We start from the raw sequence: 64,746 nt of genomic DNA on the forward strand, positions 1-64,746 counted from the left end.
ACACTGAATTTAAATTGAATTGCTTTGAAGGAGAATCCAGTTTACTATGTTTTACAAAAGTTTATATCATAACATAAAATATCCATTTACAAAATTGCTTGCGTCCACTGATTTTGCGCATTTAAGAGCATGATTATGATCAGCATCATTACCTTTGTTCTTGTGATCGTATAAGATGGGCATACATTGGGTGTAAACTGGCCATGGTCATTTCATGGCCAAGCACCTTCTAATGAAGACTTATAGAGTGGCAAAGTCACGCCCCTTCCGGTAGAGCCCATGGGACCTATGAGATCGAAAAATATGAATGGGTTTCAATGGAGAGAAAGTAATTATTTTCTGGTCCCAGTCTTTATATGCCCCGGATTACACATATGTTGTTTGTGGATTTAAATGATAATTTTTCATGCAAAGAAAACTAAACATTTTGTAAAGAAGTTTGGTAATATTGGGTTTTTTTTCAAGGGGAGGATAAAAAGCATTGAAAGAGGTGAAAACCATTATAAGTCAGGGCATGTGGAGGGTTTCAGTTATGCCGATGGGGAGATTGTCGGTCTTGTCCGCGCCAGTCGCAGGGAGCTTGACGTCACATACGAGACATGTAGTCTTACTCATTGTGTTTCTCTACAGCCTTTAACTGAACAATTGCACAATAAACGGTCAAACTCTTGAAATGAAAAATGATCATTTAAATCCACTAACAACATACAGTATGTGTAATCCGGGGCATATAAAGACTGGGACCAGAAAATCATTTCTTTCTCTCCATTGAATCCCATTCATATTTTTCGATCTCATAGGTCCCATGGGCTCCACCGGAAGGGGCGTGACTCCGCTGTACAGCGAGTGTGTGTAGGATTCATTCAGACTTAGTCACTGCAAAGATTTTTTCTTTCTAGGCAAAGACGAAAGTTCAGCACTGGACCTAATTGAGCTGGTTTCACTCAGTGGAGGAGTCCTACTGTGAAAAGACTGTTGAGCTGGCTTCACTCAGTGTCTCGCTGTGAAAAGACACCTAATACCTTCAGTGTTCCCCTCCCTGTGTGGCCATCATTCAACCCCCTCCACCTCTTATTCTTTCTCCTCTACCTTGGCCCTGGGGAGGGAGGGAGGGAGGGAGGGAGGGAGAGAGAGAGAGAGAGAGAGAGAGAGAGAGAGAGAGAGAGAGAGAGAGAGAGAGAGAGAGAGAGAGAGAGAGAGAGAGAGAGAGAGAGAGAGAGAGAGAGAGAGAGAGAGAGAGAGAGAGAGAGAGAGAGAGAGAGAGCACAACAGACAGACAGCCAGAGCGTGAGAGAGAGAGACTGTAATGCTTTGGCAACACTGTTTGGTTTACCAATAGTCATGCCAATAAAGCTTTTTTGAATTTGAATTTGAATTTGAGAGAGAGAGAGAGCTTTTCTTTCAGCTTGTGTGAACAATTTAAAAGTCACTCATTAGTTTGCATTTTTTAAACAGTAACATTTTCACTTTTCTTCATTTGGCTTTTCTTTGCTCTGTTTCCAATCTGCCTTTCTGTTGTGTTGTGTTATTGTGCGTGTAACACAACCCTTTTCAATGGGCTCAGGCTCCAGTGTGTATCGTTCTGAGTGTATTAGCCAGTTAGCCCGCGGCGTAAAGGAGCTAATCTCGCGCCACGGTGCCAAGCCGTTTGTGTGCGACAGCATTTGGCTCGCTGCTCGACAAACAAAAGGGCTTCATGTGGCTGCCAAAAGGGATCATACACACTCTGCACACAATACACATGACACACACAACACACACAACATGCACACAACGCACACCCCTCTGACCGGCCGACGACAGAGGGCCCGGCCCCTCGCTGGGTGGAGTTTGTTTATTTATGTCGGAGCCTGAGGGCGGCAGTACAGATATAACCTGGAGCATGAGAAACCTCCCAGACACATACAGCCTACGGAATCTACCAGGGCCGGAATATTACTGTCCCCCCAGGACGCCTCATCTCCCCTCCTCTCCCCCCGGCCTCCCTCCCTCCTCCCCCCTCCTCCCTCCCTCCTCTCCCCCCGGCCTCCCTCCCTCCTCCCTCCCTCCTCCCTCCCTCCTCTCCTCCCTCCTTCCTCCCTCATCTCCTCCCTCCTCCCTCCCTCCTCTCCCCCCTCCTCCCTCCCTCCTCTCCCCCCGGCCTCCCTCCCTCCTCCCTCCCTCCTCCCTCCCTCCTCTCCTCCCTCCTTTCCTCCCTCCTCCCTCCCTCCTCTCCTCCCTCCTCCCTCCCTCCTCACCCCTCTCCTCTTCCCTCTCCTCTCTTCTCCCCCAGCCTCTCCTCCCTCCTTTCCTCCCTCCCTCCCTCCTCTCCCCTCTCCTCTCCCCTCTCCTCTCCTCTCCCCCCAGCCTCTCCTCCCTCCTTTCCTCCCTCCTCTCCTCCCTCCTCTCCCCTCGCCTCTCCCCTCTCCTCTCCTCTCCCCCCAGCCTCTCCTCCCTCCTTTCCTCCCTCCTCCCTCCCTCCTCTCCCCTCTCCTCTCCTCTAACCCCAGCCTCTCCTCCCTCCTTTCCTCCCTCCTCTCCTCCCTCCTCTCCTCCCTCCTCTCCCCTCTCCTCTCCTCTCCCCCCAGCCTCTCCTCCCTCCTTTCCTCCCTCCTCTCCTCCCTCCTCTCCCCTCTCCTCTTCCCTCTCCTCTCCTCCCTCCTCACCCCCCGGCCACTCCCCCCCCGACAGCTCCGAGTGGAGGGGGGGGGGGGGGGGGGGGCGGAGAAGGGGAGGGCTGGAGGGAGGGGGTGTAGGGGGGAGGAGAGGCTGAGGGGCTCGCTGTCACCCAAAGCACTCAACTGATTAGAAAGGTGTGTGTGTGTGGATGCGTACGTGCGTGCGTGCGCGCTCTGGCCTCATCGTCAGCCTACTACTTAATTAATTAGACGGGCCACTCGGGTCGGGCATAATTCATAAGAGTGATTAGCCGCTAGCCTCGGGCCTGTGTGCGGCCACGCTTACCAAATCCTTCACGCTTCATTGGGGTTATTGTTTCAATGCGCACCAGTGCCTGCTATTGTCATGACTGTTGTCATCTGTAGCTGGTCGTTTCATCCGTCCTGGAATAGTCTGCCTGTGGTGTAGGTGTGTCTACGTTTACAATTAGGGCATTTATCAGACGCTTTTATCCAAATCAACTTACAATAAGGCTCCCTGTTACACTTAACAGGGAGGGGGTGCGCAGTGGGAACCCAGCCCACCAGTCAGGGCCTTCAGCAGACGCCATTATCCAAAGCGACTCACAATGAGTACACATGTCAGAAGAAAGAGAAACAACAATATATCTCCGTCGTTACAGTAAGGCTGTTCGTAGAACCAAGGGAGGGACAAGCACTAGCAATCACTAGGTTAACCCATTCCCCGTATACAACAGAGATAGCTAGGGTAAGATGATACACAATGCTAAGTACTATTTTTATGTGCCAGGACGCACAACATACAATAACTGCGTGAGAGTGGTTTGGGGAGGTAAGGCTATGCAGAGTCTAGGTTAACTCTGGTCTAGTGTTGTGTTGGTTAGAATACTAACCCCAATGTTGTTCTATAGGCTACGATTGTCTCTGTAGTGTAATAGTTTATCTTCAGACTATAACTCGATATTGCGTGTTGCAGACTTCTTTTCTCTGTCCCATGTCAGAGGACCCAGAGTATCAGTTTCAGATCGATGTGTGAGTCTTGTTTTATGACACTTTGAATTGGGAACATTAATGTGTGTGTGTGTGTGTGTGTGTGTGTGTGTGTGTGTGTGTGTCATAAAGGCGGGGTCAGTAACTGTAACTGGAGGAGGCTGTCTCCCTGGGCCATGAAACCGTAGAAGTTTGACCCTAATAGCAAAGGCCGCGCACGATAAGATGGTCTGTTGTAATGTGAAAGAACTTATAACAAATGTCTTGCCTTCTCTTTTTACAGATCGCTACCGATCTTTCTAACCGTATTTCGTTTTTGTTTCAACAGTTTGAAGTCAGTCAGCCTCGTAAGAACTTCCTTATCTTGCTCGTCGACTCGTTGCTCGTTGTCTTCCTCTGCAGGTCGTTGCAGCCTAGAGGTGTTCTCACAAGACCGTAGGACTGCGACCACATCGTAATCAATATCGTAGTACAATGCGAAGAGCCGGACCTGCGATGGATGTGGGATGCTGTTAATGCTGATGTTTAAGTGTGGATCGTTTCATTGAGGGGGTTCGGAGATCAGACAGGCCTTTAGTGAAGTGTGAGCTCCACCCTGTTGACCGAAGGTCCTTGTATGTATGGTCAGTCTCTCTGGGTCAAAGCGTCTGATCAACGAGGGTGATTCTCTGCTCCAGTCTCAGAGCCCGTCCCGGACGCCCGCAGCGCTCCCCTGAGCCACCGGGGGGCGACAGATCCAAGCCGGGGGCCCCCCTGCGCCTCCACCCTGAACCCCACGGCCCCTGTCACGCTGCCTGACCTGGACCCCGGCCCCCCCTCCTCTCCCGCCGGCCAGCGTCTCCCGCCCGCTGCCCCGGGGCCCTGTGGGGCCCCCCATGACGCCTCACCAGACCGCCCCCACCACGAGGGCCCGGGGGAGACGGCGGGGGCCCCGGGCTCGGACCCCTCGCCTCTGGCCCCCCCCTGCGGGGCCCCACCGGCCCGCGCCTCCCAGGACGTGTCCACTCTGACGGGTGAGTCTCGGGGGGGGGGGGGGTAACTCCCGTAGTCGACCACCGCATCAGCCCCCCCTCCCCTGGTGGGGGACGCTGGACTCACATATTGTGATTAAAAACGTAAACTAAATGAATACGTTTAAAGCGACTTAACATAACACGGACATAATAAATAAAGTTTGGATTCATCAGACATTTTTCATGCGTTGTTCCGATGCATTTATGCTGAACACGTCGGCCCCAACATAATGACGTGACATATTTTCCAATTCAGCCCTTAGCCCCCCCCCCACCCAATGCTGAATACTATTTTTAAGTTGAAGACTCACTGAGGGACAATCGTCAGGTGCTTCCTCTTAGACTTGTTAACAACATGTTTGTTTGGCCAAAATCTGAGTTTTCCTTTAATGACTTGTATCGTGTTTCAATGCTGCTTTTGAAAAAGCTTCAAAGCCAAGTGACAATGTGATAAATATTAAATGTTAACCCACTTAGTGTATCCGATTCTGTGAACATTACCCCAAATGCAAAAAGTTTGAAGGAGACTTATGAAATCAGAGTGTATGACTGCAGGAGGTTCCTGCTGAAGTTTGAATATGCAAACTCAGGGGTAGTGACCTCAGAGTGGTGGTAGTCCATGCCTGGCCACAAGGTGGCAGTATACCACTACAGGTGACTCACCTCAGGTTACAAAGCTCTTACATTTACATTTATATTAAGGACGTTTAGCCGGCGCTTTTATCAAAGGGACTTACAATAAGTAAATTTGTCAGAAGAAAGTGAAACAACAATATATCGGTCGGTTCAGTAAAGATGTTCATAGAACCAACAATCTCTAGGTTAACTCATTCCCCGTAGGCGTATGCAACAAAGCCAGCTGTATTCAGAGATGTGTTCCCTAACTACGACCCTTCCTGACACACCCTTGTGCAAACTAAACACACCCCCTCTATCTCTCTCTCCAGAGCTTTATTCAAACCTGCCTGAGCTGGAGATCGTCAGCCTCCTGTCGGAGGGCCAGCCCAACTACACCCTCCGAGCCGACACCGTGTTCGGCTACGACCACGACGACTGGCTGCACTGCCCTCTGCTGCCACCAGAGGTCGTCCTCGGCCTCACGCACCAGCAGGTCGACGAGACCTTCAAGTACTTCTGTGAGTGACGCTTCACGCATGCGTATGAGAGAGAGAGAGAGAGAGAGAGAGAGAGAGAGAGAACAAAAAGTGATAAATAAGCAATGGTAGCTGAGCAGAGTACATGCTGGCTGTCTGTGTGGATCATATGTTCAGAGACATATTACGGGAGTTCAATCAGGATCTGCTTTGAACCGATTCATTTTGTGATAAATGAATCGATTAAATCATTGAACGGTGGAAGATCTACAGTAGTCAGCGTTTTCCCACAGAAACCCAGCAGTGGTTCCCCAGCATCTAGTTTGATATTTGGTCCCCTGAACGATGCTGGGGACGTCTGAGGCCTGGTCCTATCGTTTCTGTCCTCCTGCAGTCCTGTGCAGGACGTGTGTCTGTCCTCGGTGACGCCTCACCACCACACCGTAGTCCCAGATGCCGCTGAGTGGATTATCCTGTGAATTAGTCCCTTAAGCAGTCCTCTGGAGCGCTGGCCCGGCTCCCAGCATGCACTGCGGCAGAGTTAGACACACCGCTCAGGAATTATTACGTCATCGCAACTTAAACAGCCCCGCCGCCCGCTGCAGGGAGTGTGTGTGTGTGTGTGTGTGTGTGTGCGAGTAAGTGAGCGTGATGGGCAATAATGATTAATGTTGACATTGTAGTTATTACGATTATATATTTATATCGATTTTTTCGAATATGGTCTAGTATGCAGCAGAAAGGATGTAAATCAGTTAAATTCACACGGCCTGTATGACGACCAGAACAGGATGTGTGTGAAGAGCTTAACCCAGGAACAGAGCAGTACGTGATTGGCTGAATGTTAGGCAATAATTGTGAAGCTCTTTGAGTGGGTGCTGTTTAGAAAAGCGCTGTAGAAAAGCAGTCCACTTCCTAGTTAGCTCTCCTATCTGCAGACCGCATGGGAAACCCAAAAATCAGGTTTTGCCTGCATTTAGAAAATACATTTACATTTACACTCATGGCGTTTAGCAGACGCTTTTATCCAAAGCCAAATACAACAAGTACATTTGTCAGAAGAAGGTTAAACAGCTATATATGGTTGTCAGTGCAAAAAGCAAGAGAAAACCTAAAAACAGGGTGCTTTCGTCCAAACCACACATAATTGCTGACATTACTCCCTTCCTTTCTTCCTTCACATCCCCAAATTTGAATTTGTATCCTTTGTTGTTGTCTCAAGCTGTTGCTCAACAACTCGACCGATTGGGTTCATTTAAGGCGTCGTCATACAGGCCAGATTGGGTCTCTGGTATCAGCGGTGACGAGGCCTATCAGTGGGGTCAGACTGATACCAGCGTGACTGGCTGCTTGCTTTGGCGGGTAGAGAGGTAGGTGACCCAGAGCAGAGGTGGCGGGTGGCCTGCTCGCGTGCGCGCAGCCTGACCTGGAAACAAGACGGGTGAAAAATAGATGAGCTGGCGGTTAATATTTGATTGCTGTTCTGGTGGCTCGTCTTGAGAGACGGGGAGGAGGGTGTGGTGGACACGAAGATAAGGGGAGGAAGACGTGATGTGAGGATGAGGAGATCACCTTCATCAGGGAGGATCGTTTAACGTAGAAGGAAACAGCACTGAGTTCTGCCCTTTAAGATGTCCTGTATATCACTTTACATGACATGTTTTAGCAAAAAACATATGGCAACTTCAACCCTTCAAATATATGAGAATATGAGAGAGAGAGAGAGAGAGAGAGAGAGAGAGAGAGAGAGAGAGAGAGAGAGAGAGAGAGAGCATGATCATACTTCTGAATGGTTTCACTATAAAATCGGCCAGCTATGAATCTCCCCCTCAAGTGTACGTGAGCTGGAATCAAAACCCAGTCTCAGCCTCTGTTTACTGTCTGCCTCCTGCGGCTCAGTGGAGGCGTGGCCTAGCTCCTCACCCACATGACGTGGGGAGACTTACAGCCCCTGTTGGCACGGCTGGAAGGTACCATCTCTCTACATTTCATAGGGGTTTCACTGCAACCTCTTTTCAATGTAAAATGCATCCTTTTACATTGAAGAATTTGTAGCACATCCATTCGAATTTATAATGGGTATTGTAAATATAATTATCAGATTCTACTGTATCAGTGTCCTCACACGCCTCCCGGATATGATAAAGAGGCCAGCCCTCCCCCCCTCCCCGCTCTCCCCTTTGGACCGGCCGGCCAGCGTGGCCAGGTGAACGCAGACGGCTGAGCTCAGATGGGAGCTCTCAGGACGGGGACAGCTTGTACCCTGACAGCACGGGGATCAGAGTCCTTCATCCTCTCACACGCGCTCCTCTGAAGACGCACGCACGCACACACACACACACACACACACACACACACACACACACACACACACACACACACACACACACACACACACACACACACACACACACACACACACACACACACACACACACACACACACACGCGCGCGCTCGCTCCTCTGAAGACGCACGGAGCAAAGCGCTGCCCGGAGGAGACACCGGGCACCAGCCCCTCCCCGCCATGGAGGAGGAGGAGGAGGAAGGCTTCACGGTCACCATGGAGGTGTGGAGCACGCTGACCTCTGAGGAGGAGGAGGAGGAAGAGGAGGAGGAGGAGGAGGAGGATGAGAAGAGCAGCTGTAGCCTCGGGGAGGAGGTGCAGGGGGAGAGGAGGCTCCTGAACAGCAATAACAACAACGGCAACGAGCTCCTGTGCAGGGAGGTGACCCAAGGTGAGGCCCTAGAGGACACGAGGAGCCAGCACCATGGGAGCGCCGAGGCTGGAGAAGGTCCAGAAACAGAGAGAGAGAGAGAGAGACCATACCTCTGAATGGTTTCACAAGAGAGACTGTGTCCAGGCTAAGAGCAGCAGAGAGAGAGAGAGAGAGAGAGAGAGAGACCATACCTCTGAATGGTTTCACAAGAGAGACTGTGTCCAGGCTAAGAGCAGCAGAGAGAGAGAGAGAGAGAGAGACCATACCTCTGAATGGTTTCACAAGAGAGATTGTGTCCAGGCTAAGAGCAGCAGAGAGAGAGAGAGAGAGAGAGAGAGAGACCATACCTCTGAATGGCTTCACAAGAGAGAGTGTGTCAAGGATAAGAGCAGCAGAGAGGGAGAGAGAGAGAGAGAGAGACCATACCTCTGAATGGTTTCACAAGAGAGAGTGTGTCCAGGCTAAGAGCAGCAGAGAGAGAGAGAGAGAGAGACCATACCTCTGAATGGTTTCACAAGAGAGACTGTGTCCAGGCTAAGAGCAGCAGAGAGAGAGAGAGAGAGAGAGAGAGAGACCATACCTCTGAATGGCTTCACAAGAGAGAGTGTGTCAAGGATAAGAGCAGCAGAGAGGGAGAGAGAGAGAGAGAGAGAGAGAGAGAGACCATACCTCTGAATGGTTTCACAAGAGAGACTGTGTCCAGGCTAAGAGCAGCAGAGAGAGAGAGACCATACCTCTGAATGGTTTCACAAGAGAGACTGTGTCCAGGCTAAGAGCAGCAGAGAGAGAGAGAGAGACCATACCTCTGAATGGTTTCACAAGAGAGACTGTGTCCAGGCTAAGAGCAGCAGAACGAACAGAGGAAGTGAAAATGGCCACAGGAGCCGCGCTCTGCATTCTGACTGCACCTAGATGAGTTAAAATAGGATTTACCTTTTATATTGTGGTGTATGAGCTGCTTTTGGATGCAGATCATATATATTTTTTGGTACTATTTCCTAATATCCTCTGTTCTACACACTATCAATACTTGTCTCTGAAGGTCAGAGAGAGAGAGAGAGAGAGAGAGAGAGAGAGAGAGAGAGAGAGAGAGAGAGAGAGAGAGAGAGAGAGCCTTTGCCTTTGCGCATGAGTGAGGACACACATGAGTGTAGTTTGAATCCAGTGCTGCAGTCTGAACGCCTGCCCTGCCCTGCATCTAATCATCGGATGACCTTGTAGTTATTAGTCTTCTTTTATAAACTTGAACAATTGTTATACGGTGAACTTGACTTTGACTTAAAAAGGACACATTTTCCTTGTTGCGGTGAGCCTTTGTTAGATCCTGTCTAATCTGCTTCCCTATCTACCAAGTACCGCCAAATGGGCCACAGTTATGTAATCTGAGACACATCTCCTCTTCTTTGACAGGGCATTGTGAGTCCATTTGATTGGGCTGCATCGGTAGAGAGAGTTGGCAGGATGTACCGTATTTCCCGCACTATAACGCGCACCGGATTATAAGGCGCACCTTCAATGAATGACCTATTTTAGAACTTTTTTCATAAATAGGGCGCACCGGATTATAAGGCGCATAGCATAGAAGATACTGTGAGTGTGATACTGTGAGATACTGGGACTGTGAGTAAGCGCAGTAAAATGCTGTGTGCACTGACTACGATAGCCGTAATGCTGCAAGCGGTGTGGCTTTATCGTAGTCGTAGTGAAACATTTTATTATTATTATTAAATAGTTTTTATTTGTTTTTCATACTGAAACATTTTGACAGAGCGCCGTTTACAACCAGTATGGATCAACCAATTAACCAATTGATCCATATATAAGGCGCTCCGGATTATAAAGCGCACTGTCGTTTTTTGAGAAAATTACCGGCTTTTAAGTGCGCCTTATAGTGCGGAAAATACGGTAGTACATTGTGCTGAGACATTCCTGTACCGCCCACGGACGTATCTTAGAAGTATTCGGTACCTGGGATCGGATTCCCGTCTGTCTTTGTCTGAGGAGAATCCCAATGGATGAATCCTGAGTTCTGAATACCGCCGGGGTATTCCTCTCCTTCTCTCTGTTCCATTTGCTCTGGCACAAGAAGGCATTCGGCCGCGCAGCAACTGCAAAACAGACCGGCACAGGAGGGGGTGTGTCCAGTGAGGCCCAGACCGATGTGAGGCATGGGTGAGACTGGGTGAGACCGGGGGAGGTCTGGGTGAGACTGGGGGAGGTCTGGGGGAGACTGGGTGAGACTGGGGGAGACTGGGGGAGGTCTGGGTGAGACTGGGTGAGACCGGGGGAGGTCTGGGGGAGGTCTGGGTGAGACCGGGGGAGGTCTGGGTGAGACTGGGTGAGACTGTGGGAGGTCTGGGTGAGACTGTGGGAGATCTGGGTGAGACTGTGGGAGGTTTGGGGGAGATCTGGGTGAGACTTGGGGAGATCTGGGGGAGGTCTGGGTAAGACTGGGTGAGACTGGGGGAGGTCTGGGGGAGAGCCTGAGTGCTCCAGGCTGGCTCTCCTCCAGGCTGCTAGCTATATGTTGCTCAGAGCCACTCAGAGTCCAGTGGGAGGACTTCAGCGGTATTGAACCTCCCAGTCTCTGATATTGTTTGGGGATCTGCACCTCTTGTCCAATGAGTGTTTGAATAGAATTGAAGTTAAACTGAATGAGTTAAAGTTAAGAAGAGCTCTTACTACAGCTGATGCTGGTTCACTGCCTGGTGAACAGGATGGTGTTCCTGGGTTGCCAGACCCATCGCTCCTCTCTCATTAGGAGAGACAGGTGCAGATCACCACATGAACCATCAGTATGGCAGTGCTGCTCTGGACACAACTAGTCAGGTGGATATAGAGTAACCCTGCTGGTGCTCTGAAGACACGGACGGCCTAATGGTTGAACAACTGGGACATGAACTGTACCTGTCGGACTAAGGGTCAGACATTGTCTTTGGTTCTTTCTGTATTTCCTTCCCTTGTCTGTGCTTCCATTCTTTCTCTCATTTTGTTCCTTTCCGTTTGAATATGTTTAATCAGACTGGGCAGATCACTGCAGCTACCAAACACACACAGGAGGTTTGATAACCAACAAATCTCGTGGACAGCTTTCATTTAATTAGATTACTTTACTGTACCGCAGTCTGACAGTGATGACGTTCTGATGCCAGCTTCCCAGTGGTCCATCTCTCTATAGGTTCAGACAGGCCCTGGCAGAGAGCATCCAGTGAAACGCCTTCATCAGCTAATTACCAGAGAGATGTTCCACATCCTGCTCCCTCCACCCTCAGCCACATCGGAAAGAGAGAGAGAGAGAGAGAGAGGGTGAGACTGAGGGAGGGAGAGAGATACAGACAGAGGGAGGGAGAGACTGATGGGGAGAGACTGAGGGAGAGACTGAGGGAGGGACATAGTTAGAGGGGCTGAGAGAGAGACAGGTTAGAGAGGCTGAGAGAGAGACGGGTTAAAGAGGCTGAGAGAGAGACAGGTTAGAGAGGCTGAGAGAGAGATGGGTTAAAGAGGCTGAGAGAGACAGGTTAGAGAGGCTGAGAGAGAGACAGGTTAGAGAGGCTGAGAGAGAGACAGGTTAGAGAGGCTGAGAGAGAGACGGGTTAAAGAGGCTGAGAGAGAGACAGGTTAGAGAGGCTGAGAGACAGGTTACAGAGGCTGAGAGTGAGACAGGTTAGAGAGGCTGAGAGAGAGACAGGTTAGAGAGGCTGAGAGACAGGTTACAGAGGCTGAGAGTGAGACAGGTTAGAGAGGCTGAGAGAGGGGTTAAGGAGAGAGGGGGTTGTTATGAGGTCTTATGTGGAGGTAATGGGATCATTCTAAGAGGATCAGTACTTGTTGATCCTGTAGTCTGTGGTCCGTCTCCCCCCCTCAGGTCTCCTTCCTGGAGCCTGGAGTCCTCTCTTAGTCACCGTGGTAACGCAGACCCTCTGAAGGAAGTCCTCACAGTCTGTTTTAGGTCAAATTGATGCAAATGACTAAACGTGTGCGAAAAAAGAGGCACAAAACTTTGTTGATCTATTCATGTTCAAGCTTTCTTTGGAAGCTGAATAGACGAATACGTTTACGTTTAGAATGTATTCTCTCTGATTACATCGGGCCGTCTTGGAGGATGTTAAACCGGCACTCTAGTCCCACTGAATCCCTCCCTGTGTCCCCTGTCTCGTCTCTCAGTGCTGTGCTCGGACCGAGTCGGCCAGGTCACCAAGACGTACCACGACATCAAGGCCGTCACACACCTGCTGGAGGAGGTGAGCTCGCCACGCCACTTACAATAAGTCCATTAGTCAAGAGAAGGAGAAGCAACAATATATCGCTGTCGGTACAGTTAGGGTGTTCATAGAACCAAGTGCCAAGCACTAACAACCATTAACCCTTTCCCCGTACACAACACAGATAGCTAGGATAAGTTGCTACACAATGCTATGTACTGTTTTTAAGTGCCAGGACGTACAACACACAATAAGATGGTAAGAGGGGGGTGGGTTGTGAGCCACGTCGGCAGGGAGCTCGTTACACCCCAGCTAAAGAGTCATTGAGGGAAGTAGGCCTTTATCCGACAGGCTCTCCTTTAGATACACGTCCTTAATGAGCTGATAGGGGCGTCTTGCTCAAGGTGGCCTGCATACTGCAGACCTTGAGATACGAACCGAGAACCTTTTGGCGGGGGGTCCAAAAAGCCACTAAACGTGACTCGGTTTCATCGACGCGTCTCTCTCTGTTACATTCAGTAACCACTGACCTGTAAGCCGCGCGGCCTCACTGTGTAACTGCTAAACAAAATGGTGTCCTGTGTGCGGACGTGCAGAAAGAGCGGGACCTGGAGCTGGCGGCGCGCATCGGCCAATCGCTGCTCAAGCAGAACCAGGAGCTCACGGCCCGGAACCTCCGGGTGGAGGAGCAGCTGGAGGCCACCCAGGAGGAGGTGAACACCACCTATAGCGCCCTTTACCGCAACACCACCTGTAGCGCCCTGCACCACAACACCACCTGTACCACAACACCACCTGCACCACAACACCACCTGTAGCGCCCTGCAACACCACCTGTAGCGCCCTGCAACACCACCTGTAGCGCCCTGCAACACCACCTATAGCGCACTTCAACACAACACCACCTGCACCACAACACCACCTGTAGCGCACTGCAACCCTTTGTTAAAGGGGTGATCTAGGACCCTTTATTAAAGGGGTGATCTAGGACCCTTTGTTAAAGGGCTGATCTAGGACCCTTTATTAAAGGGGTGATCTAGGACTCTTTGTTAAAGGGGTGATCTAGGATCCTTTGTTAAAGGGGTGATCTGGAACCCTCTGTTAAAGGGGTGATCTAGGACCCTTTGTTAAAGGGGTGCTCTAGGATCCTTTGTTAAAGGGGTGATCTAGAACCCTTTGTTAAAGGGGTGATCTAGGACCCTTTGTTAAAGGGGTCATCTAGAACTCTTTGTTAAAGGGGTGATCTAGGATCCTTTGTTAAAGGGGTGATCTAGGACCCTTTGTTAAAGGGGTGATCTAGAACCCTTTGTTAAAGGGGTGATCTAGAACCCTTTGTTAAAGGGGTGTCGCGGGTGTGTGTTCTTTGCTTCAGATCGCTCAGCTCCACAACACCACCTGTAGCGCCCTGCAACACCACCTGTAGCGCTCTGCAACACCACCTGTAGCGCCCTGCAACACCACCTATAGCGCACTTCAACACAACACCACCTGCACCACAACACCACCTGTAGCGCACTGCGCACTGCAACCCTTTGTTAAAGGGGTGATCTAGGACCCTTTGTTAAAGGGGTGATCTAGGACCCTTTATTAAAGGGGTGATCTAGGACCCTTTGTTAAAGGGGTGATCTAGAACCCTTTGTTAAAGGGGTGATCAAGGACCCTTTGTTTAAGGGGTGATCTGGAACCCTTTGTTAAAGGGGTGATCTAGAACTCTTTGTTAAAGGGGTGTCGCGGGTGTGTGTTCTTTGCTTCACACACACTCACTCTCTCACTCTCTCACTCACTCACTCACTCACTCACTCACTCACTCACACATCTTGGCCGGAGGAGGGGCCTAGTAGTATAACTATGGCCTTTGAGGCCTCAACATTGTAGACAGTAATAATTTTGTATAAAATATTAACACAACAACGGTATTAAAGTGTAACCCTGTTCTCTGTCTCCATCGTTACAGAATCAAACGCAACGAGTCGACCGCTTCGCTCAACAGCTTCGTCCACTATGACTTCCTGCACCAGAAGCTACGGGGACTGGAGGACGAGAACCGCAAGCTACGCACCGAGGTGGGCTAGAGCTAACTCCTAGCTCCTGAGCTAACTCTGGAGCTAACTCCTACTCACCCTGAGGGATCTGTAGGGAGCTAACTCTGGAGCTAACTTCTACTCACCCTGAGGGATCTGTAGGGAGCTAACTCTGGAGCTAACTCTGGAGCTAACTCCTACACGCCCTGAGGGATCTGTAGGAAGCTAACTCTGGAGCTAACTCTGGAGTTAACTCTGCAGTTAACTCCTACTTACCCTGAAGGGAATCTGTGTTTCTAGAGCTAACTCCGGAGCTAACTCCGGAGCTAACTCTGGAGCTAATCCTGAAGGGGGTCTGTTTTCCTAGAGCTAACTCTGGAGCTAACTCCTATTCACCCTGAAGGGAATCGTGTTTTTGTAGCTAACTCCAGAACTAACTCTGGAGCTAACTCTAGAAATGTGCTTCTGCAGCTAACTTAAGTTAGCTTGTTTCTGCAGCTAACTTTATATAGCTAACATAGGAGATATGTGCTTCTGTGTAGCATGAATGCTAACCGATAGGCTACTGCTGGTTCTCCCCGGCAGGCAGACGACCTGACGACGGAGACGGAGAGCTACGAGGAGCAGGAGCAGGAGCTGATGATGGTTTGTGTGGAGGAGCTCAGTGAGTACTGCCCCCCCCCCGCAGTGTGTATAAACAGAGATGCGTTATTGTTTCTCTTTCTTCTGACAATTGTTCTTTTTTAAGTTGCTCTGGATAAAAGCGTCTGCTAAACGCCCTGAATGTTTATGTTAATGTGATGTTGATGTAATGTAAATGTAGTGCTAATGTTATGTAATGTGAATGTGACTGGGACTGTTAATGCTAATGTTAATATTAATGCAAATGTTAATGTTTATGTAATGCTAATGTTAATATTATTGTGAATGCTAATGTTAATGCTAATGTTATTGTTAATGTTTATGTAATGTTATTGTTAATGTTATTGTTAATGTTATTGTTAATGTTATTGTTAATGTAATTGTAATGTTAGTGTCATGTATTGTTAATGTAATGTTAATGTCATGTTAATGCCCCCCTGTCTGCAGCGTCGGTGAACCGGCGGGTGGGCGACCTGTCGGAGGAGCTGGCCCGGAAGGTGGAGGACTCCCTCCGTCAGCAGGAGGAGATCAGCTCCCTGCTGGCCCAGATCGTAGACCTGCAGGCCCGCTGCAAGGGGGTGAGGACCCCCAGACCAGGACCCCTTAGGGGGACCCCAAGACCATCTAGAGGGGCCCCCCAGACCCCCTTAGAGGGGCCCCCTAGACCAGGACCCGTTAGGGGGACCCCCCAGACCAGGACCCCTTAGGGGGACCCCCAGACCAGGACCCGTTAGGGGGACCCCCCAGACCAGGACCCCTTAGGGGGACCCCCAGACCAGGACCCGTTAGGGGGACCCCCCAGACCAGGACCCCTTAGGGGGACCCCCAGACCAGGTCCCGTTAGGGGGACCCCCAGACCAGGTCCCGTTAGGGGGACCCCCAGACCTGGTCCCGTTAGGGGGACCCCCTAGACCAGGACCCGTTAGGGGGACCCCCAGACCAGGTCCTGTTAGAGGGACCCCCAGACCAGGTCCCGTTAGGGGGACCCCCAGACCAGGTCCTGTTAGGGGGACCCCCTAGACCAGGTCCTGTTATGGGGACCCCCAGACCAGGTCCCGTTAGGGGGCCCCCTAGGCCAGGACCCGTTAGGGGGACCCCCAGACCAGGTCCTGTTAGGGGGACCCCCAGACCAGGTCCCCTTAGAGGGACCCCGTAGACCCCCTTAGAGGGACCCCCTAGACCAGGTCCTATTAGGGGACCCCCTAGACCAGGTCCTGTTAGGGGGACCCCCCAGACCAGGTCCCCTTAGAGGGGCTAGACCCCCCTGGCCCCCTGTATTAACGTGGGCATCATAATATATGATTTAATGAAGGACAGTGGAGAGAGAAAGTCTCCTGCAGCCTCATACAGTCTGGGGAAAAAGATTATATTAACATATATATTGTATATTATATAACACATAATTAACACACACATGTACCTTGCCACACACACACCTAACTACACACACTCACACATGAGAAAAGGAAAAAAAAAACAAAGCCAGACACAATGGATGCGTGCAGTGCCAACGATAACTATAATATAATAAACATAGAAAAAAACAAAACATTGAAACCAAGCAAGTTCGTTCCACCTCTCGCTGCTGAGCTCATTAAATATTGACCCTTGCTTTTAACCTCGTTAGAAAGGAGCCTGGCGACCACACAGAGCTCTAACCTTCAGGATTAATGTGTTTGTCCAGCTCAGCCACGAGAACGACGGCCTCAGTGTGCACCTGAACGCCTCGCGGGAAGGGCAGATAATCCTGCGCTCAGAGGTACGGGACACACGCCTACCGCTCAGGAGTTCACCTGGACACGACATAGCCTCTCCCATAACCCCCCACACCCCTCTTACGCACCTATTGTATGTTGCACGTCCTTGCACTTACAAATAGTACTTCAAATATTTCTACAACAAAGAACATCCTTACTGTACCGACAGCGATATGTTGTTGTTTCTTTTTCTTCTGACAAATGTACTTATTGTAAGTCGGTTTGGATAAAAGTGTCTGCTAAACGCCCTAAATGTAAATGTGAATTGAAACTAAATTTATTGATACCGTCATCCCCAAAATGACTGTGTTGGGGTGTTTCCAGCTACTAACGCTTGATGATCAACATTGTATTGTCAGTCGCACGTTGATAATACGTTTCATTCAACCCTTTTTACGGTGGGTATCTGTCTCCCCCTGGTGGCAGATGAATGACTTGCAGGCCAAGTACGCGCAGTGCGAGGACATGCTACGGGAGGCCAGGGAGGACATCAAGAACCTGCGGAACAAAAGCCTTCCCAACAGCACGGTACAGCGCTACAGCGCATTGGCCTCCGTCTTCCCCATGGACTCCCTGGCCGCAGAGATAGAGGGCACCTTCCGGAAGGGCCTGGACAGCCCCGCCCCCTCCGAGTACAAGTGAGTCCCCAATTGGTGGAGGAACCTGCCAGTCACAACAAGTACATTCATCACAGAAAATTGACAGATTTATTGTTTCAGATAAAGTGATAATACATTTGATTTATAATGCGCTTTTTTAAATACTCAAAGACGCTTTAGAGAATGATCACAAAAATAAAGTAATTAAATAAGAACTTTTATTAGCAATTAAATGATCTTATTATATCTTATTTAGCAGTGTCGATTAGCTGGCTGACAAACTGCAATTATTGGAGTCTGACCCACGTTTGTTATTCTGGCAAAGGGGAGGCTTAATGATGAATGACTGATTCACCCCAAATAAAGCCAATGTCGGTTAAGGACAATATAATTTTTATATATACATTCAAGGTGTTTATCAGACGCTTTTATCCAGAGTGACTCACAATAAGTACATTAATCAGAAGAAAGAGAAACAACAATACATCTCTGTCGGTACAGTAAGGATGTTCATAGAACCAAGTGCCGAGCACTAACCATCACTAGGTTAACCCATTCCCCGTATACAACAGAGATAGCTAGGGTAAGACGCTACAAGATGCTAAGTACTAAAGATAGCTAGGATAAGATGCTACACGATGCTAAGTACTAAAGATAGCTAGGATAAGATGCTACATGATGCTAAGTACTAAAGATAGCTAGGATAAGATGCTACACGATGCTAAGTACTAAAGATAGCTAGGATAAGATGCTACACGATGCTAAGTACTAAAGATAGCTAGGATAAGACGCTACACGATGCTAAGTACTAAAGATAGCTAGGATAAGATGCTACACGATGCTAAGTACTAAAGATAGCTAGGATAAGATGCTACACGATGCTAAGTACTAAAGATAGCTAGGATAAGACGCTACACAATGCTAAGTACTAAAGATAGCTAGGATAAGATGCTACACGATGATAAGTACTAAAGATAGTTAGGATAAGATGCTACACAATGCTAAGTACTAAAGATAGCTAGGATAAGATGCTACACAATGCTAAGTACTAAAGATAGCTAGGATAAGATGCTAAGTACTATTTTCAAGTGCCAGGACGTACAGCAGACATTAGCTCAGGATGTCCCCGGGGGTATCTGGGTCTTAACTGCCCCCCTTGGCCCCCAGGAACCACCCGTGGCGCGTGTTTGAGACGGTGAAGGTGGCCCAGCGGCTGCGGTCCCGCTGCCCCTCCCCAGCCCTCCCGGGCTCCAGTCCCCCCTCTGCCCACTCCTCCTCCACCTCCACCCCCCGGACCAGCTACTACGGCTCGGACAGCGCCAGCTTCAGCCTGGAGGACCGCCTCCAGCCCGCGCCGCCGCCAGAGCCGGACCACAGGTGGGCGGCTAGGCTACGCTACGCTACGCTATGTCCTTTTGTACAAGGGCATGCTATGTAACAGACATTTCTTGCTATGCTCTTTTATTTGATGCTAAGCTATGACATGCTACGCTACGTTATGCTACTCTACATTATGCTACGCTATGTTATGCTATGCTACAGGTCCCATGTATTGCTGATTGTCCGTTCACTAATAAGATTCAGCCGTTGTCACGGGAACCATGTCGTGTCTGTTGCCCACTAACCGCCCTCCTCCTCCTCCTCCTCCCCCTCCTCCCCCTCCTCCCCCTCCTCCTCCTCCTCCTCCTCCTCCTCTTACCCCTCCTCCCCCTCCTCCTCCTCCCCCTCCTCTCCTCCTCCTCCTCCTCCTCCCCCTCCCCCTCGTCCTCCTCCTCCCCCTCCTCCTCCTCCTCCTCCCCCCTCTCCTCCTCCCCCTCCTCCTCCTCCTCTTCCTCCTCCTCCTCCCCCTCCTCCTCCTCCTCCTCCTCCTCCTCTTACCCCTCCCCCTCCTCCTCCTCCTCCCCCTCCTCTCCTCCTCCTCCTCCTCCTCCCCCTCCTCCTCCTCCTCCTCCTCCCCCTCCTCCTCCTCCCCCTCCTCCTCCTCCTCCTCCTCCTCCTCCTCCTCCCAGCCCCGCCCAGGAGGGCCCCAAGCGTCTGGGCCAGCCCGGGACCCCCGGGGGACGGGACCTGGAGGCGGCTCTGTTCCACCTGTCGGCGCGGCAGCAGAGCCACCTGTCGGAGCGGCCCTTCTTCGACGTGGAGCGCGAGAGGAAGATGAGGGCGCTGGGGGCGGGGCCGGCTGGGGGCGGGGCCGGGGGGGAGGAGGAGGGGGGGCAGGACTCCAGCGGGTTCCTCACCCCCGACGGCAGCCTGGGCTCCGCCTCCACCGGGACCAACTACTCCAACGGCAGCTCGAGGCCCTCGGGGTCCTCGGGGGGGCGGTCCTACCTGCCCGACCGCCTGCAGATCGTCAAGCCCCTGGAAGGTGAGGCGGGGGGAGGGAGGGGGGGAGGGAGGGGGGAGGGGGAGAGGGGGAGAGGAGAGAGGGTGGCTGGGAGGAGGAAGATTTGGGGAGGGGGGTCCTACAGGGGGGGTCCTGTAGGGGGGGTCCTGTAGGGGGGGTCCTGTAGAGGGGGTCCTGTAGAGGGGGTCCTGTAGAGGGGGTCCTGTAGAGGGGGGGTCCTGTAGAGGGGGTCCTGTAGAGGGGGTCCTGTAGAGGGGGTCCTGTAGGGGGGTCCTGTAGGGGGGTCCTGTAGAGGGGGTCCTGTAGAGGGGGGGTCCTGTAGAGGGGGTCCTGTAGAGGGGGTCCTGTAGAGGGGGTCCTGTAGGGGGGGTCCTTTAGGGGGGGGTCCTATGGGAGGGGTCCGCTCGGTTGGTGAGCTGAACAAACGAACCGTGTGGAGCTGTCTCGAGGAGGACTCAGATTCTTCTTGTTATTTTATTGTATTCCGTTAAGGTTTATTTTTTGCGACCCCCCCTTACTAACCCTGTGTCTGACCCCCCCTCAGGCTCGGCCACGCTGCACCAGTGGCAGCAGCTGGCCACGCCCAACCTGGCGGGCATCCTGCAGCCGCGGCCAGGGGTCCTGACCAAGGACTTCAGGGAGCTGGAGGGCGACCTGCAGACGGTGTACAGCCTGAACGACCTCGAGGAGGACGAGCCCGACCTCTGCCCCTTCCCCGGCGCCATGGGTAGGGCCGCGCGCACGCAACACACACGCAGGCCGCGCGCACGCAACACACACGCAGGCCGCGCGCACGCAACACACACGCAGGCCGCGCGCACGCAAAGTATGAAGGTATTATTGTAGCAAAAGTCTTTAGCATGCGTAAACTAAAGTCACAAATGTGTAACAGCACAATTGAAGTCGTAAATATTTTTTCTACCATTGTAAGCACAAAATAGGGTCTACGAGTTCACAAGTCTGATACAGGTGTACAAATCCCATCCTGTGCGTCACAACTTCAAAGAGTCATGCACTTGACACTTTTGCTACAATCGTTGCAGCGCAGTTGGTGCAAAACACATCTGCACACCCGTGTTTCATAATCTGAGAACATGCCCAAAATGTGTGCATTCGTAAACCCAAATGTGAAAAATTTCCTCACAAAGAAAAAATGATATAGAAGCTATGTTGACTCAGCATTTTAATGAACGAGCACAAGTCCATCGTTACAACTGCTTCGAATCTGCTTCTGCAAGTCTCAGCTGTGGTTTTTTTTGCAGGTAGTTTTGCAACACGTCTAGGTGGTACATGTGTAGCAAAAGTGATTTGTATCCGTATGAGGCGGAGCGTCCGTGGGCGGGACAAAATTGCAGCATTAACCAATGAAAGACGCCGGCAGGGGGTGCATTTTTCAAACTTGCAAAACTACCTGCAAAAAAACCCACAGCTGAGACTTGCAGAAGCAGATTCGAAGCAGTTGTCCTGTTGTTCAGTTGATGTTAAGCACATTGGGATACCTGTCTGTGTATGAAACGGGATATATAAATTAAACTTGTCTTGACTTGATTTTAGTCTCAGTGACTTACAATGAGGGCATCAACCATTTAGAATCACCCCAGTAGATGTAGATGACAGTAGATGAATTCATCTCATCCTCAACCTCCTCTCCTCCCTCCTCCCCCCACAGCATCTCCATTAGGCCCCGCCCTCCCCCTGACTCCTCCCCCCAACTCCATCTCCACCCGTCCAGCCCTCCACCCCTCCCTCCTCACACCCTCCTCTTCCTCCAGGTAAGACCCTTGGCCTTCCCACCAAACGCTCTTCTGCTCTCCTTCTGTATCCACTTTCCATCGGTTCTGATGGACTCACTGCGATAAGGAACTACGCAAGAGGATTAATTAATTATTCTTTTGAGTACTGACTTAAATCTCAGAATTCTGCCTTCAAAGTCAAATGGTGTTTTGCAGGATTCTGCATTCTGACTTTAATCTCAGAATTCTGACCTTAAAGGTTGTATCAGCGATTCTAGGCCTAAACATTAATGATCACATTCATCTGATCTTTCCTCACGTCCCGCTAGCTGCCCGCCCCGTAAGCAGGCCGTCAAAAACCCACGTCTCTGTAGGCAGCCTACGCTCCGAGATCGTACACAAAAACAAATGGTACTACCAACCACTCAAAACCAAAATAAATAGTATTCCAACCAATCACCGACAAGGGGTGGGTGTTGTGGGGTTTTGGATCCAAACACGGAAGGGAGGGGCGAGCTGGCGCTGTTTGTTTGGGATCTCGCTACAAATACCAACAGAAGTGACCGCACCCAACATCGCTGATACAACCTTTAAAGGAGACATATTATACCACCAGGTGTGAGTGTGATTAGCCTTACAAGCCATTTCGAAAATCTGCCCCTTCTGACATCACTAGTGGGCGTTTCCACCTAGATATGTGCTGGATAGATGAGCAACGTTTACTTCAGTCCGCTTGGTAGGCGGGTAGACTGATCTATACAGCACACATCTAGGTGGACACGCCCACTAGTGATGTCATATGGGGCAGATTTTCAAAACGGCTTGTTAGGCTAATCAGACTCACACCTGGTGGCATAATATGTCCCCTATAAGGTCAGAGTTCTGAGTTCTGCGTCCTTCTCCGTGAGGGACTGTTGGATAGAGCAGTGGTTTTCAAGCTGTGAGGCGCGCCTCCCCTAGGGGGCGCCAGAGTTCTTCAGGGGGAGAATAACAGAAAAAACAGACAGCGCATCTTCACAGCGAAGACACGCTGTGTTCGAAATCGTTCCCTATTCACTCACTCACTATTCCCTATATAGTGTTCATTATATAGAGCACTATATAGGGAACGAACAAAAGAGAATTCAGACACTACGCTGAACATTTCTAAACGTCTTTTGCGTCAGTAAATGCGCCGGGTATTTGTGTGACGCAGACAGATGCGCCCACATCATGTAAACAAACCGGACACTCACGAGGAAAGCTGGAGGCTGTATTGATGTTGAATGTTACATTTCCTTGATCAAGTTTTTTTTAATTAATTTTGAATGTTATATTTTCTATGTTAAATCCCAAATAAATTGTTGACATTTCTAAACTAAAGCCGTAGACTCCCATCATTAAATGTATAAGTTTTCGTTATTATTCAGCTTCTTCTCCTCCTCCGGAAAAACACGACCGCATTGCATTGCGGTATACAGTATAGTAACATGTAGGGAACATCGTATGTTCACTCAAATTTTGGGTATTTTAAGTCTACTTTATGGTGCATGAAATTTACCACTGAGAATTCGAACACCACTACAAAATGGCGAGCACCCTATATAGTGCACTATATCTGTGATAGGGAACAATTTCGAACATAGCTACGCAAACTCATTGCTCCCACTAAAGTAGAGGTGAGCTGAAAAGGAGGCTAAACTGGCAGTTTACAGATTAAGATGTTCAAATGTGTTTCAAAAACGTTAAGCAAAAACATGTTAGATAAAGATGTTAAAATGTGTAAAGAAATGTGTTTAAAAACGCACAAAGATGTTTAGAATGTTTCAAAAATATGTTTCAAATGTTTCAAAAAAAATATGATCAGAGATGTTTAAAATGTGTAAAATATGTTCAGAGATGTTTAAAATATGATCAGATGTTTATAATGTGTAAAATAATTAAAAGATCTTTCAAAACACAGGGATTTAGAAAAAAAAAATTTGGGGGGGGCTCAGCTGAAATTTGTTCTCAGAGGGGGGGCTCACTCTCTTATACTTTGAAAACCCCTGGGTTAGAGTATAGAGCAGGGGTTTCCAAACTTTGTGTGTGTGCGGACCACCTCATAATACACATAATAAAATATTTCAACACACCTCCTACCTGAGTTACCTGCGCCTCTTAAAAGGCCTACTAGCTCTAACAATAACTGGTCATAGAATCAGTACAACAGGCATGTTAAAATAAAGTTGGCTGCCGCATATTTTTATGGGAATTTTCTGGTTAAATGAATGTAAAAAAACAACTATTATTTTATATTTTATTTTGCTTTTCCACTGACCACATGCAGTACCGCCGCGGACCACTGCTGGTCCGCGGACCACACTTTGGGTATGACTGGTAGAGAGCCCCTCCTCTAAGCCTCCTGACCCCCGCTGTGTTCCCTCCCCAGCCCTGGCCCTCGCCGCCGGCCCGCTGGCTGGGGCGCCACTGAGCCTCTGAGCGTCTGGCCGCCGTCCAATCAGCAGCAGCCCGTGGCCCCGCCCCCGCTTGGCCCCGCCCTCCCCCGCCCAGGGCCTCTGGGTCTGGTGAAGCTTCTGGAGCGGGAGGGGATCACCGGGGGGTCTCGGGGCGCCGGACCCCGCCGCCAGGGGGGTCCGGCGCCCAGCGCCCCCCAGGGCGGCCCGGAGGGAGACCCCGGGGGGGCGGGGCTGGGGGCGGACCCAGGGAGGGGGCGGGTCTTCAGCCTGAACCTGGTGGAGAAACTCCAGAACCTGGGGCTGCAGCGGGTGGCAGCGTGGGGGATGGGGGTCAGGGGTCAGGGGTCAGGGACCCACCCTGAGGTCAGGGGTCAGAGACCCACCCTGAGGTCAGGGGTCAGGGACCCACCCTGAGGTCAGGGGTCAGAGACCCACCCTGAGGTCAGGGGTCAGGGACCCACCCTGAGGTCATTGGTCAGAGACCCACCCTGAGGTCAGGGGTCAGAGACCCACCCTGAGGTCGGAGGTCAGGGACCCACCCTGAGGTCGGAGGTCAGAGACCCACCCTGAGGTCAGGGGTCAGAGACCCACCCTGAGGGCGGAGCCGGGCGGTTTGACTTTCCCTGTGTGTTCCTCTGGACTCCTGCGTCTCCACGCCACGCCGTCGGAGTCACCTCAGGACCTCCTCCTGAGCGGGCTCAGGACCTCCTCCTGAGCCTCCTCAGGACCTCCTGATGAGTCACCTCATGACCTCCTCCTGAGCCTCCTCAGGACCTCCTGATGAGACCCTCAGGACCTCCTGATGAGTCACCTCAGACCTCCTGAGCCTCCTCAGAACCTCCTCCTGAGTCAGCTCAGGACCTCCTGAGTCCCCTCAGGAGGTCCATTTGTTCAGCGTTTTGTTTCTCGGGTTCCTCCGAGCGACTCCGCGGGGGGCGTGGCCAAAGTCTCTCTGGGCGTTCTCCTTTATGTCGCTTTGATCAGCGCTCCTCTCCCTAGTCCAACAATCTGAGTCGTAGTCGTAGTAACAGTAGGTCCGTCGCCATGGGGTCGTGTGTGTGTCTGAAACCCGCCAACTCAGGACCCATCGTCCCCTCGTCGGCCCGGACTCATCATCTGTGTATCTTGTCACTTTTTTATGGAATGTAAAGGGAATGCGAAATGCAGTACTTTTTTGATGGGAGGAAATGATCTACTCCTTCGGGACAATCCAAGAGAACAATCCGTTAAGTTGTTGTTAAAAACCCACGATGCTGTCTGTTTATCACATGGAAGGACTCTCTGATGATTGCACTATTTCCTTGTCTAGTAGATCCTGCATGCTTTGTGTTCAATCGTACTACTGCACTTCAAGAGATATGAGATGTAGAAACCCTTCAATGACCGCTTGCACTTAAAGCATTAAGCTGTGACACCACTGTCGCATTCAGCACAGAACCAAACACAACCACCGCTGTTTGGTGTTCAAAGACCAGACACCCTGGAGTGAGATGTTGCAGGTGCAGCAGACACTCTTAGTAAGATGTTCAAGGGGACACCCTGAGAGAGATGCTGAGGGTGCAGTAGACACTCTTAGTAAGATGTTCAAGGTGACACCCTGAGAGAGATGTTGAGGGTGCAGCAGACACTCTTAGTAAGATGTTCAAGTTGACACCCTGAGTGAGATGTTGATGAGACTACGCTGTGGTCCCCATGAGCAAAGTGCTGTAAGTGTGTTTGTTTCCTCGCTGACTGACGTTCTTTTTGTATGAATGATCTGCTGGATTTTTGGTCATCAGGACTCGACTGTAATGTGGACACAGCCCTGTCTAAGAAGAGCTTCATGGAGCTGATGTGACACCAGATGAATGTAATTATTTAGACTTCTTTAAAGGAACTTTGTGAACAATCAGAAATCAATAATAACGTAGGACAGCTAGGATAAGAAAAAGGAGGAATCGTAGCCAAAGGTTACGCTAGTTTGTGGCAATAATGAACCAAACTGTTCTGTGTTTCATCTCTGAGACTTTGAAATGCACTACCCATTTGTGTTGATGGAGGTCACAATCCCAGCCCTTTGTCGATGTGTAAATACCGTGATTGATCTGTAAATAAATCTTACTGTGGATTTTCCGCCATTCCCTTTTGATTCTTGTTGTTTGCCTGTCTACCCTCGTGAAGTGGAACACAAAGATCAACCAATCAACGCATTCACCACACAGCTCTGCTTTATTATCTTCTTACAAAATATCACATGTTGATTTTAAGAGATACAAAAATGGAGTTCCGAAGTCTTTATTGCTGGTCGCTCCTGGAGATCACTCTGTCCTCTCTGCACTCCGGCGGCCAAAGTCCACCCAGCCCTGGTAGTCCCGGTTGGACGGGCACTCAGAGTTCATAATCTCTGTGAACACAACACACCTACTGAGAAAACGGACGGCATCTATACTGCGCTTATCTAACCCGGGGCCACTCAAAGCACTTTACAATACCGCCTCACATTCACCCATTCATGCACTCATTCACCCACCAACGGCGGAGTCAGCTGCGCAGGGCGACAGCCAGTTGGTCAGGAGCAGTCAGGGGGGGGCGTCTCGCTCAAAGCATCTGCCTGCACATTAAGGGTGAAAGAGGGTTCACCCAGTCCTGGCCCTGAGCCCCGCTGGGGGCGTACCTGAGGGGCCCACCTGAGGACGTACCTGAGGACGTACCTGAGGGGCCCACCTGAGGGACGTACCTGAGGACGTACCTGAGGGGCCCACCTGAGGGACGTACCTGAGGACGTACCTGAGGGGCCCACCTGAGGACGTACCTGAGGACGTACCTGAGGGGCCCACCTGAGGGACATACCTGAGGACGTAACTAAGGGCGTACCATGGGGCGTACCTGAGGGGGAATGGGGGCGTACCTGAGGGGGAATGGGGGCGTACCTGGGGGGGAATGGGGGCGTACCTGAGGGGGAATGGCGGCGTACCTGAGATGGCCGCCATGATCTGCTTGGTCCTGAGCTCACGCTCCACCTCCGACAGGGTCATCTTCTCCATGCGGGACACTCGGGTGTGAAGGTCCCCTTCGGGGGAGGTCTCCCCGGCCCCCCCCCTGCCCAGCAGATGGTTCAGCCCGCCGCCGCCGGCCCCCCTCTCCGCAGGGGCCCGTGTGGCGAGGGCCGTGCAACACAACAGCAGCGCCAGCGCACAAAGCAGCACCGAGGTCGAGGCCATGTCTGAACACAAGGGAGGCGGCCCTCAGGTCACCATGACGATACAAGAGAGACAGAAAGGCCTGGAGAGAGTTCCTGTAGATGTAACAAACATGCTTTACCTGTGATGTTGAGAGGTCTGGAGGCTGGAGGCTACTGCAGGTCTTTGGGGCTGTTCTGACCGCTCAGGACGAATCCCCTCTTTTATAGGGCGAAGGTAGCGTCTGCTACAGCCGTCATGGCTCGATGGATTGATGGGGAGGGGTACAGCGGAAGTGCGTTCATCAATACACCATTTCCTCTACGCTAAATGGCTTTTTTTGCAAAGCAGTCGCCATAAAACGTGTCAATACTTTTTTATTTTTACAGAAAACTCAATACTGGTGTAGAGGATTTGTTTCTCGGTCCGTGCACTCTGACGTCAACTAGTCCTGGAGTGGTGTTTTAGGGTCCTGGGTTATTTGTGCAGAACATTGATTGACTCATGGGGATTATACAAAATACACACAAAACAAGAACCGTGACGAGATAATGTGTTTTGAGCGAAGATTGATTCTATTGAGGTGAATAAATAATAATAGAAAATGAATCATAAATCAGTTGGAATAAAATACATCGATTTTTATATGAATAATGGCACTTAATGTACGCACTCATTGTAAGTTAGTCATCCTGGAACTTAGATATAGTACTTGGCATCGTGTAGCGCCTTATCCTAGCTATCTTTGTTGTATACAGGGAATGGGTTAACCTAGTGATTATTAGTGCTTGCTACTTGGATCTATGAACATCCCTACTTACCTACAACATTATAGTGTTGTTTCTCTTTCTTCTGACAAATGAACTTATTGTAAGTGTCTTTGGATAAAATCGTCTGCTAAACGCCCTGAATATAAATGTATGCCTAAGCGTTATCAATCACTTTTTTGGCAATGTCTTCTTGGGGATTACTTGGATACACTGTAAACAGAATGAAACTGCAAACACACGTCTCGTTCCAGGAACAGTAGATCTGGCTGACAGCTGCTGGGTTGATTAGCGGCTGAGACATGAAACCGTCACTCGGAGGGGATGAGGCCATAACCGTTGCAAATGCGGTAACTCTTGCAGGTATGTACACGCATTAAGAATGGATGAAATGACTGCACCTTCTTGTTACTCTGTAGGACATTACTCATTTACATTTACATTTAGGGCATCTAGCAGCATTTTATCCAAAGCGATCTACAACAAGTCCATTTGTCAGAAGAATGAGAAAAAACAATATATGGCTGTTGGTACAGTAAGGATGTTCATAGAACCAAGCACTGACGATCACTAGGTTAACCCTAACTCTTAATTTATCTGGTTATATACCTGTAGATTGTAGCGTTGTTGTATAAGATTGCACAATGACATCCAATTTCTGTTTTGAGGCGTCATGCAAACTTTACGTCAGTGAGAGGTCAGGTAAAAGGTTGTGCGGGTTGTAGATTTCAAGTTTTTCAATTTGCGAGCTTTTATTGCATTTGGTGCATTTGTAATTGCAATTTTAATGTTGATTATTAGTCTGTAATTCCTGATTCTACGGAAGAGGATTAGGGCCACATGTGATTATTTTTTTGGAGTTTTGACTTTAATCTCAGAATTCTGACTTTAAAGTAAGAAATCTGAGATTAAAGTCAGAAATCTGACTTTTGTTGAGGAGGACAGTAATAAAATATATTTGTTAAGATGGATATAAGAAGAGAGACCCGCAATGAATTCAACCCGGTCCACTTGACATCGGGTAGGTGCATGACAGTGGTAGGCCTACCGTAAAACTTCAATAGCCCAGGCTTTTATTCGTTTCAATCACTGAACTTTCGAACAAAACTCTTGCTCAGCAAAGATAGGAAATACTTTAACATTTATTATTTAAACCAGTATGAATATTCCTACCGTACGTAGGCCTATACACATTACCAGGCTATTGAATAACGCCTACACACACACACACACACACACGGTGGCGGATTGGTAATCGGGAGAGTCGGGAGAATTCCCGGTGGGCCGTTAACATTTCGGGGCTGTCGGGCTGATTACTGCGGGATAACAATATTGCGTTTATAAAAGTTCCTTGCAGCGCCTTCCGGCAGCCTGAGCTGTGCGCCCGCAACCTCTCACTCACTCAACAAAACAGTCGCAACAACTGTCAACGTCGCAACCAAGTCGATTTTATCTAGAGGGGAGTAACTGAGCGGCCCCTCCCGAAGAAGTACAGCCCAGGTGGGCCTTGAACTGCGACTGGTCAGAAAGATGTAACAGCTAACGACAACATTGAACTCTTGTGCAGAGGGGTATTCCACGAACGGAGGTTTAACAAACACAGAGTTAACGCTGAACTCTAGGTTGATTGACCCTGCGCCAACTAAACCAGAGCTGTCGGTTCCACCGCACGGGTTATGCATTAGTTCAATCAACACGGGTTGGTTAACACAGGGTTGTGCGCGTCCACGCCAAACCTAAAGACGTGATGGATGGATCATGGAAACCCTGATCGAAATGGCGAAACGGGCCGCTTATTTCAATAAAATGGAACTCCAGGTTCTCCTGGAGAGCAATGACGAGGAGAAGGACATTATCACAAGAAAAGGGAACGCTAAGGCCTCCGCAACCCAGAGAACCAAAGCCTGGCAGCGGATTGCTGACCGCGTAAATGTGTTAGTTACACGTCAAAAGCATGATTCTTAATATTTGAACCATGAATCTATTAATATCCCAGTTAAGCATTCTTAACGTTTCTACCACATAACCCTTTTCTTCTAAAAAATATGTACTCCGATGGCTCCCAAGCGGTCAGCGGATCAAGTAAAAATGAAGTATAAAAACATACAAACTGGTAAGCTTTTCCCACCATCGTTTTGGTATATTTTGTCAGTCCAGCATTTAAATAAGCCCTTTTTTTTAAGCGTGAAAAGGCAGACAGTCGGCAGACTTGATCTGGCCCTCAAATTGTCTTGACCCGGTGGAGGAGCTGGTAATAGACATAAATTCAGGGCGCCCTGGCACAGGGGGTACCTGGAGATACCTCCTCAGAGAGTCAGGGGCATGTGAGGGTACCCCACTGGTTGAATGGAGGTCAACCTAGGTTTTTCTGTTTTTCTTGTATTCTAATGTTGTTTGTCTTCGAATTAACACATGCAAACCGTGTGCGTGCCACAGCACAAATGTTACAAATGTTTTTTTTTGGCAACTGGGTAGAAAACCTAAAAGTGACAATTCATCAACTTCACAGATCAAGATGGATTAGTGCTTGTAATGGAGCCGCCGGCTACGATCGAACATTCTCCAGTGGATATAAGTCTGTTAGGACTATTTTATACTTTCTGTTGTAAGCGCCTCTCGGCATAGTACTTAGCCAATATTGCTCTTTGTATGATAGGAGGCCGATGAAAATCTTGGTCCGGACGTGGATGGGTCATCTGAAAGGACTGAGATGTGTTCAGCTCCAACATTATAGAGAAAACTACCATTTGCAAAAAACGTAGGGCAACGCAAATAGTCTGGATTGAACTGAGGCCAGGTCCTCAATTGGTAGTGATGGCTATGTAAGGCTGGAGAAGGCTATTTAAATATATTAAAGATTTGTGCGAGAATCTATATCTCTCGAGCAAAAAGTCATCCGGATATGCCAAGATGTCGAGCCGTGGTCTTATTAATCGCTCCCGGTGGATTGCACGAATAATTTGCGATCCGATATCAACAGGCCTCTCATCAAAAGGGCGTGCCATTGTGAACACATGAAATCTGCGGTGAACGCGGGTTTAAATACCCAAAACCGGGTTATGCTCCGACCAGGTTTGATTCAGAGCATATGTTTCTATAGTAACTAACATACCGTGTTCCTTTTGAAAACCCCATAGGCTCGAACAGAGTGACACACAAACACACACACACTTTTAAGGAGTTTTTCACCCGCTCCGTGTCCTTGCTCGCCCCAACAAGTTTGTGCGGTGCGCTTGTTGTTTGGTTTCCGGTGTAGCTAGATCCGGTATGGTGTTGTAGTTTTTCTAACGTGACTAGTTGTTGCTAGACAGCAGGTGATAAAACTACAACGTTTGCCAAGCCAAAAGAGCGTTAAATGCGCGATAAAAAAAAATTGGTTTGCGTTAACGCCGTTAATAACGTGTTAAACTGACAGCTCTTATATATATATTAAAATATATTAAAAAGTAAGGAAATTTTCGTACTTTTTGTGCTAAGTTTATATATATAAACTTAGCACAAAAAATAAGGATTTTATTTATCTGTGGGAACAATGCTTCTTGGCAATATATATGTATGTGTATTTGAAGGCTGGTGTTGTCCTGTTGTCCTATTCAAACCCCTTTCCCAGTCGATGTGCTGAGACTTGCCTTTGATTCACAAATCCGTCATCAGAAGCTGAGAAGCTGAGTGCGGTGGGTTAGAGAAGCTTTATTCCCATCAAAAAATAAATTGATAATCGGTCTTCATCATGTTTTTGCACGTAACATAAACCATCTGCTTCTAAAATAGTCCACACAGGATACACCAGGACAAAGTTGCCAAATGTCAGAATTAATTGCAGAGCAATCCTCAGAAATCATTGTTTTCTTTCTGGAAAACAAGGAAAGAAGTTCAAAATACTAATAAAACTTACTGAACTCTGTGGTTTAAATATGAAGATATTAGCGCCTATTTTTTTTTGTGATTTTTCAGCTTTTGTCCCGATCAAGTCGTAGCCTATTCCACCCACAACCCAAGCATAACGCCACATTCACTCACCAGGTGTGAGAATTCAGACCTTATTGTGAGGACTCGCACGGCCCCTGTGTTCATGTGTTCACGCTTCAAGGCCTGCAGGCTGTAGGGGTGGAGGTGGGTGGGGTAGGCATCAGGAGCAGAGATGGGTGGTGCACTCAACTTGGTTTGGTTTTAGGGTTCTGTTTTAGGCTTTGGTTTTAGGATTCGGTTTTGGTTTTGGGTTTACTGTTGGATTTAGGGTTTGATTTTAGCTGTATGATTTGATTTTAGGGCTAGTGTTTGGTTTTAGGGTTTGATATTGGATTTGGATTTGTTAAGGGTTAGTGTTCGGTTTTAGGGTTTGATTTTAGGATAAGGGTTTTGTTACAGGATTAGGTTTTAGGGTTTGATTTAGTTGGTTGGTGTTAGGGTAAGAGTTTGGTTTCAGGGTTTGAGTTTGGTTGTAGGGTTTGGTGTAAGGGTTAGGGTTTTGTTACAGGGTGAGGTTTTAGGGTTTGATATTAGTTGGTTGGTGTTAGGGTTAGGGTTTGTTGTTAGGGTTTGGTTTTAGTTTTATGGTTTGGTATTGGGGTTAGGGTTTGTTATGAGGGTTTGGTTTTAGTTTGGGGTTAGGGTTAGGGTTTGGTTTTAGTTGAATGCTTATCAATGTGTGTCTGCCTGTTCATGAACACATTTCTATATTGACCCTCAGCAGGTGGCGGCCCAAAGTAAGTCTTCCACGAGGGCCGCATTCAGCAGCTGGGACAGTTTGGTTCTTCCCTGGCTCTTTGGATTCATAAGGCCCTGGAATATGCATAAAAAAGTTAATAAAAGGGCGGTATGTGTCTCAGGAGGTAGAGTAGGTTGGCTGGCAACTGGAAGGTCGCTGGTTCGATCCCCTGCTCCTCCTAGCGGAGTGTCGAGGTGTCCCTGAGCGAGACGCCCCCCCCCTGACTGCTCCTGACGACCCGGCTGTCGCCCTGCGTGGTAGACTATGCGTCGTGTGTGAATGAATGGTTGTCGCTTTGAATAAAAGCCTCAGAAAATTCCCCTAAGGGTAAATGTATATCTTAGTTAATGTGATGTTTGCACAGAGAAGAGTTTTACCAAACACAGCTAATCCCATGAACGAGCACGACAAACTGAACCTGTTGCTTCAAAGTCTCAGTAGCTAAACCCCTTTACGAGGCCGGTGACTGGATGGATTTGCGCAGGTAGTTTGTGTGCTTATCTTCATGCAGTGTACCCGGGTGACCTCGGCGCACCCGACGCCTCGTACGTTTTATAACAGTTACGGGAAGCAGATCAAAGCGCTGTGTTCCGCCCCAGTCCTCCGGTGATCCTTTGACTCAGACACCACCTGCCTCCACCTGCACAGCAGCGACAACAAAGAGCAGGGCGGAGTCGCACAACTCGAACCGTGAGTCACTGAAGGCCCTGGACGGCTCTGATGGGAGATACCGGAGAGAGGGAAAGTGAGTTTCAATACTTCATCTCCTGATCCAACGTCGTGTGTGTTTAACACCCCTGATCCGCCGCAGGAATGTTTTCCTGTCAGAACTAAACCCACGACATAAGCCCCATAATCATGTTGACGGAAGCTAAATTATAAGGAGCGTTTTGTGCATCTGTGCGATGGACACAACTTGTGTGTTTTGACGCTTCGTGTAAGATTGACAACTTAATGGCCACCTGCTGGCAGAACACCCAGAAAGAGGGCGTTGTATCTGTTGGTCGATGAGATCATATCCCCACATCGGATGGCTTCAATCCCACGATGGAGGCCATGGCTACGATATCATCAGCGGGGAGATGATGAGGCTTCAGGAGGTACAGTCATGTACTGTTCAATACCAGTGTGCCAACAGAGACAAAGAGAACGCCCAGAGCAGCGAAGGAATTGGGGACTCCCCTGCTTCCTTTCACCTGGAGAGGTATTCAGCGGCTCGGAGCCACACCCTCTCATTACCTCAGAGGGCATTCAGCCTCTCACACCTCTCACAGCTGCATTTAACACACACACAGGCATGCGCACACAGACACGCACACACACGCGCACAAACACGCAGACACACACAAACACAAACACACACACACACAAATTCCCACAGCCACCCACACACACACCCATGCTGACATGATTCATCATTTCATCATTATAAATTATTACAAGATAACAGAGTTTCATTCTCTGCAATTAATAAACTTCACTTCAAAGGAAGCCCTAAGTTAACCCTTAAGATCCATATTGTTCAGGGTTTGATCTGTGGCATCCAGGTGCAGGAACACTAAGGTAAGGGAGTGCATAGTGAACAGAACACTAAGGTAAGGGAGTGCATGGTAAACAGAACACTAAGTTAAGGGAGTGCATGGTATACAGAACACTAAGGTAAGGGAGTTCATAGTGAACAGAACACTAAGGTAAGGGAGTGCATAGTATACAGAACACTAAGGTAAGGGAGTGCATAGTATACAGAACACTAAGGTAAGGGGATGTATAGTATACAGAACACTAAGGTAAGGGAGTGCATATGTGGCATACAGAGCCATCAGTGGGTTAATATACCTAAATTATTATTATTATTTACATGTTTAATATGATTTCCATTTAGCACAGCTCATGTTCAGAGTGTGGTAATAATTGTCTGTGTGTTTATGGTGAGAAAAGAGTGGTTTATTGTCTGAAAAATGTAGTTTCCTAGCAGTATGCAGTACCTAACTCCGACCCGTTCGCTACACGGTGTGTTCAGGAATAAGGAAGTCACGCGTGAATCTGTTCAGTGAATGAGAACACACACTTGAGTGAAGATAATAGGTGTGTGTGGCGAACTGTGTTGATAAAATACCTATTTTTGCTGTTTGCAGGTAAGAAGGGAGAGTTAGAGCTGTGTAACGAGTGGGTGAATGTGTTATGTGCTGGTTTATGATCCCGTTCGAACGTTATGTATTGTTGTTATAGACGTTACTCAGCCAATGTACCGTACGGAAAACAGCTAGCCTGTAGTTAGCACTGGTAGCGTAGTTACCGCAAGCAACAGGAAAACTATGAGCCGGTCAGCCCGGACTGTTCGTGTAGTTCATAAATAAATACATAAATAGGTTAAAATAGATACATGATGAAACTGGTTAAGAATGGTGATACAGCAGTCACATGATTTATTGTTTTGAATGTTGGTACAGATGTTCATGATTTTTTTTTTGTGTTAAAACAGTGAATCTGTTCAGTGAATGAGAACACACACTTGAGTGAAGATAATAGGTGTGTGTGGCGAACTGTGTTGATAAAATACCTATTTTTGCTCTTTGCAGAACAAAATAAACAACATTCAAATTAAATGTGTAGTGGAGGGTCGCTTCACTCTGCACCACGCTACACATAGTATACAGAACACTAAGGTAAGGGAGTGCATAGTATACAGAACACTAAGGTAAGGGAGTGCATAGTATACAGAACACTAAGGTAAGGGAGTGCATAGTATACAGAACACTAAGGTAAGGGAGTGCATAGTATACAGAACACTAAGGTAAGGGAGTGCATAGTATACAGAACACTAAGGTAAGGGGTTGGTGAACATCTTCACCAACAGTCCCCCTCAGACCTACATGACAATATCGCGTTTTAAAGTAAAATGCATCTTGGACATAATTTATGGTTCTTTAACACATGGACGAGAAGGAGCTGCATACCCTGAAGACGGCTGAATAAGTAGGTCAGCACAATGTGTGTGTGGGTGTGCATCTGTGTGTGTGTGTGTGTGTATCTGTGTGTGTGTGTGTGTGTATCTGTGTGTGTGTGTGTATGTGTCCGTGTGTGTAAGTAAGAGCTCATTTAAAGCAGGCCACAGTATGAGAGCGTTTCACAATAAAGCAAACACTAACGTCCTTGTTATGAAGAGGGCCAACATCATGTAAAGGCCAGCGTAATTCTCTTGGTTTCCAGAGATGAGTCCAAACCACGGTGGTGATCTGCAAGGGGTCGCGGACATGAGGAGAGTCTTAAACCCATGTAATGGAACAAGCTTTACTGAGACGCTGTTGTTCAGGTCTGGACATGAAGAGAATGCCAGGGAAGTCTGCCAAGAGAAAAAAACATCAGGGGAATGATCTGAACATTCAGAACCTGATACCAGCTCCTGAGTTACGACTCTTCTACTCCACCCTAATAACTCCCTGTGTCGTCATCGGACCATGTCTGCGATGTGTTTGGACAATGCATACTAGTACTAATAATAATTTTAACAGGAATCTTTTGAGGTGTTATCTTTTGAGGTGCAGCTAAATAAATAAACCAACGAACCAAATGAATGTGGGCCCCCCCCCCCCAACCCCTCTTATGCATTTATTGTATGTCGTACGTCCTTGCACTTAAAAACAGTGCTTAGCATTGTGTAGCATCTTATCCTGGCTATCTCTGTTGTGTACAGGGAATGGGTTAACCTAGTGATAGTTAGTGCTTGGCACTCGGTTCTATGAACATCCTTACTGTACCCACAGAGATATATTGTTTCTCTTTCTGCTGACAAATGGACTTATTGTAAGTAGCTTTAATAAGAGCGTCTGCTAAACGCCCTGAATGTTATTGTAAATGTAACCATAAATGTATACAGAAGGCAGTCCACCAGAGGAACCTAGGTGAAGGCCAAACCGTTTCAGATTTATGACTTAAATGAACAAAAGCAGCCAGCTGACAGGAGTTTGACCCGGCTGTTGTTTTGTACCTGGCTCAACTCCCAGGGGCTGATTCATAATGGAGCCCTATAATTAAGCAAATCGGTCGACAACAACGCATTCTCGTACATTGACGGCTACAAATGGGAACATGCACGCGGTAACAAAAGGGTCCCAGGAGTTACTGTGGTCGTGTTTGTGTTTCCTCTCCTCCCCTGCCAACCACACAACAACAGCTTCTTGTTAACATCAGTGTAACGGGCTGGTGGGTGCCCAGCCTCCACCCTCCACCCTCCTTCTCTTCTCCTCCCTCCAAACACGTATGGGTGCAGCAGGGCGTGTGTGGCAGGTGGAGGACTGCTGTGGCAGCTCCTCCCTCCAGCCCGTCTGTGCCTCCTCCTCCTCCTCGTGGTGGGATTATAAAAATCAGGGCAGCAGCAGGGGAGTGCACAGTCGCTCTCTCCTCCTCTCTTCATCTCCAGGTTCTCCTCTCCTACAGCGGCCATGAACAGCTTCAGTAGCTACGGTGGTGGAAGTGTACAAGTGAGAACATCCAGGAGTGTGTACGGCGCCCCCGGCGGTATGAGGGTCTCCACGAGCTCCATTGGCGGTGGTGGCGCCGGTGGCAGCTTTGGGTTCGGCTCCGGAGGCGGTGGAGGCTACGGCAGCGGTAGCGGCTTCGGTGGTGGCGGCGGCTTCGGTGGTGGCGGCGGCTTCGGTGGAGGAGGAGGAGGAGGAGGAGATGGCTTCGACGTCAGCGCCAACGATAAGGCCACCATGCAGAACCTGAATGACCGCCTGGCCACCTACCTGGAGAAGGTGCGCTCCCTGGAGAAGGCCAACGCCGAGCTGGAGCTGAAGATCCGACAGTTCCTGGAGAACAAAACCTCTCCCGGATCCCGAGACTACTCTGCCTTCTACGTCACCATCGCAGACCTGCACAACAAGGTACGTCCCCTGAGCTTCAGGAAGACCTCCGCCTCACGCTGCTTACCGTCCGTTCCCCTGAACACCTCGGTTCATGACTAATTTTTCCTCTCCTGCGTTCTTTTGCCCTGCTCTCCGCCGCTCTAGATTCAGGGCGCCACGTGTGTCAATGGAGGCATCTACCTGGCCATCGACAACGCCAAGCTGGCAGCGGACGACTTCAAGACAAAGTAAGAGGACCAGAGAGCGACAGCCACCGTGTCTGTGCAGGCTGAGTGTGGAGAGCAGATGTCTCTGAGAGTAGTCCTCGCTAACGCTGTGCTCCACAGGTGGGAGAACGAGCTGAGCATGCGGCAGTCGGTGGAGGCGGACATCGCCGGACTCAAGAGGCTGCTCGACGAGCTGACTCTGGCCAGGTCCGACCTGGAGATGCAGATCGAAGGGCTGAAGGAGGAGCTGATCTTCCTGAAGAAGAACCACGAGGAGGTGGGTTTGTAATGCCAGGCTCCCGTCGTGCATGTCTCCTCGTGTCTCATCATGTCTAACGCTCTGATCCTAAACACAGCCTTTCAGAAGCTCAATGGAGATGCTTATTTCATGTCCAGCCTCTAACTTGTCTTCTCCCGCCGGCGCTACCAGGAGATGCTCGGCCAGCGGCAGCAGATGACGGGCCAGGTGAACGTGGAGGTGGACGCGGGGCCGACGCAGGACCTGAACGCCGTCCTGTCGGAAATCCGTGAGCAGTACGAACAGGCATCGGCCAAGAACAAGAAGGAACTGGACGCCTGGTTCCAAGAGAAGGTAGAACCGAGGATTCACTGGACAGAGCATGTTCTCCGTGCTGGATTCTGCATCGTGTTTCCATCTGCATAAGTGTTTATCTTGAGCTCCTTGTGTTTGATTCCATCGCAGGCGGCGGCAGTCAAACAGGAGGTCGCAGTGAGCACAGAAACCATCAACACGTCCAAAACAGAGCTGTCAGACCTCAACCGCCTGCTGCAGTCCCTGCAGATAGAGCTCCAATCACAGCTCAGCATGGTGGGTGCACTGCTGTCTGCGGAAGACCGCACCTTAGGGTGTGGTCAGGGGATAGGGTTACCTGAGTTAATTAGGGTGTGGTCAGGCAATGTTGTTACCTTAGTTACTTAGGTCGTGGTCAGGGGATAGGGTTACCGTAGTTACTGAGGGTGTGGTCAGGGGATATTTGTACCCTTGTTAATTAGGGTGTGGTCAGGGACAGGGTAATCATAGTTAGTATTTTCCACTATTGAACCTAAGAGAGGTGACATTGGTCCGTTCCTCTCCCCTCCTAAACACTCTCTCCCCCCCTCCTCTCCCCTCCCTGCGGACCACAGAAAGCGTCCCTCGAGGGCACCCTGCAGGAGACGGAGAACCGGTACTCGCGTCAGCTGCAGGGCTTCCAGTGCCAGGTGACCAGCCTGGAGGAGCAGCTGGTCAGCCTGCGCGGCGACATCGACCGCCAGGGCCAGGAGTACCAGATGCTGCTGGACGCCAAGACGCGCCTGGAGCTAGAGATCGCAGAGTACCGCAGACTGCTGGACGGGGACGCCAGGTGGGTCAGGGGACGGGCTGCGGGTCTTTACAGCGGTGATGTCACATCACCAGGTGTGAGTGTGGTCAGCCGTTACAGGCCCTTCGATGATCTGCCTTTCCCTGTGTCCTCGTGACATCACAAGTGGGCGTGTCCACCTAGATGTAGGCTGGATAGATCAGTCTACCCGCCTTCCTAGTGGACCGTAGCAAACGTTTCCGATCCGTCCATCATACATCTAGGTAGACACGCCCCTTTCTGATGTCACTAAGGCACAGTAAAAGGCCGATATTCAAATGGCCGGTAATGGATAATCACACTCATACCTGTTGGCAGAATATCACCCCTTTAAGGCACTCTTTAAAAACGTGTGACACCACAGCAATGCATTCACATAAAAATGGTCAACAGGGAAGTAAACCCACGGGAAAGAACATATAAGAGGTGGTATTTCTTTATTTACGATTTGTACTCAACAAAATAAACCACGATAATCATAATCAAAAGGCTCTGATATTCAGGGAGGTGACTGGATTTAATGGCTTGCTCAATCCATAATAATATTCTTCTCCCCCTCTCCTAGCAGTGGCAGCAGCTCCAGCTCCAGCACCACCACCAAGACCACCTACCGCGTGGTCACAGAGGAGTTCATCGACGGAAAGAAGGTGTCCTCCACCGGCTGAACCCACCAGAAAGGACAGCCCTCTCGACCGCAGGCAGAGCACCGGGCGAGGCCAACAGCTCCCCCCTACACACCCAGGAACCAGAGGCCAAAAGCTCCACCCTACACACCCAGGAACCAGAGGCCAACACCTCCAAACTACACATCCAGGGACACCTCTCTCCTACACACCCAGGAATCAAAGACCCAGAGCTGTTGTGTCGCGCCCGTTGTATTTGGATCCAATCAAAATAATAAAGAGTGCTCTATCTTGCTGACTAAAACGTGGCCCTGAGAATCATTTATCACTTATTTTTGCATCAACAGAAGCTTCTGTTTTGGTTGACTTTCCCTATCAACCGATTGATAACATTAACATTTACATTTGTTTATTGGACGCTTTTATCCAGAGCGACTTACAATAAGTACAATTTGAACAGTTTATCGCTGTCAGTACAGTAAGGATGTCCATAGAACTAAGTGCCAAGCACTAACCATCACTAGGTTAACTCATCCCCTCGTTCACAACAGAGATAGCTAAGATAAGATGCTACACAATGCTGAGTAGCGTTCTTAAGTGCCAGGACATACAACATACAATGAGTGTGTGTATTAAGTGCCAGATGTGCCTGATTAGCCGTTGCTACTTTTCCGTATCGCCCTGCGATAGTCTAACGGAAACATGAATAATTATAACATTTCATGATCATTCTGACTCATAGCAGCTTTTGTAAAATGGAACCGTTATTCCCGGTTGGCTCGGCTAAGACCCACCGAACATTCAGTCGACCACAGTCAAAGTTCTCGGACTTATGGACGCCGTGTAGTAATGTGACCCGTTTTCGACCTACTCCAATTCGGCCAAATGTTAAATAAATCAAAGTAGATTATATGTAAAGTATATATGTTATACCGATATTATAAAATCAAGGCCAAACTCACATTTTAGAAACTGGTCTCAGGGTCAGGACGAGACTCGTTTACGACCAACTCCAATTCGGCAGTTGGTTGAATAAGAATTACTAGATATTGTAAACATTATGTACATATCATAAAAACATTGGCCAACAAACATTTTAAAACGGGTCTCCGGATGGCGGTCTGGGTGAGATCATGCCAGGATGAGACCCATATTCACAACCTTAATTTGACCGTATCCGGATCCATATAGCTTGGTGATGTGGATATTATATTAATTTCAGTTTTACAGTAAAATAAACGCACCACCAAATGTTAAGTCGGGTCAACTTGGTCACTAATGGACATCATGTTTTAACAAGACCTTTTCGACCCACCATCTGCCAAACACAACATCAACATTTGGCAAAAGTTCTGTAAAAAAGTTATTTTCCATTTCAATGGCAGGTGCATGCACAGCGTTATAAAAAATATTGCAGTCTTTGCCAATAAAAAAATTGCTTGAAATCCTTCTAGAAGGCCTAAACATTTATCTAACCATGGGCGAACATATTAGCATAGCCTACACTGATTTAAAAATATATATAGAAACAGCAGAGGACATTGAGGCAATTACATCCTTAATTCAAACATTCCATTTTATTTGGCGTCAATTAGCTACAGATGCGAACTTGGAATGAACAATTAGCTTGTGTGTTTCCAGCAATTATTTTCTTCATGATTTGACTGTACAGTGGCAGCGACTAGCGGCAGGAGCTGAAACATCACTACGGTAGTGCTAAGAAGGTTCTACCAGCGATTCAGACCAACCTTACAAATGAACGACGCACGAAAGAGATTCGTATCAAAGAGAAACACGCAAGATGTTAAGGTAGAACTTAAAATAGAGGTTAAAAATGACGTAGCGTTAATAAGGCTTTAAGAAGGTTTCAGGAAACCGGGACAGGTGAGTCCAGAAAAGCCACCTCTAATGTAAACGTGTGTACTTTATATTTAAGACATGTAACATGTTTATGCCGTCATCAAACCAAACTTACTGCGTTTATAACATTGCTTTGGAGTTCGCATATGGTTTTCCGTGTAACTTTTTGAGCACATAATGGAGGCGCTGTACGGCTGATGCTCTCAGCGTCTTTCCTGCCCACGTATTTACAAATCCTACTATGGCCCCGCCAATACCCCGAAAAGACACGCCTGGCACTATTTCTGATTGGTCCGTCACACACGTCACCCCTATCTTTGATTCTACTGTCTGTATATGGATTTGACTACCGTGCTTTTACTGGCTTGATATTAGCTGCTAGGGTTAGGGGTTAGGGTTAGGTTACGGGGTAAGGTTTAGGGTTATTTTGTGATGCTCTTGAATGCTCACAGCGAGGTTACCGTAGAGCTCTAAAGCGTCCAGTTGAGTTGCATGCAACCCGGCCGATCATAGACAGAGTAGGCCGGATCTTGGTGTGGCCATAGTAGGATACGTAAATACGTGGGCGGGAAAGACATTGAGAGCATCAGCCAAACAGCGCCTCCATTTTGCGCTCAGAAAGTTACACGGACAACCATATGCGAACTCCAAAGCAATGTTATAAATTCAGAAAGTACGGTTTGATAATGGCATAAACATGTTACATGTGTTTAAATATAAAGCACACATGTTTAGATTAGAGGCGGCTGTTCTGGACTCAGCTGGTCTGCAGGTGAAGTGAGGAAACGAGGTCCGCTCCTGTGGCGGCGGAGGGGGACCAGAGCGCCCAGGAGATGTGTTGATACGCTGAGAAAAGTAGTTCTCCCATGAAGACTCATTCACGAATAAAGATTTATTTTGAATGATAACATAAGAGAGAATATTTTGCATGATAAATGTTTGGCGTGAGCCCCGTCAGGGATCCAGGATGACGTGTGGACTCGGCATATCCTGCCTGGACTAGCAGGGGCAGAGCCTTCCCCTGGACCGGTAGACTGGGGCAGACCTGGTGGTGGTGGTGGTGGTGGTGGGGTGGGAGGGGGAGCATCGAACGAAAAACCTAAGCAGCAAAGAACATAGGTTTGACTACTCTTTATAAAGCAGGTGTAGGCAGGTGATTGGTAATTGGTGATTGGCGAACTGGTGCGTGTGATTTGAGTCCTCCTGGTAGAACTTGCGCTAAAGCGTAAATTTCCGTGGTTCGATAATACCAGAGAATGTCTAATATGAAGAGAACTGGCACTCTCTGGTAACTTCCGGTTTCTGAACTGGTTGCAGTAACACATCTCTGTCCATGCGAGGGCGCTCGCTGGTGAGTGCAGAATGAACGGGAGTCAACGGGGTTTCACACTCAAATTCCACTTTTCTCAGTTGTCATTTTTTGTCAAGCAATTTGAAAGTTGCATTCAAAAGGTAATACACTGAGTGTAAGATAATACACTCAGCTGAATATTGAATTTATATCGGTTCTGAAAATCTGTTCTAAAAAAAGATGACATCACTGCCAGAGGTACTGCTTTACAGCAAGTTCTGAGTCACTTTGGCACTTCAGCATATATAATATATATAATATACTGTATATGCATTTATATTATATACATTATCGATACATATTGTTAGGGGTTGCAGCTAAGGACCCAGGTGCAGACCAGGTGCGATTGTCAGAACATTATTTTTTTTTCTTGAGGATTTAAACTAAAGGGCAGACAGGACAAAAGGTCAAACTTAGGAGTCGGGTTTGCGGTATATTCTTGGGTTTTCTCTGTCCAATTTTTGTGCGTCCAATCAGCGAACAGAGGGAGTGGCTGAGAACAATGACGTTAAAGGGTAATTCCGGTGTAAAATGGATTTGGGATATGTTTTGTATGATAACGAGTTGAAAAGTTCGTTTTGGAGCACAAAAACCGCATATAGACGCTTTCTTCAGTTGGCTGTTTTTAGCCGATTCTATCAAAACGCTACAAACTTGGAACGATGGGGACACTGGTTATGGTAAAAACTAAATCGCTATTTTAAACCACTTAAAAGGCTAAAAGTAGCCCGAAACTTCTTTGGTAGTATAATAAGGCTCTTAACATAGAAAACGAGGCATTGAGAACTTTGTAAGTGTAACTGAAGAAAGCGTCTATATGCAGTTTTTGTGCTCCAAAACGAACGTTTCCACTCGTTATCATACAAAACATATCCCAAATCCATTTTACACTGGAATTACCCTTTAAAGTCAGCTCTCGTTGACGGACATCTTCACGCACGGTGTTTGGTTTGTTTACAGCCTGCGCGCAACATGATTCCTGGCCAAACGTTAGCGATTGGTTATGGCAGATCCAGAGTGGCACTGGGCAGATCCAATAGTTTTAAACTTCAACAGACACCCGCCTTCAAGTGAGGTCCAGACTCTGTGCAAATGAAATGAAGTACGAGAGTCTGGGAGGACCGGGGGTTCGTTTCCCAAAAGCATAGTTGCTAACTTCCTTAGCAACCTACCTCTAAGGGACTCAACAGTTAATAGGAAAGTGTTCCCCAAAACCATTTCACCTACATAGTAAGCTCATAGTATGGAGGAAATTATTAAACTCCATTGTATTAGCAAAGTAAGGCTCCACGACTGCAAAAAAAAAAAACCTGTAAATTTCAGGGCGAGTGCTCTAACCACTCAGCCATTTAACCCTTGCACACAATTGGGGAGAGAAGTAATTTATTTACTTATCCATATCTATATCCTAATTTCTCACCAAATTCATTGTTTGAATCATCTTTTTTTCCATAAACGTATCAACCGTTTGCAGCAACTATATTTAATTGCATAGATAGTGCCTATTCTGATGAATTCGCCAGTGTCATTAAACATTTGTGACGTTTTCTCCAAAAAAACAATTATTTCCAAAATTGTTTCTAATGTTGATACAAAGGATAGGTAGGCTATACACAATCAAGTTGGCGAATATTAACCACAACTGTATAACAAGCATGTAGTCTAAATATCAAAGTTTGTGAGGCTTCCACCTCACAAACTGAATGACTGAATGCCTCAGAGCAACTCCGAACTCCACCTTCAGAAAACGCTATGGGACTCTATCCCTATGTATTAGCTGATAAGTAGGCTATGCAGCTAATCAACGAGGAGGTCAGCTAATTGCTATGTTAGCTGGAGATCTCGTAGTTCGGCTGCTGCTTAGTACAACTGGGCTTAGCAATAAGTCGACAAAATGCTAACGTCCTGACTGTTTTGGGAAACGCAACACAGGCTAGGCTAACAGGTGGGCTGAACTTAAATAGCAGAGGGAAAACAAATCATTGGCAGAGAGAAAAGGGACAGGGTAAACTCAATTAGGACAACGAGCAGGCTAATGATCAGGGCCTCGTTTCCCGATAACGATGGATCTTCGCTCGTACGATCATTCTCACGATGGATCTTGCGAACCATCGTGAATTTCTTTGGAGCGTTTCCCGAAACTCCTCTTAACATGAACGGTTCGCTGCACTCACGACGTTCTTATGATTGTACCTGTCCACTGACACGGTGCTGAAACGGGCTCTGTAGGAGGGGGGGACGCAGGAATATCGCAGGAAAATGGGGTTAAAAAGGGTTAAAATATCCCCCCATCAAGGCCAACAGCAGAGTAGTCTATGAAAAGAATAGACTGCAATAATACGAATGCTAAAGATATTAAAACACAATTGATTAGGCCTAGGCCGACATATACTATATCAGTCCTAATCCTGAACGCACTGTGCATACATTTTTTCACGGCATTACCCCCCCTGAAATAATTCCACATTACAAAAATCCAAAATAGCTTGTGTGACAACTACATTTATCTTAATGTGCTGATTTCTGGAACATACTTTGCGCAGCAAAGAGAGCCGACTTTATCTGATACCGCATAAGGTTTCATTGACTGGCGCGCACTCTCTGGTGTAGAATATTTGTAGACATTAAAAATGCAACGTTCCATTCATTCATTATCATTCAAACGCAGAGGCCAGGCATTGACACACGGCTATTGCTGACCCGATTAGGAGAGCTTTGTCTAGATCCTGCCCATATTGTTGGGCAGGATGAAGTAGGCTATAGGTCTTTTCACGCTGCCAAGCCGGTTCAGTCGCAGCTTGGCACGCCCGGCGATTTCACCTTCTTATCTCAAGTTTCCTGTGTCAAACCGAGGGTGTCAAATCCCCCGTTCGTCACGGCGCGGGCTTTCTTGGTTCACTGGGGAAGGTGGGGCTGCGCACGGAGTCTCTGACCTCTTTAGAATAATTTGTATTATTGCATACTCCCAAATGTTTTGATTTTTTTATGAATGAAGACACCCGCATGCAATAATGAGTTGACGTCCGAGTGTAGACTACAAACGCGATCAACTATGGTCAGGGATGTTCGTTACTGTCTAGACACGGTCCAATAAATAGTGAACTTCATCACAGCCTCACCGAAGCGCCTACAGTGCTTAATGCAAACAATCGCAAAAAACGGTTGCAGAAATTCTCAGACACCCGCTGGTCTCAGCATGATGCATGTTTACAGTAGCCTTTGTCTTCTGTCATTGATCAATATGAGGACATTTTAACCACGATGGTTGAATTAAAATCAGAGGACGACGGCAAGAGCAGCTCGAAAGCGACCTCCCACACAAGAGCAAAGGAATCATTTGATTTTATTATATGCCTTGTGACGTGGCGTCTGATCGGTACATTTCGGCTGCGCATGTATTTTTTGAATTTTAAATTGCTGCAATAAATTATGTTGTTGTTGACGTCTATGAGTAATATATCGACGGTAACAACTGCTTTTGGTTGCGAAATTACTCCAGCTGGGTATTCCGTGGTATTGGATGTGTTTAAATAAAACCCATCCAATACACGGAATGTCCGCTGGTGACGCCAATGAGGCTATAGTAGGCTAACGATGCTCTTAGTATCCTACGAGTATCCCTGGAGTCCTTGTTAGCTATGAGCGTTTTCACGACGTTCGTTACCAACGATGCTTTCGGGAAACGGTGTGAAAACTGTACGATGCTCGTACGACACATTTCACGATCCGCTTCGGCTAGCGATGCTTTCGGGAAACGGTGCCCAGGTGTGGCAGACAGAGGCAGGGAGTAACACAAGGCAGGTGAGGGCGGGTTCAGGACAAAAACAAAAGCACATGGCAAAGCAAACAAAAAACATGCAATTCCACAAAGAACCAGCAGGGCGGACAGAGTCTATACAGGATACTAACACATATAATATATAACAATTAACTTTGACGGAAAGTCCTCCTTAAGAAGATGTTTCTGAACCTGCTTCAGCTGCAGATGCCATCAAGCGGGGTCTCTGGTCGTAATCAGTCGCAAGTCCGTCCCTGACAAATCATTCATTATCAGAATGCAAGCGTGTACGGCCAACAGCGGCCCAAACTGTAAGAAATTGAAAGGACATAAGTACTCATTCATTCGACTTTTGAACTATAATCTATATTGAACTTGCGGAATCAACAATAAAATCTGCGATATTTCAACGACAAGCAGGGGAAAGAGATACATTTAGCCGTCTAGCCCCATAGACCCCCATTCAATCTGCACTCAGGTGATCACCCCCAGTGGAATTCGAATGGAACTGCAACCAAGTTTGATACAATGGGGCTCAATAGGATCTCCGTAGTCAGGCTCTGATAATACCAAATTATTATAGTTATAAGAATATCATAAATGATATTATATATTATATTATTATTACTTAACTATGTTAGAGTTTCTTAATAGGGACCTGAGAGAAGAATTTGGTTGATTCTGGAAGTGAGTTCTGACTTCAAGAACTTTTGCCAAATGTTGATGATGTGTTTGGCCAATTGCGTGTCAAAAAGGTCTCCTTAAAACATGACAACCATTAAGGTCCACCTTGACTCCTCTAAATGTGTGGTTGTGCGTTTATTTTACTGTAAATCTGAAATTAATATATTATCTACATCAAGTTATATGGATCCAACATACGGTCAAATTAATGTTGTGAATATGGGTCTCATCCTGGCGTGATCTCACCCAGACTGCCACCCGGAGACCTGTTTTAAAATGTTTGTTGGCCAATGTATTTATAATATGCACATACTGTTTACAATATCTAGTAATTCTTATTCAACAAACTGCCGATTTGGAGTTGGTCAAACAAGTCTCGTCCTTACCCTGAGACCAGTTTCTAAAATGTTAGTTTGGCCTTGATTTATAATATCGGTATAACATGTATACTTTACATATAATCTAGTTTGATTTATTTAACATTCGGCCGAATTGGAGTTGGTCGAAAACGGGTCACATTAAACACGGCGTCCATGAGCCCGAGATCTTTGACCGTGGTCGTCTGAACGTTCGGTGGGTCTTAGCCGAGTCAACCGGGAATAACGGCTCCATTTTGCATAAGCTGCTATGAGTCAGAATGATCATGAAATCTTATAATTAGGGTGAATTATCTCAGGTCGAAAAGAAAAAGTTGCAACAGATACTCAGGCACATCTGGCAATTAATACACACACATATTGTGTGTTGTACGTCCTGGCACTTAAGAATAGTACTTAGCATTGTGCAGCATCTTAGCTTAGCTATCTCTGATGTGTACGGGGAATGGGTTAACCTAGTGATGGTTAGTGCTTGGCACTTGGTTCTCGGAACATCCTGTACCGACAGGGATATATTGTTGGTGGTCTTTCTTCTGACAAATGGACTTATTGTAAGTCGCTCTGGATAAAAGCGTCTGATAAACGCCTGAATGTAAATGTAAATGTGATCAATTGTTTGAGAGGGAAGGTCCACCAAAACAGAAGCTTCTGTTGGCACAAAAATAAGTGATAAATGATTCTCAGGGCCACGTTTTAGTCAGCAAGGTAGAGCACTCTTTATTATTTTGATTGGATCCAAATACAGCGGGCTCAACCAAACAGCTCTGGATCTTTGATTCCTGGGTGTGTAGGGTGGAGCTTTTGGCCTCTGGTTTCTGGGTGTGTATGGGGGAGGTTTTGGCCTCTGGTCCCTGGGTGTGTATGGGGGAGGTTTTGGCCTCTGGTCCCTGGGTGTGTATGGGGGAAGTGTTGGCCTCAGGTCCCTGGGTGTGTTGAATGGAGGTGTTGGCCTCTGGTTCCTGGGTGTGTAGGGGGGAGCTGTTGGCCTCGCCCGGTGCTCTGCCTGCGGTCGAGAGGGCTGTCCTTTCTGGTGGGTTCAGCCGGTGGAGGACACCTTCTTTCCGTCGATGAACTCCTCTGTGACCACGCGGTAGGTGGTCTTGGTGGTGGTGCTGGAGCTGGAGCTGCTGCCACTGCTAGGAGAGGGGGAGAAGAATATTATTATGGATTGAGCAAGCCATTAAATCCAGTCACCTCCTGAATATCAGAGCCTTTTGATTATGATTATCGTGGTTTATTTTGTTGAGTACAAATCGTAAATAAAGCAATACCACCTCTTATATGTTCTTTCCCGTGGGTTTACTTCCCTGTTGACCTTTTTTATGTGAATGCATTGATGGATGCTGTGGTGTCACACGTTTTTAAAGAGTGCCTTAAAGGGGTGATATTCTCCCACCAGGTATGAGTGTGATTATCCATTACCGGCCATTTGAATATCGGCCTTTTACTGTGCCTTAGTGACATCAGAAAGGGGCGTGTCTACCTAGATTTATGATGGACGGATCGGAAACGTTTGCTACGGTCCACTGGGACGGCAGGTAGACTGATCTATCCAGCATACATCTAGGTGGACACGCCCACTTGTGATGTCACGAGGACACAGGGAAAGGCAGATCGTCAAAGGGCCTGTAACGGCTGACCACAATCACACCTGGTGATGTGACATCGCCGCTGTAAAGACCCGCAGCCCGTCCCCTGACCCACCTGGCCTCCCCGTCCAGCAGTCTGCGGTACTCTGCGATCTCCAGCTCCAGGCGCGTCTTGGCGTCCAGCAGTATCTGATACTCCTGGCCCTGGCGGTCGATGTCGCCGCGCAGGCTGACCAGCTGCTCCTCCAGGCTGGTCACCTGGCACTGGAAGCCCTGCAGCTGACACGAGTACCGGTTCTTTGTCTCCTGCAGGGTCCCCTCGAGGGACGCTTTCTGTGGTCCGCAGGGAGGGGAGAGGAGGGGGGGAGAGAGTGTTTAAGAGGGGAGAGGAACGGACCAATGTCACCTCTCTTAGGTTCAATAGTGGAAAATACTAACTATGGTTACCCTGTGCCTGACCACACCCTAATTAACTAGGGTACAAATATCCCCTGACCTCACCCTAATTAACTTAGGTAACCCTATCCCCTGACAAACCCTAAGTGACTAAGGTAACAACATTGCCTGACCACACCCTAATTAACTCAGGTAACCCTATCCCCTGACCACACCCTAAGGTGCGGTCTTCCGAAGACAGCAGTGCACCCACCATGCTGAGCTGTGATTGGAGCTCTATCTGCAGGGACTGCAGCAGGCGGTTGAGGTCTGACAGCTCTGTTTTGGACGTGTTGATGGTTTCTGTGCTCACTGCGACCTCCTGTTTGACTGCCGCCGCCTGCGATGGAATCAAACACAAGGAGCTCAAGATAAACACTTATGCAGATGGAAACACGATGCAGAATCCAGCACGGAGAACATGCTCTGTCCAGTGAATCCTCGGTTCTACCTTCTCTTGGAACCAGGCGTCCAGTTCCTTCTTGTTCTTGGCCGATGCCTGTTCGTACTGCTCACGGATTTCCGACAGGACGGCGTTCAGGTCCTGCGTCGGCCCGGCGTCCACCTCCACGTTCACCTGGCCCGTCATCTGCTGCCGCTGGCTGAACATCTCCTGGTAGCGCCAGCGGGAAGAAGGCAAGTTAGAGGCTGGACATGAAATAAGCATCTCCATTGAGCTTCTGAAAGGCTGTGTTTAGGATCAGAGCGTTAGACATGATGAGACACGAGGAGACATGCACGACGGGAGCCTGGCATTACAAACCCACCTCCTCGTGGTTCTTCTTCAGGAAGATCAGCTCCTCCTTCAGCCCTTCGATCTGCATCTCCAGGTCGGACCTGGCCAGAGTCAGCTCGTCGAGCAGCCTCTTGAGTCCGGCGATGTCCGCCTCCACCGACTGCCGCATGCTCAGCTCGTTCTCCCACCTGTGGAGCACAGCGTTAGCGAGGACTACTCTCAGAGACATCTGCTCTCCACACTCAGCCTGCACAGACACGGTGGCTGTCGCTCTCTGGTCCTCTTACTTTGTCTTGAAGTCGTCCGCTGCCAGCTTGGCGTTGTCGATGGCCAGGTAGATGCCTCCATTGACACACGTGGCGCCCTGAATCTAGAGCGGCGGAGAGCAGGGCCAAAGAACACAGGAGAGGAAGAATGAGTCATGAACCGAGGTGTTCAGGGGGACGGACGGTAATCAGCGTGAGGCGGAGGTCTTCCTGAAGCTCAGGGGACGTACCTTGTTGCGCAGGTCTGCGATGGTGACGTAGAAGGCAGAGTAGTCTCGGGATCCGGGAGAAGTTTTGTTCTCCAGGAACTGACGGATCTTCAGCTCCAGCTCGGCGTTGGCCTTCTCCAGGGAGCGCACCTTCTCCAGGTAGGTGGCCAGGCGGTCATTCAGGTTCTGCATGGTGGCCTTCTCGTTGGCGCTGACATCGAAGCCATCTCCTCCTCCGCCGCATCCGCCAAAGCCGCCACCGCCACCATAGCCGCCGCCGCCACCGAAGCCGCCACCGCCACCATAGCCGCTACCGCCGCCAAAGCCACCGCCGCACCTGAAGCCGCTACCGCTGCCGTAGCCTCCACCGCCTCCGGAGCCGAACCCAAAGCTGCCACCGCCGCCACCACCGCCAATGGAGCTCGTGGAGACCCTCATACCGCCGGGGGCGCCGTACACACTCCTGGATGTTCTCACTTTTACACTTCCACCACCGTAGCTACTGAAGCTGTTCATGGCCGCTGTAGGAGAGGAGAACCTGGAGATGAAGAGAGGAGGAGAGAGCGACTGTGCACTCCCCTGCTGCTGCCCTGATTTTTATAATCCCACCACGAGGAGGAGGAGGAGGCACAGAGACGGGCTGGAGGGAGGAGCTGCCACAGCAGTCCTCCACCTGCCACACACGCCCTGCTGCACCCATACGTGTTTGGAGGGAGGAGAAGAGAAGGAGGGTGGAGGGTGGAGGCTGGGCACCCACCAGCCCGTTACACTGATGTTAACAAGAAGCTGTTGTTGTGTGGTTGGCAGGGGAGGAGAGGAAACACAAACACGACCACAGTAACTCCTGGGACCCTTTTGTTACCGCGTGCATGTTCCCATTTGTAGCCGTCAATGTACGAGAATGCGTTGTTGTCGACCGATTCGCTTAATTATAGGGTGCCGTTATGAATCAGCTCCTGGGAGTTGAGCCAGGTACTAAAGAACAGCCAGGTCAAACTGGCTGTTTTGGTTCATTTAAGTCACAAATCTGAAACAGGGTTTGGCCTTCACCTAGGTTCCTCTGGTGGCCAGCCTTCTGCATATATTTGTGGTTACATTTCCATTAACTTTCAGGGTGTTTAGCAGACCCTTTTATCAGAGCGACTTACAATAAGTCTATTTGTCAGCAGAAAGACAAACCTCAATACATCGCTGTCGGTACAGTAAGGATGTTCATAGAACCAAGTGCCAAGCACTAACTATCACTAGGTTAACCCATTCCCTTTACACAACAGAGACAGCTAGGATGAGATGCAACACCATGCTAAGTACTATTTTTAAGTGCAAGGACGTACAACATACAATAGGTGTGTAATGGGGTTGGGGGGGGGGGGGGGGTAAGGGGGAGGCTATAGAGTTACCTGCAGCACACACACTAACAAGAAGCTCCTCCTCTAGAAATCGTCGCTGGAGGGCTCGCTGGCGGAGGTCAAGAGCCGCTACCAGAGCACTCTGTACGGGCTGCAGTGCACCGTGAGCAGCCTGGGGGAGCAGCTGTCCCAGCTCCACTCCAACATCGCCCACCACAAGCAGGAGTACGACATGCTGCTGGACCTCAAGACCCGCCTGGAGACGGAGGGGAGGGGAGCCCTGGGGTCAGATCGGAACTCTGTACCTTTTTAATGGGTGCCTTAAAGGGGTGATATTCTGCCACCAGGTATGAGTGTGATTATCCATTACCGGCCATTTGAATATCTGCCTTTTACTGGCCTTAGTGACATCACAAAGGGGCGTGTCTACCTAGATGTATGATGGACAGATCAGAAACGTTTGCTGCGGTCCACTGGGTAGGAGGGTAGACTGATCTATCCAGCAAGTTTAGTTCAATATAATCATTTAAAACTACAGGTTAAGTTTAATATAATCATTGAAAACTACAGGTTAAGTTTAATATAATCATTATAAACTACAGGTTAGGTTTAATTTAATCCTTATAAACTACAGGTTAGGTTATTATAATCCTTATTATAATCCTCAGGATAGGTTTAATGGTAGTTCACACAATGACCATGTGAGTATAGTTAGCATTTGCATCGTCACCGTAGCCACGACGTCTGACACTGAGGCCCCGTCCACACGGAAACGATTGTTGTGTAAAGTTCTTGTACGTTTGGGCCGACCATCCGGACGTGCACGCATTTTGGGTGCCTGCAAACACACTTTTTTGAAAAAGCGAATAAGAGAAAAATGATCCCCTAAGATAGCCGTTAGGATTCGTGTGGACGCCAGATACGCAAACTATGACGTCATCGCCCCCCCCCACCAGGTGGCAATGTTAGATTTCCGTCCAATTTGTTTTGTTTGATTTGATTTGTATTATTTTTTTAGCTTTAAATACAGCCCAATGGTAAATATAATTACTAAATGTTCATTAAAAAGTATTCTCTGATCAATCTACAAGGTTTAACAACTGCCTTCTCCTCCTCGACTGTTTGTACACAGCGCACAGGCTTGATGACAATGCTCCGCCGATTTTGGCTGGAGAACCAGCGCCACACAGTGGCCTTGAATATGTACTACAGCATTTCTACAGCTAGACGGGTTTTTGCAATGAGTCCGTCTTTACAGAGAAATTTCTGAAACGCTGCCAAGGAAAACGGAGGGAAAAGATTGTTTTTGCCCCTGTGGACGTGGCCTAAGAATTATGTTCACCAATTGTCTCAATGATTGTATTTGTGGTCACTTGGCTGCCTGTATCTTCCCATGATCATTCACTAAAATCAAATCTTCAGTTCAAAACAGTACTTAGCATGGTGTAGTCTTATCCTAGCTGTCTCTGTTGTATATGGGGAATGGGTTAACCTAGTGATTGTTAGGGCTTGGCACTTGGTTCTACGAACATCCTTACTGTACCGACAGCAATATATGTCGTTGATTCTCTTTCTTCTGAAAAATATACTTATTGTAAGTCGCTCTGGATAAAAGCGTCGGCTGAACGCTTAATGTAAATCATTGGCCTACAACCAGAGCACCTCAGCGTTCTTTGTCGTGCTAGCTTCTTAAGATGACACCAGCTTCCATGAAGAATCTCATGAACAGATGACCGACTCAGCTAAGAACTCACAGCACACGGTGGAGTAGGATTTGGACTGTCAGGTTTTATCGAAGGTTTTATTATTCGAGGTGTGACATCAGGCGTTACATCATCACTGTTCGTCCACGTCCACGTCGGTGGTGCGCTCGCTGCTGACCACCCGGCCGTCCACCACCGTCTCCACCACTGTGATGGTCTTGGTGACCACTGGGGAGAAGCACATCCACCGTCAGCCTCAGATATAGTACTGGTACACACACCACGAGTATCAGGTATAGTACTATGATACATTCACAGTGAGCATCACATATAGTACTAGAGTGTTTGTTATAGTACTATAGCAGATAGACCATGAGTATTAGTAGTACTAGTACTAGTGGTACTCAGACCATGATTATTTGCAGTTATAGTCCTAAAGTAGACAGACCATGAATATTAGTAGTACTATTATAGACTGGTAGTATTGTGTTGTGACCCTATGTATAATAGTAACACTGTTCTTACCTTTCCTGGAACTGAAACCAGGCAGGACGGTGAGGGGGGGGAAGAGAAAAGAGGAATGGATTAGAGGCGATACCTGGATGCTGGCAGAGGACTAATGCATTTACATCAATATATACGGTATGTCTATGTATTTATGCAATGTAAGCCCGCTAGCTATTGCCTAATCTCTTTAATTCACTCTTTCATTGACCAATCAAGCTCACAGATACAAACGGTGACTTCACTTTGTAATACATATTCTTATTGATCTTTTTTCTATTCTTTTCTTTAGGAATAAAGAGGTGCAAACATCCCTACATATTACGCAGGCAAAAGACTAAACATTATTGACCAATGAAAACATCCCTCTAGCTTGTCTTCTTTCTGGTGAGAAGGTAGTAGAATACCATCGCCAGCTCCCGGCTCATCTACCCCCCCCGCAGGGCTCCCCTTGACCCCACAGGGGTCCCCTTGACCCCCGGGGGTCAGAGGGACCCCCGGGGGTCCCCTCAGGGCCCCCAGCACCCACCTCTCGTCCTCCCCGTCCAGCAGCCGGCGGTACTCTGCGATCTCCATCTCCAGGCGGGTCTTGAGGTCCAGCAGCATGTCGTACTCCTGCTTGTGGTGGGCGATGTTGGAGTGGAGCTGGGACAGCTGCTCCTCCAGGCTGCTCACGGTGCACTGCAGCCCGTACAGAGTGCTCTGGTAGCGGCTCTTGACCTCCGCCAGCGAGCCCTCCAGCGACGATTTCTAGAGGAGGAGCTTCTTGTTAGTGTGTGTGTGTGTGCTGCAGGTAACTCTCGTATGTTCATCTGGACTCTGCATGGCTTTCCCTTACCCCTCCACTCTTACACACTTATTGTGCGTTGTACGTTCTGGCACTTAAAAGCAGTACTTAGCATTGTGTACATCTTACCCTAGCTGTCTCTGTTGTGTACGAGGAATGGGTTAACCTAGTGATGGTTAGTGCTTGGCACTTGGTCCTATGAACATTCTTACTGTACCGACAGCGATATGTTGTTATATGTATATATTGTTTCTCTTTCTTCTGATTGATGGACTTATTGTTAGTGGCTTAAAGTCGCCCTAAATGTATACTGGATGTAAATGTGTGCTTGTTGCATGTTCATCTTGTATGCGTGCTTGTATGTGTGTGTCTGTGTGCATGTGTGTGTCTTGCTGTTTATATGCGGACGTGGGTGTTTGATAGGTGTGTGTGTCCGTGTGTGTGTGTGTGGGTGTGTGTGTCTAAGTTGATCTGTTGATGATAGAGAGACGTCTCAGGGCCCGGGAGGTCCTACCATGCTGAGGTGAGACTGCAGGTCGATCTGCAGCCTCTGGCACATCGCCTTCAGCTCCTTCAGCTCCATGCGGGCCGTCAGCAGGAGCTGCGACTCCTGCTGCACCTCCACCTCGATCACAGAGATCTACACAGGCAGAGCGGGGTGAGACAGGGTGAGGCGGGGTGAGACGGGGTGAGACAGGGTGAGGCGATGTGATGGATCAAGCATCAAGCGATAAAGGCAAGACGGGGTTGAGGTGTAGATGAACCAAACAGTAGCCTACTCAGGGTCTGGGTGGTGTTCGTCTACAGGTGGTGCTACCTACTCAGGGTCTGGGTGGTGTTCGTCTACAGGTGGTGTTGTGGTCTACAGGTGGTGTTCTGGTCTACAGGTGATGTTGTGGTCTACAGGTGGTGTTGGGGTCTACGGGTGGTGGGGTCTGGGTGGTGCTCTAGTCTACAGGTGGTGGGGTCTGGGTGGTGTCCTGGTCTACGGGTGGTGCCCTGGTCTACGGGTGGTGGGGTCTGGGTGGTGTCCTGGTCTACGGGTGGTGTCCTGGTCTACGGGTGGTGCCCTGGTCTACGGGGGTCTCACCTTGGTCTGGTACCAGCTCTCCAGCTCCTTGCGGTTCTTGGCGATCACAGTCTCGTAGTGCTCCCTGACCTCATTCATGGCCTGGTTCAGGTCTGTGGCGGGGGCGGCGTCCACCGACACGTCCACCTGACCGCCCAGTCTGCACCTCATGGATTCCATCTCCTGCAAGGGTCAGAGCCACGCCTCCGTCAGCACTGGGGTACGCATCTCTCCCGGGACTGGGATGTCCCGGGAGAGGACCAATGAGAGAACCCTTCAGCCCAGCGCGTGTGTCCAGGCCCCCTCCAGGCCCCGCCCCTACCTCCTGGTGGTTCCTCTTCAGCATGATGAGCTCCTCCTTCAGGGACTCGTACATGGACTCCAGCTCCATGCGGCTCAGGTTCATCTCGTCCAGAACCCTCTTCAGACCCATGGTGTCGGCCTCCACCACCAGCCTCATGGCCTGCTCCCCCTCGAACCTGGGGAGGAGGAGAGGAGGAGGAGAGGGGAGGAGGAGGAGGAGAGGGGAGGAGAGGGGAGGGGAGGAGAGGAGGAGAGGAAAGGAGGAGATGGGAGGAGAAGAGGGGAGGAGGAGAGGGGAGGAGAGAAGGGGGGAGGAGGAGAGAAGAGAGGAGAGGGGATTGCCGTTAGTGGGAGAGGCGCTCAGCTATGCACCAAGTTACACCTTGAGCAGCTGTGAAGTGGCACGTACATGGCAGCTGCTAAAATGTGCAAAGCGGCTAAACTGAAAATGAGCGCAGTCTCACACAAACACACACACACACACACACACACACACACACACACACACACATACACACACACACACAAACGCAAACACACACACACACACTCACACACAGTGTTCCACAGGACAACTCACTTCATCTTGAAGTCGTCGGCTGCCAGTTTGGCGTTGTCGATGTCCAGGATGATCTTGGCATTGACTCTGCAGGCGAAGCGGATCTGAGAGAAGAAGACGAGAACACGTAACATGAAATAAATGAGGAGGAAACGCACTCGTTCGTACGGATAACGAAGGGGGGCCGATGGATGGGCGCATCACTAGTTGGGGTGACGGGGTCGTGCTTCGGTTTGACTCTAGGGGGGGGAGGTGAAGTACGGCCGTCAGAGCCATCGCTGAGCTGTACACAGAGATAATAGTCACATGGAAGGAGTCGAAACCAAGAGGGTGTGGCCGGGCGCAGTGGCTCAAGCTCCCCCTGCCCAGCCCCGCCCTAGCACCCCTCTACCAGTCAGACCAGTCCGACCAGTAAGACAGGCGGGCTCGGCCCTGTCATGGTCCCGTAGCCAAGGCTCTCTGAAGATCTCTCACCGATTGGGTCGGGATTTGTTTAACGACATTTGTCTACGAACCTGCCCTGAACCTTAACACGCTTAACAACCTTAACACACTCACACACACACACACACACACACCTGAGGAGACGCGCCCATGCACGTGGTTTATAAACATGCCCTTCCTGTCATGATTCCCGGCACAAACACGACATGTGCAAACACACACGTGAGCAGAATCAGACAAACACACACACACACACTCACTCACTCACTCACTCACTCTCACTCACACACTCCCAGCCCCCTCCGCCCCCACCTTGTCCTTGAGGTCTGCGACGGTGGCCAGGTAGCCGCTGTGGTCGTGGGTCACCACGGTGCGGCTCAGGGTCCATTCCCTGATCTGCTGCTCCAGGCGGCCGTTCTCCTTCTCCAGGGTGCGCACCTTGTCCAGGTAGGTGGACAGGCGGTCGTTGAGGTTCTGCAAGGTGGCCTTCTCGTTGGCCCCCACGTGGAGGTCCAGGCCGTCGGAGAGGTTGAAGCCCCCTTTAGAGAAGGAGGTCGCGCCCCCGTAGGAGGACCTAGGGGCGTAGCAGCTCGCCACGGCGGGGGAGGAGATGCGGGTCCCATGCCCACCGGCGCCGCCGTAGACGCTGTTGGTCTTCTGGAAGGAGTAGGATCTGCTGCTGAACGACATGCTGAGGCTTCTGGAGGCCGGGAGGAGAGCTGGAGACGTGTTCGGAGTGGAGAGCCTGGGAGCTCTGCTGGCTTATATAGCAGGTGACCCACTGAGAGGAAAGGGAAGAGGGTAGATCCAGATAGAGAAAGAATGCGTCCCTGGGGCCCACACCCCTCCCTCAGCATGTGGGTGGCGGGGCCTCCCCTCTCTTATCATGTTTACCAGAGGAACCTGGGCTGCAGCATTTCTGCAAATCTGAGGAGCATTCCGTGCATACCTGGTTCTGCTGGTTTTTTGATCCAGCCCTTTCAGGATGAGCGAGCCTCCCCAGACCCAGGCTCTGCCCCCGGTGGCGTCAGGCCCTGGGGGACGAACCCTGCTCGGGGGGGCTACTGCTCTAGTCCAAGGAGGACTGAGCTCCCAGCGTTCACGTTTCCGTTCAGTTTATGGTTAGCGTGACCCAAACGCCTCCGGTGAACTTCACTGGCCAGTTGGCTCACAGAGACACAGAGGGGTGTCTGAGAGAGCCTTTAAGGGGGTTTACACCTGGGTGGACCGTCGAGTCGACATTCACCTCTCGATCTTTAGCATTCGGTTGGAGTGGAGTGGGTTGGAAAGGCTGATTTCATTTATATAAGAGAATATATAAAGGTAAAAGGCTGTAGTATTTCTTTAATCCTTAACATTTTTGTTTGTCCTGCACTGTTAAAAATGTGTGTAATACCATCCTCAAAATGCCCATACCCTGGTAATCTTCACAGCATAACAACGTGAAGTCCTCTCCTCGTAAATACTTTCAGCAATTAAACATATAAGTGCATGCCTTCCTATCACAGCTAGCCCCAGTGGGCTAGCTGGGAACGAGTTGTGCGTTCCCTTGACTGACAGGAGGATGAGGGGTTAGAGTTGTGCGTTCCCTTGACTGACAGGCGGGAGCCTGCTGTCGAGGGAGATGATCCATCTCGAGGTGTGGGAACGTTTGATCACATGCTCTACGTTGATGAGTCCCCCGTGGCTCATTTAGGTCCTCTGATTGACTCAACCTTTCCATTCCCTCGTGACAAGCCTTTTTCTCTCCATTTGATTTACATTTACATTTAGAGCATTTAGCAGACACTTTTATCCAAAGCGACTTACAATAAGTGCATTTGTTACAATAAGTACATTTGTCATAAGAATTGAAACAATATATCGCTGTCGGTACAGTAAAGACGTTCATAGAACCAAGTGCAAGTATTACAATCGCTAGGCTAACCCATTCCCCGTGTAAAGCAGCGATAGCAGCTACTGTAGATGCTACACAATTAAGTACCTTGAATAAGTGCCAGGACGTACAACATTTAATGGTGGCTGTGCATTGGTTTCTATGCAGAGTCGAGATGAACTCTGAACAGGTGAGTTTAATTTATTAAGATTATAATTTAATAAGGCTGTCAATCAGAGTGTCAATGCAAATATTCAGTAGCGCTTTTTGACCGTAGATCTCATGTGTGGAGCAGTGACACAGATCTGGTGTTCAAGATAACAAACTGGTATTAATGATCACAGAGCTAACTGTGGTGTAGTGAATGCATGTTTCATGTAGGGCCAACATTCCTGCATGTTGAAGACAAAAGACCACGACAGCCGAGATAGAGTGGAACCATAATGACTTCAGATGTCACTGAGCAACTTCCAGACGTTTCGTGTTTTCAACACATCGCATTCAAACATGTTGTCCAACCAGCGGCTTCATGAGACATCGGCCTATCTCTCTGTCTCTGGACGAGACACTCAACCACCGACACTCATCCCAAGAGTAGTGCCAGGCCTGCATTAGCCTGCCATTGGGCCTTGGGCTGAGAGGTTTTGTAGGCCCCCTGAGAGGGGATCTTACAATGAAGACGTGTCAATTATTTTCAGACATTTTGCTGTTGTCGACGGGGGGGAGGGTTGGGGGTCAGACGACTGTAGCTGTGGTGTCAAGTGGCCCCTGGGCCCCGCTACCACTAGGGGCCCCCTTTTTTCTCGGCTCATGATAGGCCTCTGATCTTTGTAAGCCCCAAACAAAAACTCACATTGTCTTGGGCCTACGCCGATCGGGGGGCCTATCATGAGCCACTATTAAAAAAAAGATAAAAAAACAAACATTTGCAGCTCATGATGGGCCCCTGATCGGCGTAGGCCCTGGAGCTTCAGCCCAGGTAAGCCCGTGCATTAAGGCGGCCTTGAGTAGTCCATCTTATCATACGTTTGCCTCAGGATCATAATTAATAATAATAATTCATTGTATTTATATATAACTTTCCAAGTTACCCCAAGCACTTTACATGGTGAGTGTGTTTTCGTGTGTGTTTGTGAGTGTGTGCATGCGTGCGTGCGTGCGCGTGTGTGTGTGTGTGTGTGCGTGCGTGCGTGCGCGTGTGTGTGTGTGGTTATGTGTGTAGCACCCTCCTGGGTGATGTCTGGCTTCCGGGTTGCAGCAGAACGACCAATCAGAGACGGGGAGAATCAGGGGGGTTGGATGATGTCCCCCCCCCCCCCCAACCCACCCCCCCCCCCCCCCCCCCCCCCCCCCCCCCCCCCCCCCCACACACACACACACAAACAAACACTCACACACACACACTCACCATGTAAAGTGCTTGGGGTAACTTGAAAAGTGGCTATATAAATGCAATGAAATATTATTAATTATGATCCTGAGGCAAACGTACGATAAGAAGGACTGTGCGAAAGATTTGATGAACCAATGATCAACCATATTCTAAAATATTTGTGCATCGAAACAAAACCATAAAGTTGTCTTCCTTTAATAAGTGGCTCTCCCAGACAGGTGACGTGTTAGAATGAAAAATACTTAAAGTTCAATTCTTCACTGTCTGCAGCGAAGCTCATCGTTGTGATCATAATCGCATGTCAAGTACAATGTAAGAGAGAGAGTATGCGCTGTGTGCTTCAGCATCTGGCCGGCCGACATCCTGAGGCTCTTATCTTCTCTACATCTTCAGACTCAGAGCAGGTCTGACAGCAAGGGAGGGGCCGCAGAGATACCAGAACCTGATCTGAGAGGAGATAAGTGATAACTGTGGAGCAACACCGCAGGCTTTAGTAACACAATCTGGATGTCAGAATCTGGAGCCAGGCCAGAGAAAACAGATTAAACAGACACACTAAACTCCTGTTGTTGTACGTGCCAGCTCAGGTAATGCTTTGTGTGATTAATAAGATTGGTTTGTCTTGTGAGATTATGATACAAGCCGAACACAGGGGATTGGAGCTGATTTAAGAGAGGTTTGTGTAGGGTGGCTTCTGTTAGGATTAACCTTACATATTTTAGGTTAATCATTAACCTATCAGATGTTAATGGTTAACCTAACATTAACCTAAGCCTAACATCTGTTAGGTTAATGTTAGGTTTATCATTAACCTAATATAGGCTAGGTTAGGTTAATAATTAATCAAACATCTGTTAGGTTAATGTTAGGTTAATCATTAACCTATCATCTTAGATTAATGTTAGGTTTATCATTAACCTAATATTGTTAGGTTAATGATTCAAATAATCTGTTTGTTAATGATTGACAATCATAGCTAAAGAAAGTCAATCAATGACAATCCTTATGCATCCACGTCATTATTGAGCGAGATAAAATACAAATTAGAACATACAGTAAAATCCTGTAAATTATAATCCTAGCAGCGCTGCCTAGTTACCAGGGTTAGGGTTAGTACCTTAACCTTACCTTAACCTTAGTACCTTAACCTTAACCTTACCTTAACCCCCACTTAGTGTGCAGTAGTAGCGCATAGTACATTTACATTTACATTTAGGGCATTTAGCAGACGCTTTTATCCAAAGCGACTTACAATAAGTGCATTTGTTACAATAAGTACATTTGTACTTATTTCAATGTACTTGTTACAATAGTAGCATTGTGTAGTTGTGTGGAGTAATAGTGTGTAGTACCAGTGTGTAGTAGTAGTGTGTAGTAGTAGTGTGTAGTACCAGTGTGTAGTACCAGTGTGTAGTAGTAGTAGTAGTAGTGTGTAGTACTAGTGTGTATTAGTAGTAGTGTGTAGTACTAGTGTGTAGCAGTGTGTAGTAGTAGTAGTGTGTAGTACTAGTGTGTAGCAGTGTGTAGTAGTGTGTAGTACTAGTGTGTAGCAGTGTGTAGTAGTGTGTAGTACTAGTGTGTAGCAGTGTGTAGTAGTGTGTAGCAGTGTGTAGTAGTAGCAGTGTGTGGTACTAGTGTGTTATACCAGTGTGTAGTAGTAGTGTGTAGTAGTAGTATGTAGTACTAGTGTGTAGCAGTGTGTAGCAGTGCGTAGCAGTGTGTAGTAGTAGTGTGTAGTACTAGTGTGTATCAGTGTGTAGTAGTAGTAGTAGTGTGTAGTACTAGTGTGTAGCAGTAGTAGTAGTGCGTAGTAGTAGCAGTGTGTAGTAGTGTGTAGCAGTGTGTAGTACTAGTGTGTAGCAGTGTGTAGTACTAGTGTGTAGCAGTGTGTAGTAGTGCGTAGCAGTGTGTAGTAGTAGTGTGTAGTACTAGTGTGTAGCAGTAGTAGTAGTGCGTAGTAGTAGCAGTGTGTAGTAGTGTGTAGCAGTGTGTAGTAGTAGTAGTAGTAGTGTGTAGTACTAGTGTGTAGCAGTAGTAGTAGTGTGTAGTACTAGTGTGTAGCAGTGTGTAGTAGTAGTGCGTAGCAGTGTGTAGCACTACACACTGTGCGCTGAGTTACCTCTAAACCTGCTTTCCTTTGTTACCTGTGCAGCAGGTATGTGGCCTGGGCGTAACAGACACCACGCCCACACGGACAGGATGTGAAGGCGTGTGAGATGACGGGTGAGGATGATGATGGACGAGGGTGATGATGGACGAGGGTGATGATGGATGAGCGTGACGTCCTTCATGCTGTCCTGCTGTGACTCGTAGCAACAGGAGGCACGAGCAGAAACCATCAGGGCAAACCTTTTGGCATATTTCATTATTCGGATTTGAACATCTTTGTTTGCACTTTGCTTTTTCTTGGGGGATACCACCCAAAATAGTAATGTTATATATATATATATATATATATATATATATATATATATATATACAGGGTGCGATTTGTGAAAACACCAGAGGGGGGGATAATTTTGAGAAACATTTTAAAATGTTTCAAAATGAAGACGGACCCTGTGTATTTTGGTTGTTAATTATTATGATGTAATGGTGAAAATACTTTGGGTGGGGGGGATAATTTTTATCCCCACCGAGGATAAAAATAATTCAGCAGAGGGTAGGACGTGTAAACCAGAGGGGGGGATAATCCCCACCATCCCCACCGGCAAATCGCACCCTGTATATATACATATATACATATATACATATACACTGTATATTTATATGTTTTTTGTAATCTGCTTTTTGTAAGCAAATTACAATATATAAGGATGAGGAACGTTTGAATGAACACAACTCATCAAGTCAACGTGTTATCGCAGGTAAATTGAGTGTCAGGTAGTAAAACCAGTCTTATACCTTTAAAAGATAGCTAATTATTTTTGACTGAAGAGACAGCCTGTTAGAACCGGGCTCATTGACTGGAAACAGAGAAACTAATTAAGCAGGAATGCTCGTCAAACCCTCCATGAAGTGTTGATAGAAGATTCCTCAGCACCGGAATCCTCCGATGGCGTTCAGGAGAGGGTCGCTCTCTCACCTCCTGTCACCTACATGTCGACGGTTAACATGCTAGTGCGTTGGAGGTACCGAGCAATTTGGCAAATATCTTTGAATTAAAAGAAGAAGAAGACACATTTTGGTGCGAAATATTTGTGACCCAAAAAGAGGCATGACTTGAGCAGACGTAACAGCCTGTAAACGATGGCTATGTCAAATATGCTTCCACACATTAAAGCAGAGGAGACAACGGAGAGAGGAGCAGGGGGCGGAGCCTGATGAGCAGGGGGCGGTCCCTAACGAGAAAGGGGCGGGGGCTCATGGGGCGGAGCCTCAGGAGCAGCCACTGGGAGGGGCTGGGTGTCTGCTTTCCACATGCACGCACACACATACACACACACGCTCACAAACACGCACACAAATTAGGATTCAAATTAATTGGATTCAAATTAATTCTTTATTTGAATCCACCAGTACCATTACAAGAGACAGGATTCAAATATTTCAGAGATCAGATAGGTCTTTGCTCAAGGGCACAAAAGCATCTCCTGCGCCACACGGCCAGACG

At 48.5% G+C, this 64,746-nt stretch overlaps 4 protein-coding genes across 5 annotated transcripts; 2 read left to right on the forward strand and 2 right to left on the reverse strand.

Moving 5' to 3' along the window:
- Positions 1–4,494: 4,494 nt before the first annotated feature.
- Positions 4,495–26,007, forward strand: hap1 (huntingtin associated protein 1; the record flags this gene model as incomplete). Its single annotated transcript, XM_079730412.1, has 16 exons — positions 4,495–4,621; positions 5,569–5,757; positions 12,599–12,675; positions 13,233–13,416; positions 14,009–14,033; positions 14,591–14,699; positions 15,243–15,321; positions 15,747–15,877; positions 16,984–17,058; positions 17,483–17,694; positions 18,823–19,032; positions 19,665–20,020; positions 20,544–20,726; positions 21,669–21,771; positions 24,143–24,507; positions 25,949–26,007. Coding segments are annotated over 16 exons (2,484 nt in total), but the record flags the coding sequence as incomplete, so codon positions are not given.
- An 11,171-nt stretch (positions 26,008–37,178) lies between these two features.
- Positions 37,179–40,165, forward strand: LOC307071208 (keratin, type I cytoskeletal 50 kDa-like). Of its 2 annotated transcripts, none has more exons than XM_079730143.1 (7): positions 37,179–37,689; positions 37,816–37,898; positions 37,998–38,154; positions 38,308–38,469; positions 38,581–38,706; positions 39,024–39,241; positions 39,804–40,165. In XM_079730143.1, exons 1-7 carry the CDS (start codon positions 37,246–37,248, stop codon positions 39,901–39,903), a joined length of 1,290 nt encoding a protein of 429 aa, XP_079586269.1. In that variant the 5' UTR covers positions 37,179–37,245; the 3' UTR covers positions 39,904–40,165. The 2 variants fall into 2 exon arrangements, with proteins under 2 accessions (XP_079586269.1, XP_079586270.1); XM_079730144.1 differs by having other exon boundaries at positions 39,807–40,165.
- Positions 40,166–48,796: 8,631 nt separating this feature from the next.
- On the reverse strand, positions 48,797–52,015 carry LOC307071225 (keratin, type I cytoskeletal 50 kDa-like). Its single transcript, XM_079730164.1, has 7 exons — positions 51,168–52,015; positions 50,959–51,041; positions 50,703–50,859; positions 50,387–50,548; positions 50,150–50,275; positions 49,616–49,833; positions 48,797–49,047 (listed from the first exon to the last, which is right to left on the reverse strand). Exons 1-7 carry the CDS (start codon positions 51,660–51,662, stop codon positions 48,948–48,950), a joined length of 1,341 nt encoding a protein of 446 aa, XP_079586290.1. The 5' UTR covers positions 51,663–52,015; the 3' UTR covers positions 48,797–48,947.
- A 2,248-nt stretch (positions 52,016–54,263) lies between these two features.
- On the reverse strand, positions 54,264–58,632 carry LOC307071212 (keratin, type I cytoskeletal 13-like). The gene is made up of 7 exons (XM_079730151.1): positions 58,177–58,632; positions 57,442–57,524; positions 56,881–57,037; positions 56,580–56,741; positions 56,004–56,129; positions 55,232–55,452; positions 54,264–54,734 (listed from the first exon to the last, which is right to left on the reverse strand). The coding sequence occupies exons 1-7, from the start codon at positions 58,552–58,554 to the stop codon at positions 54,632–54,634; spliced, it is 1,230 nt and encodes a 409-aa protein (XP_079586277.1). The 5' UTR covers positions 58,555–58,632; the 3' UTR covers positions 54,264–54,631.
- Positions 58,633–64,746: the final 6,114 nt, after the last annotated feature.

The sequence above is a fragment of the Pollachius pollachius genome (assembly GCF_949987615.1).
Source record: "Pollachius pollachius genome assembly, chromosome: 2".
NCBI lineage: Eukaryota > Metazoa > Chordata > Actinopteri > Gadiformes > Gadidae > Pollachius > Pollachius pollachius.

Excerpts from the sequence above, each read along its gene's own strand:
- LOC307071208 (XM_079730143.1), top strand. The coding sequence starts at position 37,246 with ATGAACAGCTTCAGTAGCTACGGTGGTGGAAGTGTACAAGTGAGAACA. Across the intron at positions 37,690-37,815 it reads TCGCAGACCTGCACAACAAG|ATTCAGGGCGCCACGTGTGT; the intron begins GTACGTCCCCTG and ends CCGCCGCTCTAG. Across the intron at positions 38,155-38,307 it reads TGAAGAAGAACCACGAGGAG|GAGATGCTCGGCCAGCGGCA; the intron begins GTGGGTTTGTAA and ends CGGCGCTACCAG.
- LOC307071225 (XM_079730164.1), bottom strand. The coding sequence starts at position 51,662 with ATGAACAGCTTCAGTAGCTACGGTGGTGGAAGTGTAAAAGTGAGAACA. Across the intron at positions 50,549-50,702 it reads TGAAGAAGAACCACGAGGAG|GAGATGTTCAGCCAGCGGCA; the intron begins GTGGGTTTGTAA and ends TGGCGCTACCAG. Across the intron at positions 49,048-49,615 it reads CTGCTGGACGGGGAGGCCAG|CAGTGGCAGCAGCTCCAGCT; the intron begins GTGGGTCAGGGG and ends CCCCTCTCCTAG.
- LOC307071212 (XM_079730151.1), bottom strand. The coding sequence starts at position 58,554 with ATGTCGTTCAGCAGCAGATCCTACTCCTTCCAGAAGACCAACAGCGTC. Across the intron at positions 57,038-57,441 it reads GCCGACGACTTCAAGATGAA|GTTCGAGGGGGAGCAGGCCA; the intron begins GTGAGTTGTCCT and ends CCTCCTCCCCAG. Across the intron at positions 55,453-56,003 it reads TGCAGTCTCACCTCAGCATG|AAATCGTCGCTGGAGGGCTC; the intron begins GTAGGACCTCCC and ends CTCCTCCTCTAG.